Source organism: Abramis brama (genome assembly GCF_963993115.1).
Source record: "Abramis brama genome assembly, chromosome: 12".
NCBI classification, from domain to species: Eukaryota; Metazoa; Chordata; class Actinopteri; order Cypriniformes; family Leuciscidae; genus Abramis; species Abramis brama.
Genome location: NC_139974.1, coordinates 25,143,782 through 25,204,729, shown reverse-complemented (window position 1 = coordinate 25,204,729; position 60,948 = coordinate 25,143,782). Strand labels below are relative to the sequence as shown.

At 37.0% G+C, this 60,948-nt stretch overlaps 6 protein-coding genes across 6 annotated transcripts; 4 read left to right on the top strand and 2 right to left on the bottom strand.

Moving 5' to 3' along the window:
- Positions 1–330: 330 nt before the first annotated feature.
- Positions 331–5,458, top strand: tpbg1b (trophoblast glycoprotein 1b). The gene is made up of 2 exons (XM_084130001.1): positions 331–1,432; positions 2,296–5,458. The coding sequence occupies exons 1-2, from the start codon at positions 1,167–1,169 to the stop codon at positions 3,143–3,145; spliced, it is 1,116 nt and encodes a 371-aa protein (XP_083986127.1). The 5' UTR covers positions 331–1,166; the 3' UTR covers positions 3,146–5,458.
- A 12,993-nt stretch (positions 5,459–18,451) lies between these two features.
- Positions 18,452–21,482, top strand: LOC311094171 (uncharacterized protein). Its single transcript, XM_084131946.1, has 5 exons — positions 18,452–18,542; positions 18,643–18,695; positions 18,770–20,464; positions 20,556–20,712; positions 21,281–21,482. Exons 1-4 carry the CDS (start codon positions 18,520–18,522, stop codon positions 20,645–20,647), a joined length of 1,863 nt encoding a protein of 620 aa, XP_083988072.1. The 5' UTR covers positions 18,452–18,519; the 3' UTR covers positions 20,648–20,712; positions 21,281–21,482.
- Positions 21,483–21,792: 310 nt separating this feature from the next.
- Positions 21,793–29,351, top strand: kdf1b (keratinocyte differentiation factor 1b). Its single transcript, XM_084130564.1, has 4 exons — positions 21,793–22,270; positions 22,995–23,931; positions 24,322–24,390; positions 27,993–29,351. Exons 2-4 carry the CDS (start codon positions 23,073–23,075, stop codon positions 28,070–28,072), a joined length of 1,008 nt encoding a protein of 335 aa, XP_083986690.1. The 5' UTR covers positions 21,793–22,270; positions 22,995–23,072; the 3' UTR covers positions 28,073–29,351.
- A 4,192-nt stretch (positions 29,352–33,543) lies between these two features.
- nr0b2b (nuclear receptor subfamily 0, group B, member 2b) lies at positions 33,544–40,913 on the bottom strand (the record flags this gene model as incomplete). The annotated part of the gene is made up of 2 exons (XM_084130115.1): positions 33,544–33,785; positions 40,421–40,913. 2 exons carry the CDS (start codon positions 40,911–40,913, stop codon positions 33,544–33,546), a joined length of 735 nt encoding a protein of 244 aa, XP_083986241.1.
- Positions 40,914–42,424: 1,511 nt separating this feature from the next.
- Positions 42,425–47,567, top strand: nudc (nudC nuclear distribution protein). The gene is made up of 9 exons (XM_084130419.1): positions 42,425–42,618; positions 43,104–43,181; positions 44,426–44,638; positions 45,200–45,280; positions 45,388–45,501; positions 45,969–46,163; positions 46,245–46,328; positions 46,507–46,625; positions 47,301–47,567. The coding sequence occupies exons 1-9, from the start codon at positions 42,544–42,546 to the stop codon at positions 47,350–47,352; spliced, it is 1,011 nt and encodes a 336-aa protein (XP_083986545.1). The 5' UTR covers positions 42,425–42,543; the 3' UTR covers positions 47,353–47,567.
- An 8,707-nt stretch (positions 47,568–56,274) lies between these two features.
- Positions 56,275–60,116, bottom strand: tbxta (T-box transcription factor Ta; the record flags this gene model as incomplete). The annotated part of the gene is made up of 8 exons (XM_084131506.1): positions 56,275–57,172; positions 57,263–57,386; positions 58,405–58,578; positions 58,671–58,732; positions 58,848–58,909; positions 59,019–59,153; positions 59,334–59,598; positions 59,932–60,116. 8 exons carry the CDS (start codon positions 60,114–60,116, stop codon positions 56,908–56,910), a joined length of 1,272 nt encoding a protein of 423 aa, XP_083987632.1. The 3' UTR covers positions 56,275–56,907.
- Between the last annotated feature and the right edge of the window lie 832 nt (positions 60,117–60,948).

Below are 60,948 nucleotides of genomic sequence, written 5' to 3'. Positions count from 1 at the left end.
TTAGGGTTAAAGAAATCAAAACACATATACAACAGTTTTTTCTTGGTCTTGCAAAAGATTGCTTTGGATATACAACTTTCTTAAGTTAGAACCCTCAGTCAACCTACACATTTTTTTTTGAAGGAATTGTTTAAAAAAAAGATTTGGCCAGGCTTTGATGTGATGGATATTGCATAGCTGTAGTTTACCCCTTTTTGCCCCCAAATTTTGTCAGATAAATATAACCAGGCTTGGTGTTTTGTTCTTCCCTCATTTAAAAAACAAAAAACAACAAAAAAAAAACAAATATATATATATATAGAGAGAGAGAGAGAGAGAGATTCAAATTAAAGCAAATAAACATGCAATTTGATCTACTCTATCCACGAGAAATTGAATTGTCATTGATCTACCGTAAAAGAATACTATTAATCGATTATAGAGATTAATCGATCTTATAGGATCATTAAAAACAAATCCTCATGCCAATCCCCTCCGGACATCACTCTTGGCTGGTATATTATGGGTAAATGCCCCTTTTGAAAGTTTACCCACCCCCTAATTGAGAACCACTGCTCTGGTGTAGCATTTATAACTTTGTCAAGAACATGCAGCCACAATAACCTTTGCAGAAACTACAAAGAACTTTTGAACAGTTTTAAGTGTGTATTGGCACTAGCAAATTGGAGACATTGAGCTATAGCCTAGTACTGAAGTGAAAGATCGACTAAACTGAGAGATCTTGGATTGTCGTAATCTTTTGATGAGCTTTAATCACTATTAATTAGGCCTATCAATCACTGTGATGAGTGTGAGATGTGAGTGATCCTAGTATCGGTCTATATGGTGAAGCGGAGGGGGAGAGGTGTGAGTCCAAAGCTCCTCCCTGCTGATTGTTGAGAGCAGTAGTGATTCAGTCCCATTGTGTGAGAGAAGCGGATCAAACGCCCCACACAGAGAACCTCTTTTTCTCATGGAAATAAAGTGTCTGCCTCTCATTCATACATGAGTTTCTCTAATGCAAAGAAGTCGAGCACGCAGGGAGGCTACACACGCACTACTGAGTGAAGTTAAGAGCACGCGGGACTTGGAGAGCGACTTTGGAGAAGAGGATCCCTGGACGCGCACACACACTAAATGAGGGCATTTCTCTAGTGAGATTGATGAGGTTTTGCTGATATTTCACCATGTTTGCCCTTGGACGGTGCGCGCTTGTTTTCGGGCTGCTGTGCGCTGCGCTCTCCGCGGGCGCATCGGTGTGTCCAGCCGGCTGCGAGTGTTCAGAAGCCGCGCTCACGGTCAAATGCGTTTCTAAAGATCTGCGGGACATACCGACCGGCATACCGAGCTACACCAGAAACCTCTTCATCATCGGAAACCACATCCGTCAGATCGGACCCGAATCTTTCCAGGGACTGGACAACGTGACAAATTTATCACTGTCTAACAACAGGTAAAGTCAATGATCTAATTCATCTTGACCTTAAAAATGCCATTATGTTAACCACATATGGCATCTCCTTCAAACTGTGTAAGAAGCTTTCTGTCATTTTAATTTCTTATTTTAAAGACAGTAAAGACTAAATCTAAGTTACATGTTTCTGTATTTTGGTTGAAACTGTGCTTACAATCGTACTTTTTTCAAAAGAGAAAGCTCAAATAGAAGCTCTAAGATGTTTAATGTGTGTACAGGTTTTATTGACCCTCAGATAATTTTAGCTGGTGATTTATTTTTAAATGAACCAAATTCTATACATTGTGCTGAAGAATGTATGAACTAGTAAAACAGTTTAATGAAGAAATGAAGTAGGATCTTGTTAGTCAAGGATGTGACCACAGGACCAGATGTGAACACTCCATCATCATAACATTGTTTTATTCAGAAAGTTCCCTGAAAGAGGGTTTAAAAAAAAAAAAAAACGTTTTATCTCCTGTTGATGTTATCTCCTTTTAAATATGCTTATCAATTTATATGCATTTTCATTAAAAAGTAGTGTTGCCGTTCTTGCCATGAAAATAGCCTAAACTGACATGGATTAAAACAAATGATTGGCCATGACAATCATGAACCCATGAGGAACCTTTAACATTAATGTAAAGGACATTACACAAAAGGTTCTTTATAGAGGAAAAAATCTAGATTATTAAGTTTAGATTATTAAAATGTTATTCACACAATGAAAAAAAAAATCACTGAAAGGTTCTTTGGGGAACCCAAAATGCTTCTTCAAAGGCACTCATCACTGCATAAAACCCCCTTTTGGAACTTTTATTTTCAAGAGTGTAGAGTAAAATTGTTCATTTTTCTCTGTCCAGGATCTCTGAGGTGAAGTCTCACACATTTACTAGTCTGCGTAGCCTCAGATCGCTGGACCTCAGCAACAACCAGCTGGCCATCATCCATCCTGAGGCGTTCACTGTCCAGAGCCGTATGCTGAGGGAGCTCAACCTCAGTCGGGCTCTCTACAACCACTCGTCCGTCATCGATTTGGCCACCTCTCTTCGCTGGAGTACTTTGAGTGACCTGCTGGGGCTGGACCTGTCCAGTAATGGCCTTGTCTACTTGCCCCCTGGCATCTTTTGCCATCTTGTCGGCCTGCAGCGCCTTCAGCTTTCCAACAACTCTATAGTGTCCATACATAACGGCACATTCACAGGACTGGATCATCTCCAGGAGCTCGATCTCACCCATAATGCCCTCAGGACTTTGCGTGAAGAGGCTTTAAAGGAGATGGATCAGTTGCGTTTGGTTAGGCTCCACTTGGCGGAGAATCCTTACACCTGCACATGTGACATCGAGCCTTTTGCCGTCTGGCTGAACGGCTCACGAGTGCGTGTAGAGGACGTTGAGCGCCTGACTTGTGCGTTCCCCGTCGCATTGCAGAACACATCGCTATTGACTGTGGGTGAACTGGAATTGGGTTGCCATAAGGTTGGAGAGGGCGACAACCTAGCACTGCAGACCTCCTACGTGTTCCTGGGTCTCGTGCTGGGATTTGTTGGTCTCATGTTTCTCTTTGTGCTCTACCTGAACCGTAAAGGTATTAAGAAGCGCATCAACGACATGCGTGACGCATGCCGGGAAGTCTGGGAAGGGTATCACTACCGATATGAGATCGATTCAGATCCCAGATTGTCACAATTTTCTACAACAGCTGATGTGTGATTGGACAGGAACTCTTCCAAAACCAAGCTCCTTTAATGAACTTGTTTTCTATTGCATTTATACTTGGAAAATGCTCGTATGTGTCGCGAACATGTAGAGATATTTAAGTAGGCACATTTTCTTGTGAAAAGCATGTAATGCCTGTCTTGTCGAAGCCTTTATAACAAGCACAACTCCCTCTCAAGTCTGCACAGAATTGACCTTTGCTTCTCAATCGCATTTGCAGAGTTGGCTTTTGCTTCTCAATAATCATGGGATGTTTGAGGATTAGCCCAATAAAGCGGCAGAAGCCATAAAGTAACTCTGACCACCTACAACCAACTAACAAACCACCCCCCACCCCACACCAATCTCCATTGTCCTGTACTGGAATATTGCCCACCTCCATTGTGCTCAAGTGCCTTGTTTATTGGATTTAAGGGGCTGACCAGCTTCAAAAAGGGACAACTCTTTTATATATATATATATATATATATACACACACACACACACACACACACACACACACAGACACAGACACAGACACAGAAGAGAGAGAGAGAGAGAGATAAATGCAGTGCTGTTTTGGAGTTTTGAGGACTGTTTTATTGCATGCTTGCGCAGCCCTGTTTTTATGGAAGTGTACGCCGTTCTAGTGTCGGACCCTGAGCAACAGTATTAGCAACCTTCTATGGTCCTTTCTGTCCCTCTATCCACAGGGAGTCTGCGAAGAATGTGCCAGATTTTCTCTCCAAAAGCATTCCAGCAGGAGGATAACCTCTTCTAAGCTCTAGAAGGAGGATCTTTTGAAGAAAGAGAGCCAGTTTGCAAAAATCTCCGACTGCTTTTTTTTTCTTTTCTTTTTTTTCAAAAGAAACGTTTTGCTTTGTTTTTTATTCCACTCATTTTTATTGTCAGAATGATGAGAACCAGCCCTTATGAGGGCCGCTGAGCGAGACCCCTCCTCCATGAAGCCTGTTCGCTCTTTGAAGACTCAGTCTGGCTCAGTTCCTCATATGTTCCCCAGCTTTTTCTGTTTAAGGGACTGTTACGGTGATAAGATACAGATGAAGCTGGGGCCGTTGTGCTGAAGGGTCTCCTGCTCTATTTTTTGAGTATTGTTTCCAAATGTATAAGACTGAAAAGAAATATCCTTGATGTGTTGTGCCAGTGTCCTGCCCTTGTGTCTGGATAACATGGTTTTATGCAGCATATGTTTGTCAAAAGACTATTTAGTCTCTGAGTGAATCTCACAAAGACAAGAAATTTCTTATGCAAAACTGTTGTTTTTTTGCATAAACAACATTGTAAAAAACTGTAAAAAAGCAACGGAAAAGACATGTTAATTGCTTAACATTATGTACCCTTACTATATACAGTGAAAAACTGTAATAGCTCTCACAGGTAAAATGCTGTTAAATGTACGGATTTTGGAAGTACACTGTAAAAAAAACCCTTACCGTTGCATTTACCGTTGCATTTACCGTTGCATTTTTTACCTTACCGTAAAAAATATGGTAGCAATTCTTATGTTTTACATCATTGAACTAATATTTATGGTAAAAAAAACTGGCAGCTGTGGTTGCCAGTACTTTACCGTAAAAAAATACGGTAGAAATATTTATGTTTTACAGCATTGAACTAAAGTTTACAATAAGAAATTGGCAACCACAGCTGCCGTTTTTCTACTGTAAATTTCACAGGGTTTTTTAAACAGTGAACAAATACTTTTTTTTTTTTTTTTGCATTGTGACATTTTTATGACAATTAAATACAACACAAATAAATGTGTGTGTGCGTGCGTGCGTGTGTGCGTGTGTGTGGTAAGTCATGGTAGTATTTGTTCTGGATGGAATTACTGTAGATTTTATTAACTGTCGTAATCTCACAGTGCAAAATGAAAATCAGTGCAAATGTGTGTGTGTGTATATATATGTATGTATGTATGTATGTCTATATATGTATGTAATATATATTCCTTTGTGAGATTCACCCAGTTGGCCACAGTGTTTTCGATTGAGAACCATTATCTATGGTAAAAATATCATATCTTTGCTTGACAAATTAGGATATGAAACGTCACAGAAATCGGGCCTTCTTCCATTGTGCTTTCATAGCTTTGTACTCATGTATTATTCATTATATTCAAATGAACCTTTCTATAAAGAGGTAAGGAAAACTGTTTAAATGGGATGCCAAAAGCAAAATGTTTACTCATGAATTTATCAGGTATCAAGTGCAAAAACAACTCTTCTGTGGATGTGGACAAAGAAATGGTCTTTCTTCAGGGTAGAGTTTATTTTGCATGCTAAAAAATAAAGGTTTTTACATTTTAAATTGAAATTATTCTCCATCTTGCGTCTTGTTGATCAGAAAGCGGTAACTTTTTTAATTAGAATTCCTTGATAACAGGATTTACAATAGGAATTATTCACAAACTCTCCTCCTTTCAATGGACATATTTGCACAGTATCTAACAAATTAGTCCACAAGTTGTTCCCCTCATTTTGAGTTTCTGTTTTGAATTGTATTATCCTTCAAATCAATCCAAATGAAATTGCATATTGCAGAATGAAGTGAAAATGCGTTATCTGGTTATGCGTTATAATGTTGATGCTGTAATATTATTCTCCCTCATAACAAATGGCCTTTACCAAGAGCTTGCAGGGCATCAGAGGTGTTTCATAACTGATAATAACTATGAGCAGACTTAGTCACATTTTTACGGCTGCAAATCTCCACATGCAACACGTTATTGGAAACACATGAGTTCAGCATATGTATGATAATTGGCTACAGTATAAAGTTGCACGTAATGCCTCATTGAAAATCATCTGTGGTTCAGAGAAAGGCTCTATGTCTAATTTAAAACATTTAAAAATATTTTAATGAACGTTTTGATTACGTCAGCCTTCTACCAAATGTAAATCAGAATAGTTGGTCAAAACTATTAAGGGTCATTCACATTGGCAGCGATCTGGAGCAAAACAAAGCGACCAAAAGTCTCATGTTTAATGTGAGTTGGCAACTCGAAGTGACTTGGTGAGTAAAATTGTATGCAAACTAAACATTGACCAATGAGAGTATAGAAAATGCTCATGTGATCTACTGCCAGTCAAGGAAAAACTGTACAGCGATTTTGAACCTTTCTATGTGATGTCCCCTACACTGAAGTGTTTTTATTGCTACTGCTTAATGTTATTATGCCTGGTCATGACATGATGTTAGTATTGCTGATAGTAAATGCAGCATGAGAGCAGAACAGAAGAGTTTACAAAGTACCTCTAACCTCCAACAGCTCCCTGTTCAGAAGACCATGGTGGGCTTGTTAAAAACAAAGAAGAAATTTAGCCAATTAGTTATGAATTTATGGTTGTCCTAAGGCTCCGACCCACGAACATTGCTATTTACCTGGCATCATCTAGCTGGACACCGCTGTGCCAAAGAACAGTAGTGAAGATTAATGTAATCTTCTCTCGGCCTCATGGTAAGCCTGCAGGCAAGACAAAATATCCCACGGCTCTAAATTTCATCTTGTTTGCATCTGACTTTCAAGCAAACTAGCCTTTTAAGAACAAGAACAAAGACATCCAAGTTCATGTGACCGCTGTGCTGTTCATGAGACACTTGTTTTATTTTCATCATTTTATTCTTTCTCTATGGCCCTACACTGTGGTTTTTGCTATTAAACAGGAAAGTGCCCTCAGGATGTTACAGAGAAATGCTGCTCTTTTGCAATTAGTCATGTATTTGCAGACTCTAATGCTCTTTGGTTTAGAAACATCCTGGCACCATTAAGAGACATTTAGTGGATTGATATATGGGTTCATGAAATTAATCTCACTTCTATGAGGGATTGAATACATTAAAGGCAAACCCACAACAGTCATCAACATGACAACAGCGATTTAGTGGCAGCTGACTGTCTACAGAGGTATTTTTCTCCTCAGCTTTCTTTCTTAACCTCAATTCCCGCCTCCAGCTTTTCCTTTCATTTTCAGTTCTTTAGTAAACATCTCTTTGTTACTCTTCTTGTCTCTTTCCATATCTTTTATTTTCATTAAGATACTGTATATGACCCGTTTTATCACCCTTAGATACGTTTAGTGGTCTTTGCTATTACAAACTTGCAGTGAGGAATTGAATATCTAACTCCATTAAACACCAGTTCACATCTCTTCCTGCAGGAATTTTTTTTTGCCTGATGGATGGTAAAACGTAAGAAGAAATCCCATAGACTTCTACTGAAGGAAGGTTTCAAGTTAAATCTAGAGAGAAGAATATTGATGGGGGGGAAATTGGAGTGGGCTAGTAAGCACCCTTGAGAAATGAAGTACACTTTAGCATACTTTTAAAAAGAGTATTTACTACGGACATACAATACTTTATATAAATACTTTATAGAGATATACTTCAAAGTACAAACTGAATGCAATGTTTTCAGGCACTTAATTGCATGTTAATTGCAATAAAAAGAAAAGTATTACAGTTTAAATTGATATTAAATGCAATTAACTTTAAGAAGTATATCTTATTACCCCGGTTTCACAGACAAGGCTTAAGCCTAGTCCCAGACTAAAATGCATGTTTGAGCTGGTTTAACAGAAAGAAACTTGCATTGATGTATCTTAAAATAAGTCAGTGCCATTGTTTTGTCTCAAGATGAACACCAGTAATGTTTTTTCTAAGGCACATTTATAAAAGTTAAATGTCTAAATAAACTAAGGTCTAATTCTGGCTTAATCTAAGCCCTGTCTGTGAAACCAGGCCTATATATAATTTCATAATCACATCAATTGTCTTTGAAATATGGTTATACCTTACTGCAGAATGTACTGACTAGCATTTTTGGTAAACTAAAATATGCTTTAATGTCTGTACGTGTGTTAAGAAACAGTCATGAAAGTGAATTCTCTTAAAGTAGAAGTTTACTCTTAATATATAGTATACTCTTACTCTTAAAGTATAAGTATAAGTTTGTTCCATAAATATTATATTTAAAAAGTAAGAGCACATTCAATACAATTAAGTGCACTTCTTTTCACAAAGGCATGTCACCTAAAAACACTTTAACAACCATATAGCAAGGCCCTGGCGACCACACACAACAACAATGCATTAAGTTAAAGCGAGTTTTGCGCAGGGAAACGCATAAATGTCAAAGTCTAGTTCATTTTATGTCTTTAGTGAGACTTTGCATGCTAAGATGTTGTAAATCAAGTGATTTCCTTGTGGTTTCAGCAAGATTGCATGATGTACTCCTCTCTTTTGGATGGATGTTTATGTACATGCTAAGTTAGTTGAACAGATCATAGATTTGGCCTTTTGCCTCTCACACATGCATACAAAGACACACATACAGCATCTAAATCTCTCCCACAGCACTAATTGTCAGCTTGTGCTGTTTATTCAGGTTTATCTGTTTGGTTAGTCCAGTTGTCCAACCAACCCAATGACAAGGTCCTACTCCCAGTGGCGGTGCCCCATTGTCCAACTGTTGGCTGAGTCTGGCAAACGATTGTATTTTGAGAGCTTTAATAACGGGGGGTTGTTATAGCTGGAGGTACAGCCAATGCAGTGTCTGCTCCATTTATCACTTTCAATTAGGGGTAAGAATCAACTCACACTCATACACACACCAGTATGCACCTGCTTACACAAACACACACTCCCAGCCAAGCACATACACAATGATGGATGTGTCGCTATATACTACATACCAGTTGTGCTTTTCCTCATGTGGCCTTTTCATGTATAATCATATAATCTGAGCAAATAAAGTTGAAGGTATTATTGCAGCGTTCTATATTGGGTATTGTGCTGTGCTGAAAGACAGAGGGTTTAATAAAGGCCAATAAATCATGATTATTGCTCACTAGCATGAAGTAGCCATAGCAGGCTTTCAGAACTCTCTATGACGCAGAGACAATTTCATGGCCCATTGGGTGAATCTCATGAAGAACATGATCAGATCATGTTTCACCCCTACATCAAAAGAAAAAATATTAATATCTGGCATAAATGAAGCCTATAGGTGTTCTTTTTTGTTACAATGAGGATTGTCAGTACTGTAATACAGTAATCTTTGATTGTACTGCCGTGAAAATAGTGTACTTAGGCTACAAAGATTTGTTTTCTTAAAAATAAGCAAAATCAACACAAATTCAAAGCAGATCTAAAGCAGATCCATGAAATAACTTGATGAGTGCAATCTTTTTTCTTTTCATTTTATTCCTATTGAAACAAAAGTTAAAGTTGGACATACTAATGATTTTTTTTTTTTAAAGCCAATAGGCCAATAGGCACACAAACAGTTAGTGGGTTGTGCCTCACACTTTTGTGAGTAGGTACTTATTTTGAATAGGTAATTACTTCACCCTAAAAAAGTATGTTCTATATAGTTTGAATGTATGTACTATGAATGTAATCTGGATGTACTTCATTTACCATGTTGCCCTTATCATGTGTACTTTTTGCCTACTCTTTTATGAGTACTGTGAATTCGGACATATTTCGTTTTTCGTTTTTCTGTTCCCTATATAGTAAGGAAGTATGCGATGCAGCCCAGGTTTGCTATTTGCTAACCAGTTCCAGTTGGTGTTTGGGGAGGGTCATTCTCATTCTAGAGAGCACAAATTTAGTGCAGGTCAGGATGAGTCATCAATATTTTTGCTAAGTTTTTCTGGAAGAAGAAATCTGTACATCTTAAATGCATATAAAGTGAATTTGGTAAACGTGTATGAGTACAGTAGAATAGATGATCCCAAAGCAAATGGACATTACATTTAAAGGAATTTAAAGGATTTAAAGGATTACATGAAGGACCTGCGCCTGGACACGATGACAACGCAGTCCTGAAGTGTCAACCAGTCCCTCCCCTGTGAAGGCCTCCTTCCCTTCCCTTCACCTCAGTACAGATAAAATGTTGTCGTGATGATTCTGGTTCGCGTGGCTACGCAGACGCGACAAAAAATGTCTGTATTATACATTCTTAAGGCCAGACAAGTAGTTTATTGAGGGTTGATTTGTAAAGAAGGACTATACGCCTGCGCACACATATATATTCAAACACGCATACCTTTGGACTGAACACGTAATACGCATGTGCGACATCTGTGTTTTGCGGGTTTGCGTTTTTGAGGTTTGCGCAGAGATAATGGATAATCATTTGCACCTTCAAACCTATTTCAGGGAGTGCGTTCTCGAGACACCAGGCACTGTTTTGTGCGGATGGGCGGCCGGAGCGCGTTAAGGGTTTTCCTGTTAGAACGGTGTTGTGTTAGCGGCCCCTAAGTTAATAACTAATGATCTTCGCAACGGAAGTGAATCAATCAATCAAAACTATCTTTAGCTGGACAATAACTTTATCCTAGAGCTGTTGTAAAGCCTAAACAATCTGTTACAGTAATTTCCTATTATCACTGTAAAGCTGCTTTGAAACAATCCATATTGTTAAAAGCACTATATAAATGAAGGTGACTTGACTAACAGTCCCGCTATCAAGTAGTTAGGCCTTTACAGGCCTCCTTGAAGGCGGCTCCCCAACGAGTTGGATGCTTAGCATTGCAAAGGCATTAAGTATCACGTTGCAGGCCCCCATGGAGCCTCCCTGATTCTAGCCCAGAGCCTGGTCAATACTTATCAGGTTGAGCATAGTGTTTCAGAATCTATCTGAGGATCGCTCTGTATGAATACTTAACTCCCTAAGTCTGGTCGGAAGGTCGAAGGACTCTCACGAGGCCTCCCTGTTAGATCACCCCTAGAGCTGGAGGCGCTCCCCTTATTAGGGTCCCTTTTAGTCCCCCACTGTGTAGATTCAGGATCAGAACATTGATCAGGATCATTGAACAGTTCCTTCAGACAATAAGTGGATGACATGTTCTCTAGGCGCCCCTTATATATTTCCGGGTCACACTAGTAGTGACGTCATAGGATGTCACCAGCCAATAGGATTGCCATGATTAGATAATCGTTTCAGGCACCGGTTCATGCTGAGGCGTTCCCCAATGCATCATCGCAATGCATCAGTGTCTCGTTCCCTGTTCTCAGGAAACAAAGGTTACAGTCGTAACCTGAAACTTTTTTACGTTTAAAATAATGGTCCAGACCACTAGTAGTTCCTGCATAGTGACTAGGTAACACTTGAGTAATTAGTGATGCATTTTTTGACTATATTCAGAGTAAAAATGATGACTGATTACGTCTCAGACACACGATAATGTTCTTTATAATTTGTCAGTTAATTAATAGTTCTTAATGATGCCAATCTCATATAGTAATTATTGATTACCTATTAAGGAACTATCTCCTAAATTTGATATTACTTATTGATTAAGTTAATCTTGTTTCTATATTAATTAAAGTAGTACTACTCATTAGTCCTGCATTACTTCCTGCATAGTTACTTATTAATGACGGACTATAATTCTAAAGTGTTACCTAAAACTCTAGAACTGATTTCATGAGGCCTTTATTTTATTTTTCATTTTTATACTAAATACAATTTAGTTTCTATTGTGATTATTATGTTGATTTAACTGGTAGACAATAAGCCACTAAATCATATTGCTTGCAAGCATAAATAACCATGACAGGTTTGCAAAACCCTCTACGACACAAGCCTGGCTTCTTCATGGCCCCTCACACAAACAAAGAGGCATAATGAAGGACTGGGTTTTAAATTAAAAGCAAATGCATACTGAACCCAGTGACCTTGCGTTCAACAATAGGATAATATCTCTGACATCCCAAACAACAAAAGAGCCATCAAACATCAAAAGCTCTTTGATCTCTGAATGCATCCACACTGCATTCCCTTAATGCAGTAAAGTCAGAAATTATATCATCCCTCTGGGTTTTCCCTACCCTCTGCCCAGCTGTGGGTGCTGTTATGTGGGTTTGTTTCTTGTGTTGCCTCCCTGTCTGTTGGTGTGTCCTACCAGAAGGACTTGGAAAACTTCTCGTTGTTTAGTTCTCTGGGAGAAAAATGCCATTGGTGGGGTTATGACATTGCGTGGATATGAATACAGCTTATATGTGAGTAACAGTTGATGATAAATACTAAAAACACCATGTCAGGATATAAAGCAGTGTCCACAGTGTCACAGCACTGAATCTTTCGACTATCGATATTTTGTATGCGAGAGTCAAAATCACATATATTTACAATCATGTTACAACTGATCTTTACAGAACTATCCTAAGTGTGCATACATGGGGAAATAATTAAGTATAAATGTCTTAGGAGTTCTGATGTACAGGGCTACGTTTGCATGGTCAGTGTTTAGGATTTAAGTTTAGGATTTAACTTACAAGTGTGAGTTTTGAAATGTCCTTGAACACAGTGGCTCGAAAACTGTATCCCAACCAGAGGCAATCCAACAAGATTTCAGCGACAAGTAATTTGTCCCGGCAGGACTATAAGTCACAAAATAAATCAAAATTCACAGCCAATCAAAAGAGAGTGTTGGCGGAGCTCCCTCTGCACTCGCAATGCATTGATAAATCAAATTCAGAAATATTACGCCATTTTTCCCCCTAATTCAACTTAAAGGAATAGTTCACTTAAAAATGAAAATTCTGTTATCATTTACTCACCCTCAAGTTGTTTCAAACCTGTATGAATTTCTTTCTTCTGCTGAACACAAAAGAAGATAGCTATTTTGAAGAATGTCGGTAACCAAACAGTTGATGGACCCCATTGACTTCCATAGTATATATTTTTTTTTTTCTACTATAGAAGTCAATGGGATTCAACTCTCTGGTTACCAACATTCTTTAAAATATCTTCCTTTGTGTTCAACAGAAGAAAGAAATTCATAGAGGTTTGAAACAATTTGAGGGTGAGTAAATTATGACAGAATTTTAATTTTTAAGTGAACTATTTCTTTAAAACTTAAGTTCAGTTGCTTTATTGCTTTCAAAATCTTGCATAGTTGAATTTTATATAACCTAAAAAATGGTTGAAATTGGTTATATTATTTTGATGAGTTAAAACAATGGAAAAACATATGTCTTATTGATCATATACCCAGTGACTGAAACAAACTATGTCATAGAACACTCTTTGAGTTTACAATGGGTGCTTCTCAACAATCAAATTAATGCTTCCTTGTTTCCTCCTCGCTCCTACGTCCTCAAGCCCATGACCCAGAAACCGATCGAACTCAGACATCTTGAAGGACATCTCAATTCTCTAATTGCACCATAAGGAGGCAAGGAATGAGGATTGAGGAAGCTTCCTGAGGAGTCATGAGCGAGGATACACATGTAGGGTGTTTGGGCTCAGGATTGTTACAATATTTAGCCACCATGAACTGACTTGAGCCAGTCTCTTGAGCTATAAAAGTCATGTGACTGATGACTCTATATGATAATGAGCCCTCCCAAAAAAACACACACAAAAAAACCTCACTGGTGAAACATCTATTTTTTAGCAATTTATATTATGTTTACATACAATGTTGTTTATCAGAATACATGGCTTTTTTTGAATGTCCATTGATAATAATAAAACCATATTTTCATATTTAAAAGTGTAGATGATGTAGATCTACTATCAAAACTGCAAAACTAATCTGCAAAACCGATGAATGGCTCAAGCACAGAGAATCCAATTTACTAACCTTGTTTAATTAGGTCTCACTTGACCATTTAAGAGAACACAGGAGACCATTTCCTAACAATCCGTGTTATTAAAGATTTTCTGGAACAACATTACTTCCATTGTACAGGGAGTGCTAGTCAAATGGAAAACAATTGGTAATGATTTTTGACGGAAGAGCATGATGAGAGGTGGGCGTGTCTTTCTTTAGTTAATCTGACCTTTTGTTCCCGCTGAGCATTAAGCCCATTATGACTCAAGTTATTGTTATTACGTACATTATTCAAGATGACCAGATGCCTGAGCAGGAGGGGGGTTTTAAGTGCCAAGCCAGGGATGGCTGTGTGTGATTGGCTGGTATGTGGAGAACGTTCTAGAGGTCAGAGGGCAGATACTTCCAAAGGGAAGACACCATCTGGCCCACTGCTGACTCATGGCGGACTCGGATTTTGATCTTAGTGTTTCCTCCTGTCAATGAGAAACATGACAGATTTACTAATATCAATAAATTGTAACAGCATACCAGTGCATCATCACAGACTTAATATAATATAAAAGTATGAGTATCAAAATTCAGAAATAACAGCAAAGTTGCTATTGTGTTCTGTCTAGTAATGAGCATTTTAATAAGCTTTAGATACTTATCTACTAGACATCATTTTTTATATGACGGAAAGCATCACTATTAAAATTGCTAATTTTTACCTACCGATTTGAACAAACGTGTAACCACTTTAGAATGCTCATCGTCCTGCAGTTTGTAATACTTGACAAGTATTGACTTGTGAAGAGGGGTTACATTACTTTTCTAACCGATCATCAGACTAAAACATTTTTTTTTTTAATCCTTTAGACACACAGGAGGGAACCAAGCCATATCGAGTGCAAATATCAGTTGTGGACAAAGTACACAAAACAATAACTTGAGTAAAAGATACCCTAATAAAATATCCATCCATTCACCAAACCGCTTTTCTTTACAGGGTCGCATGTAATAAAAGTACAAGTAGTCCTTTTAAATTTTACGTGAGTAAGAGTACAAAGGTTCTTGGTTTTTAACTCTTTCCCTGCCAGCTTTTTTATTTTTATTTTTTTAAGTTGACAGCCACCACCAGTGTTTTTATTATTTTTCACAAAAATGTCATGGCCCCCAGAATATTTTGTTGTATGAAAATCTTAACATGCAATATATCAAAAGAAAGAACAGACCCTCTAATAAAAAACAAAACAAAAAAACAAAAAAAAAAACTGTTTTATTCTAGCTTCATGCATTCTTTTTTCTCAACACCTGAATATGGGTAAGTTTTGAGAGAAAAAACTGAAAAATCTAGTTTTTGTCAAAGACTACTTCCGGATGGGATTCAGAAATATGATCTAAATATAGAGTAAATCGAGTCCATCAACATCCCTAATGCTTGCACAGTCCTATAACTCATGGGGCGACATTTTATTCAGTTACATTAGGCAGTTTTGATTTACATGCTGTTTAATGATGATGATCGCGTTATTTTACATATGCATACGATTACATATGAGATCACTTGTTTCTGCGTCTTCTCCACATGTGTTTTGATCAGGAGATTAAAGGATTAGTTCACTTTAAAATGAAAATTACCCCATGATTTACTCACCCTCAAGCCATCCTGTATATAACATTCTTCCAGACGAATCCAATCGGAGTTATATTAATAAATGCCCTGACGCTTCCGAGCTTTATAATGGCAGTAGATTGGGGGGGGGGGGGGTTATGTCTCTTGTTATGTCTCTTGTTATGTGTACTTGTGTACACATAACAAGAGACTGAACATGATTCAAGGACCCAAAATACTCACAACAAATTTATTTTTTGCTCTTCGCTTAGAAATAAAAAGAAGTTGGAAATACCTTTGAAGCGATAAACGAACATCCTGACATCGTCCACACTGCTGAGAGTGATGTTTAAATGAACATGTAAATATGTGCTGCGTGCTTTCCTCTACAAATAAACACACAGCCAAAATGACAGCGGTGAGAAAACAGAAGTTAAGAAAACATCTGATTGTACTGATGTGGATATGTTTGCACCAGCTCTGCAATTCACCGGCATCATGTCGACAGGTGAGGTATTTAAAATTACACTATTATGATAGTTTGATTAAAGTTTATTTGAAACTATAGACTATATAGATCTGACTTTGTGAGATAGTTTGAATGAATCCCTTTTTTTTTTTCTTTTTTTTTTTTGCATGACACATTGACACTACAGTACAGAATGTTATCTATGTTATTATATGTTATCTTTGAACTTCAGTATGCCTATGTCAGGGGTGTCCAAACTAAGTTCTGGAGGGCCACTGTCCTGCAGAATTTAGCTCCAACTTGCCTCAACACATCGGCCTTTGTTAAATAAACAGCTTTCAAAATCCTTTTTTTTTTTTTTCATAATGTTACATATCCCCCCATGGTGTTACAACTAACCCAGAGGGTGAATTGTAACACTTCACTCCCCATGTTTGAAACTAAACCACTCATTTTCTGTTTGTGACATTTAATAGCTGACACTTGTAACTAATTTGAATGACATTTTGAATGCACTGGCTTAAAAGAACTCCAAGATGCAGACAGAAATGTCAAAAATGTTACAACCATCCCCAGTCCCCTAGGTTACAGTCTATTACAGTATCTCTTACTGTGAGAATTTAGTGAAAATCTCAAAAGTGAATGATCAGAAAAATAAATCAAAATGATATATTTGGTAATGAAATGGAGAAAAAAAATGTTTAGTACGATTTATTAGGGTGACATATGACCTAAACATGTTTTAGTAAGATTAATTTAAAGATTAAAGATTAAATTGTCTAAAATTCAGATCTGTATAGTGGTGGTGGTGCAGAATGTAAGATGGGAAATACAATATAGTCCAAGTTTTATAATGAGAATCCTTGAGTGTCCGATGATGAATAGATTCACACTACACCACACAATGGGACATTCTCTCCTGTATGTCACTGCTTGCTAAGGAGAATCTGCTGACGACGGAATTTGCCAAGTGTGGCTGGCCATTACTGGAGCTTATTCTCAAAAATGTCCTCATAAGTGCCAGATAAAACAAAGGATTCAGAGCAGGATGGATAGAGTGTGTTTTCCTGGATACATGTTTTCTGATTAATGAGGCTCATTGCAGTTGAAAAAAAAAAAACTTTTTCATTTCTATTCATTGTTTCCATATGAGTCACTTTATTTGTGCCACTGTAATGATTTCTGATGATGCTAGCAAGAAAAAAAACCTGCGTGTCCTTTTTCATTTGTTTCTAAACAGAGCTTAACAGGAATCAGGCATTTATTTCATCGATTCCTTTCTACAGAAAGCAGAAAGTGCCATATATTAACAGTCACCAAGTTATCTTCATACATTTTATCGTAAACTTGACTCTTAATCACAGCTCCATGTAAAGGTCACACAGTCGCATCACTATCAATAATGGCAGGTGAAGAGCTCATGTGGGATTCTGTTAATATATAGGAAATTACTCAGTTCCAACATTCCCTCTTCACCCCTGTTGGGGGAATAAATGAGGGACAATGTAAAGGATGAAATGACATGCCAAGGAAAAGTAGGACGGTGTGACAGATCTCCTCACCTCTTAAAGTACCTGGTATCAGGAGACAAATGCTTCTCCTTCCTGCTGACTGCAGGAATGACAGTAATGATCCCTATCTATCAAATGTGCACTGGTGGGAATGGGAAATTGTCAGAGTGGTTTGTGTATGTGTGTGGGCATGAGGGAAGGCTATGTATTAGACTGCATTAATGGCTTTCATACCTCCTTAAGGTATGAAACCTCATACTGCGAACACATGTCAGAACTTCAGCTTGATGCATTAGAAGGTTCTTCTTCGAAAGCACTCGCTTCAAAATATGGATGTGGAGCCTGGCCATTACTGTACATTATACACAATGAATATTGTGCAATCTGAACTTTAACACAAAATGCTAGTTGTCCATATAAATATGATAAATGATATCAACTTTGCTTTCTTTACCAAGTTCAGCACATGGAAAAGGCAAGGCATTGTATTTTATTGATGTGAGCTCATAGTGATGAAAAACTAATTATGGTCAGATGAGTATGTGCAGCACTTTAGAAAATATATATTCATCACAGTCTAGAAAATATTTTTATCAGACATAGAAAATCTATAAATGGCAGATAAATTTATGTTTTCCATTTCTGGAAAAGTCGTGGAAATTAATGAAGTTACTGACCTGTTTGCAAGTTTCGCAAATTATTTTCTAAAATCCTCATTCAGTGATCAGAAATAACTGACATGAAAATTCACAGGTCAAAAAGGATAGAAACCCTGTAAATAGGTTCAAGCGCATTGAGAACAAATAAAAGTGGTCAGCAATTTCCTCCTGATGTAACCCTTAAACATGATTGCCATAGGTGTAAATTTCGCTGTTTAAATAATTTTTTTCATTTTCACCATATAAAGTTAATTTTTTGTTACCTGTCAAAACATTTTGAAAATAGTTGTAATTAATTTTAATTTATTATTATTATTATTATTATCATCATATTCTTTTTAATTGGCAGGCATAGTCAAAACAGGGAAATGATCATTCATATCATTCAAGTGATGTGATTATTGTTAACAGCTGCAACTTGCAGGTATCTTGATTGCTGATTGGCTGACGGTAAGGAGTGGGGTGTATAAGAGATTCCTATTGAGCTTCTTGTCATAAGCTATCAAGTGAGGGGATTGTAACAGAAGTTGTTGGTTACTTAGTTTGGTGGTGCCTTATTTAACAATGGGTTCTAGATTCTGCTTAAGGTGAGCTCTAAATTGACTGATATTATTATTATTATTATTATTATTTTATTTTTATTTTTTACATTGCTCTACCAAATGGTTGATTTGCTCTTTTTTTCAGAATTCTTTTTGCCTTGTTTCCTGCTTGTGTAACCTGTTTGGGGAATTATGAAGGTAGGCCTAACACACTTCTGATATTTATCTGAAACATTGCAGTCTCATGCTGTTTGTGTACTTTGTTTCAACAGGGAGCATGCCAACTGCTAATGTGCAAAGAGTTTCAACTCATACTTTCCCAGTGACTGTCCCTGAGGTGAAACAAATGGGAAGTCGGCATGACCCTGCCTACAGTTCTGTTCACCTGCCCTACCATCAAGGTGTCCATGGAAGTTATAACTATCATAAAGGGAAATTAGTTGCAGACTCAAATATAAAATCCGATTCAAAAGGTTGTCAGACTCCAGCTAAAAGTGACAATCAAGAAAATGTTAACTTTAAGGATTCTGCTCCAAAATATGACTTGTCAGGTTTTGGACAACCCTCTGTTCAATATGGCTCTCATACAGCTACTGATGCCTTCAAAAATGTCCAGCCTAGTGGCCAGCTTGCTTCTTCATATCAGGGTGGGTCCACCTTGATGAGAACCCCAAAAGTACCTGAACCTAAGCCCTTAAAACCCTCTAGATCTGGATCTAGCAGGATCTTTGTAGTGAATGCTCCTAAAAATGCATTTGGCCATGAGTTCAACTCTGAAGTTATTACAGACCCAAATCATGGATTAACTTCTAGCTCAAGTCAGGTGTCCCATCAGCATACTTCATCTAGGGGGAGCCAAAGTACTAACAAAGTCCAAACAGCCAGTAGCAGTTATGGCCCATTGCTGAAGGGAACACCTGTGTATTCAAGTACAAATCCAAGAAAACCCTCTAGTAGTGCAATTGAGTACAGTAAGGTCAAGTCTTCAGTTGTTAGCTCGGGGCCAGTCTTTGTAGTTCAGGGTGGAGGAAGAGCTCAAGGTCATGGGGCCTATAGTGGGCGTCTAGATTCTGTTCCCAGTCATGTTGACCCCTATCAGGCCAGTCAGACCTCTACAGATTTGACTGCCAGTAGTCAGGGCAAGTCATGTAATGAACCTATTCACTACTCAATGAGTGGTACTCCATACAGTCCTGCGCTAAGAAAACCTTCCAAAAATGACTGTAGAGACAATGTTGATTCATCTTCAATTGCCAGCTCTGGTGACGTTTCTAAGAGCACTTTCTTGGGCACTGAGAACAAGTTACCACCTCACTATGAAGCTACTCTCCCCAAATTCCAGCAGACATACAATTTCCATGGTCTGCCTAGTCAAAACCATAAGCTCATGTACCCCTCTCAAAGTCGGGCTCAACATGAAGCCAAGTCCTCAATTGCCAGTTCTGGAGCTATCAGGATAATGCAGGATCCTATGATTGTTCAAAGTAGACCAGAATCCAATAAACCCAAAGTTCATCCTAGCTTTTCCTTCCCTTCTGTGAAGGGGACCTCATACAACCCAAATTCTAGACCCTCAAAACCTTCTAGAAGTGAATTCGGATTCAGTGCCACTAACCCCAATATTGCTGGAGCTAATGAGATCAAGACAGTCCGTGTTAGGCTTAATAAACCACCCAAAAGCAGCTTTGGTAATTTTCAGAACCAATGGGCTTCTGGTGGCGTTAGCAGTGGTGCTTTCCAAAATTCCTTGCCTCCATTTTCCCTGGGCCAGAGGCCAGGTCAAAATGTACATAAGCCTATTGGTTCTTCAGATCCTCAATATCATGGTTCCAAAGGAGTCCAGAGCCAATTCACTGTATCTCAAGGAAATACAGATTACACTAGGCATATTACTGCCATTCCAAGTGAGTTTGGCCATGGTTCCATCCAAAGGATTTTTCCTACACCGTCCGGCAACTACAGACAAGGTTTGCTCCAAAGTGCACCGCAATCATAATCTCATTGCATGTTTGAAATGCGTTTTTCAGTCAGAAAATAACATTGTTCCTTCTGCCACAGCTGAACAAAACCAGCCTCAAGTTAACAGGCTGGATTCCACAGCTCCTAAATGTGAGGTGACCCAAAATAGCCCTGCAGGTCTTGGTCAATAGGGCCTAGTCAACTTCCAGGATGTCAACCTGTCCATCTAGAAGCAGTTATTTATGTCTGTCATAAAGTGAGTACAATTGCTTATGTCTGTTGGTTTTGGTGTTTACTAGGAAATGATCTGCACTCTGCAAGCAATACTGTAGTCCAAAAGTGGGATGGTTATTTCAGCGTTTACAGCATCCCAGCAATCTGTCTTTGCTTTATGTAGTGGGCAGTTTCATTTCCTAATTGTAATTCAGGATGTTTGTGGCTATGTTCAGAATATGATTGTAGTTTACTTCATAAATGCAGTATACCATATGAAAGTGTAATTGTATAATGCAATGAACATTTCAAACAGCTGAATGCTACATTTTCACAACTTTACAGATGGATGTCATATTTAGTTAAACTGTCTCAATTTCAATTTAGTCCAGTTGTATTTGAAATTTCACACCTCAATACCACAGCAATATTGATAAATGTACAATATTCCACATAATCTGTGTAGAAAATGCGTACAGCAGCAATTTAGTAGCCTATACCTTTTTGAACATGGCCTACAGCATTAAAGCCTTTGAAAACCAGTTTTTTTTTAATAGCATACTTGCATGATTCGTGAATGTCAACATTAATGGTTTTTCAAATTCTTGCAGCCTTGATTAGGTGTGTGTTTGAGGCTGTCAGTCATCAGGCTCTGGTCTCTGCAAGGACTAGGATGCTCGGACTGATCCAGTGTGTTGCTGTTCAGTGATCATATAAACTGTGGACACAGGAAACTGTCTTGGCAATTTATAACTCTTGATTCACCACCTTTTCGAAGACCATACATTTCTTTAAAATAAAGACTTTAAACCCACAAAATCTGTTTAATGCTTTCCAAATCCTCAATGTTATATGTAAATGTGACATTTGACTTCATAAATGAATAGGCATGTTTGGAGTTGAATACTTGTCTGTCAGAGACTAAAACAGGCTACTTGTATTACAGTGAATGGAGGAAATTGGTCGTTATGTTCTTGCTGTTTAATGACAGCATCACCACAGCTACTAATTTTTTTTTTAAAGAGTTTAGTGTGGTGAAAATGGCTGCAGATAGGCCTGTAACTATATATTCCTAAATTACCTAGGCTACTAGTCCTACTTCGGAAGGAGAAAAAGTTAACCCACTCCGCTGTAGAGGAGCATTGACGCCATCTGTTGGTTAAAGAAATCTCAGCGCTGCGTTCACTACCTCATCAAAATGTAGATTAACCATCCAATTCAAAAACATATCGAAGGTTAAAACTTTGTTTATTAAAATGTACGTGTACACTTGGTTGCAAACGACTTCTGATCTAATTTACAGTCAATGAAACAATGGGTTAGACTTTTCAAATTACGTCACTAGTGTCCATGTCCTGATGTACCTGTAGAATCAGGTAGCCTGCGAGATCTGCCTGTGTTTATAGAAGCCGGTACGACGAGCATTCCGGTCAGATCATTCTACTTCACTTTTTGCTCTTTTTAATACAGTTTGAGGACGACTGAATGAACACCGGCGGTATATTTGTGGAGTAATAGTGAAATCTAAGTCGATTAACCTTTTTGAGCTCTCCGGACTTCCGGAAGAATCTCGTCAGACTTCGACATTTCCCCCATATGGTGTGAGTAAACGAATAAAGTTTGTATTGTTAATATTACTCAAGATTTTTCTGACGTTGTTGAAGTCTTTTATACAGTATACTAGTTAGTTCCTAAAACCTCGTATCGTTCATTTGACTGATTTTTTTTTTTTAAAGAAAAATGCGGCTTGTTTGTTTGGGGACAGTGTGAACTTTGTATCTTTTCGGAATTTGTAAATAATCAATGGCGGCCTGGATATTAATATTAAAGTGCATCGATGTAATTTACTCTGCATCACAAAGATTCAATTGTCTATTCTGCTGTGATCTAAATCTGTAGGCTATTATATTTAATTTGGAAATAATTATGTTTTCAATATTTACTTAGATTAAGACTGCTTTTTAAAGTTTAATTGTTCCAGAAGTGGAACAAAAATCTGTAGACAATAAACTTGCATGTTTTTAAAATATATAATTTTTTACTTTATATGGTAATTTTTTCACTTTCATAAGGCTTTAGGTGACACTAAGAACATTTAGATTCTATGTGTTGAGGTGAATGTTTTACTTTCACTATCTTATTAACAATGACAACAACAGTCAAGAAAGCAAACACAAAACAGCTTTTAAACTGGTTGGTTTACATTTCTAAAGGAAATTTGGGACAGTATGCTGCAGTTTTGTTAATGAGACTGACTGGAAGTGTAAGGTAAAACCTTCTTCCCACTCCCAGTTTTCTCCCATTATGTGTCTTTTTCTTTAACAGACCCTGAGGCCACAGTCCAGCATCAGGTAACTGCAAAAAGTAGCCACCAGAGGACGGTCTGGGCCGAGTGTTGTCCCTATGGAGAGCACCCCGTCCTGGACCAGTGGTCCCATTGATGAAGGGCCATACCGAGAACGATCTGTCGACCCCGTGGAGGTTGAGATCCAGCACATTGGAGTGAGGCACAAAGTCAACAAGGATGCTAATGGCAATACGACTGGGCCGGAGACAGTAAGCTTTCTCCCTGCCAAAGAAGAGCCCGTTTCGGGGACGTGTATGTGCGGACCTTGTGCGTCCGTGGGTAGCTGCAGGAAGCTTTTTTGTAGCGTGTTGACTTGTGGATTGTACCGCGTATGTCGGCGCTTGCCTTGTCTCATTTCGAGCGAAAGCTCAGCTGCCAACGCGCCAGTTGAGAACCTGTCAAGTCCTCCACAGGTTGAGAATGGCTTCTATCCTGACATCTTTATTGGTGGTGTCAAGGTGGACACATCCGTCATTGAAGAAGATGAGGAGTGTGTGTCGTTTTCCCCTTCTAAATTAGAGATGGACAGTCCAGTCTACTTCAGTAGCTCACAGGCAGATGACTTTATCAATGGCAACGAGACAGAAGATGTGGACACACTCATCACCCGGAAGCTTATGGAGGTCTTCTCTGAGTTTGAGATCAACGAGCTGGCCAAGTGCACCACGGACTCCATGTTCCTGCGGCGTTCCCGGGAGATCAGTCAGCTGATCTCGGATATCGTGCAGGAACACAACATGGAGGAGAAGGAGGCCGAGTGCAGGCTGGTGCGAGAAATTGTTCGCATCAGTACGCGCAAGAGTAAGAAGAAACCGCAAATTCGTCCACAGGAGCTGCAGCGGGACAGCGGCAATGACACCTGGAACAGCAAAAAGAACAGCCAAAAGAGCAGCATCAGTTCCATGAGTGATGGAAGTGAGTGGCAGCAACATTTCTCTTTCTTTTGCTCAATGTCTAGTCCTGAACTTTGAGCAATATACGCCGTCTCATTCTCAGTGGCCTGCAAATTTTAAAGTCACCATGAATTATAAATGATTTATCCATGCACATCATTATTCATTTTTATTATTAATGTGCCCTCGTAATCTTTAATCAAAATAATAATGATCTCTTCTCTCATGTTTACTGGTGCGGGACAACATGTCACTCGCATGATATCACAGCTATAGCAAACCACAACGATCCAATCAATTCCTGATAAAATAAGCTGTTTCACTCAGATATACATCATAATAGGGAAGAAAAGACTATTGCAACTTCCGTTTTGTGCCGACTTAAGTAAATAAACCATTTCATTCTCTTTAGAGTTGCAGATTTCCATGGAGAGGTCCGATGACATAGAAGCCAGGAAGTTACGCAACAACAGTAACCAGTGTGAGTAGTGAATTTGATTTTATGAACTGTTTACACAGACTTTTCTCAACACAAAAACCTGATTACGGCAATGCGAAAATATCTCTGGAATGCATAAAATTTATGCATTTAAAGTCAGCATAAATCCACATGATGTATAAATGCAATTTAAGTACTGATATTGCAATAATACAGTACTGTTCAAAAGTTGTTGATGCGTATTAATACGTTCATTTAGCAAGGATGCATTAAATTAATAAAGAGTGACTTTAAATATTAAGCAGCACAACTGTTTTCAACATTGATAATAATAGGAAATGTTTCTTGAGCAGGAAATCAGCCTATTATAATGATTTCTGAAGGATCATATGAAACTAAAGATTGGAGTAATGATCAGGGCTGCCAACTCTCACGCATTGAGCGTGAGACTCACGCAATTGACACTTTTCACACGCTCTCACGCCACACATCCATTTTCTCACGCACAGAAAAATTGTGGAGCAAAGAGGTACTTTTAATATTAGACTAATTCTCAGCTCTTAGATTCCGTCAATTTTATTACGAAATTCAGACAAAAATACCTTTGGCGCTTGTAAATGTGACGTGACAGATCGCTGAGCGCCTCAGTTCAAGTGCACGTGAACCGATCACCTGTTACTTTTTTATTTAAAGATGCAGTACAACTTACCGAAAGTATACATAATATCGACCAATTATTGTTTCTCAACCACGGAAAGAGGTCAATATAACAGCAGGAGAACAATTATGTCACATAACGTTACATTTACCTCAGGAAAGCCATTTAACGACCATAGCATGTTAATTAAATAGAAAATAGCTAGAGAGGAGATTTTGCTGAACACTTTACATATTTATTATATTTTTACTTATGTCATTAAATAATTGTTATTATAACAAAAACTGCATTATATTTAATTTAATATTATTGTTAACCTTTAATAATACCAGCAGATTGGGCCCTCTATGTTTACAGCATTAGGTGAGATTATTTTTTTAAATAAAATTTAAAATAAACATGTATCCAAAATAGTCAATATTGAATCAAAATCGGAATCAAATCACAAGAATGGAATTGAAATCTTGAAATTTTTGTCAAGCAATAATAAAAACTGTATCCTATACCAGTCATTGTACAATGTAAACATTGTAACATGTTGTCACTAAACTTCATAAAATTCTATTTAGTTACCAAATGTTTTGACAATCACAATTACACTTATTGTGATGCAATATTTGTTTTGACATACCCCCCTTCCCCCCCCCTACAGTAATGTGAATATTGTATTTACAGTAGTGAAAATTTAAATGAAATATCATTTAAAGAATACTACAATGTGAAAAATCAATGGTCCTAAAACCCTAAAAAGTTTTTCTTTCTTTCTTTCTTTCTTTCTTTCTTTCTTTCTTTCTTTCTTTCTTTCTTTCTTTCTTTCTTTGATTTTGGGGAGCAATGGGACCTGGACTTTCATGAGATTCAGCCACAATTTGTTTTGCATAAAACTAAGCAAAGACCTTGGCTTAACCTCATGCTAATTAAGTTAGCTAGCAGCTCAAGCTGGTTCTGTGTGTTAGCATAGCCGTGCTGTGAGCCTCTCCCTGCCTGAATTAAAGGCTGTTGAGTGGGAGAAGGAGAGGGGTGTGTGGCGAGAGAGTTTGAGGGGTTTGTGATGTAACCAACCACATTGTCACAAACAATGCTCTCTTGTCTGGAAGCCATCTGATCGGTTACACTCCTCTGAATTTGAATGTCTCTCTTTTCCTCATCAGTGGTGGTTTACCCCTCCCTCTCACTTTGCTTGATGTTGTTTTCATGCTCTGCATTATTGGCAAGCAATAGCTGGATTTTTTGCCTTTATGCCATTATATAAACATTTGTGGGAACATGAAGTTGAGAATATAATAACTTTCAGCATGTCGTTCTAAGAGCGCACATTTATTACTTTAGAATTTATGTTTTCTGCCGACAGAGCCATGTCATAGTTTATCATTTAAATTGTATCATTTTTTTCACTTAGCTGTTTTTTTCTTTTTTGTCAGACACTTATAATCACATAATCACAGACTCACAGTCCCCTTCAAAAAAAAAAAAAAAATGTTTTGTTTTTGTTTTTTAAGACTATGTAAATATCCTCCTCACATGTGAAATGAGATGCAAATGCAATGAGATGTAAGCTAGCTTGTTCACAGGCTGGGGGTTTTCTGTCAGGTCAACCATTCAGTACACTTTACCAATTTCTTTAAAAAGAGTACATATTACGTAAATAATACACAAAGAAATAATATACTTAAGTGTGAACAATGTTTTTGGACACTCAAATGCATGTTATTTACAATTATTACACGGCTCTGTGGAATACTTGATTCTGATTGGTCAATAGCGCCATCCAGTGGTATGTTATCCCCAGATAACAACCGCTCAAAACAGATAACGCAGGCTCATCCGGGTTACTGAAGTCAGCAGCGATATACGCTTGCTAGGAACGTTTTTTGCGTTTGGTGAGCTAATAAAATATTAAAACTCAGTCAAATCAATATTTTGTGTACAGTTATGTAATTATGCCATCCAGTATCGTGGACTCGCTCTTTCTTGTTTCATACAAATGAAGCTGCTGTCATTTTGTGATTATTGTTTTGTACACTATTGGATTATGAAATACAAACAGGTACGATTTTAAAACAAGTTTAATCTGAAATCAAAATATCTTATCCCCATAATTATTTATGTGGTGAAATGCTGTGTAATAAGCCTCTGCTTCGCGTCGGGGTCCTCATCATCCTTTCGGGGGTTATTTTGAGAGAACCACCGGCTGGATGTACATTATCCCTTACTTAAATGAAAATGTACTTTCTTTAAGTACACTTCAGTGAACATTTATCTAAATTATAAGTGCATATTCAATACAATTAAGCGCACTTCTTTTTTTTCACAAGGGATGTATAGTTCATAAATGCTCCATCCTTCAACAACCTGAAAGAATCATAAAATAAACAGATTAATAAAACAATATGCAGAGCAGTGGCTGAGAGACACAGCTAGGAACAGCACAAGGTTTGGTAAACTGTACTTAAAGGATTAGTTCACCCAAAAATGAAAATTCTGTCATTAATTACTCACCCTGATGTCGTTTCCAAACCCGTAAGACCTTCATTCATCTTCTGAACACAAATGGAGAAATTTTTGATGAAATCCGAGAGCTTTCTGACCGCTCTATAGACAGTAACGTCATAACCACTTTAAGGCCCAGAAAGGTAGTAAAGACATTGTTAAAATAGTCCATGTGATTACAGTGGTACAACCTTAATTTTATGAAGCAATGACAATACATTTTGTGCACAAATCCTGTCTTCTATCCTGTTTTCTCTACATTACCTTGCCACAACAATTTAGAATTTAGTTCTGAACAAGTCATTTATGCAGCTTGTGGTTTTTGTGTGTGTGTGTTTGTGTGTTTCCCCAATGGAGTGGATATTTCGGGTTTGGAAAGTTATAGTATTATTTTATGGTAGATCAATGAAAATTCTATTTCTCATGGAGAGAGTAGATCAAATTGCATGTTTATTTGCTTTAATTTGAATCTCTCTCTCTCTCTCTTTCCAAACAGCATTCTCTCGGAGTTTCCAGGAAACTGGTGTGCCAATGACATCGGACACTCCTTTACTACCCAGCAGCATACGGGCGTGAGAGTTTTCCTTCAGATCATACATCATTTTTATTTCCGAACATCCTTAAACATTGAATACTTCATCTCTGTGAAGAATGTGTCCTCTGGCTTGGAGTCAGTGGATGATTTTAGAAGTATACCCCTGAAAATTGTGATTTCATGGGCAGTTTTATATTAACATATCTGAAGAGGTAGTTGTATTTATGCTTCTACTTCACATTTTTGTTCTTTGTTCTCTTGTGATGGATGTGTGAAGTATCTCAATGTTGCTGTCCAGAAAACATAAGCCAACAAATGAATTTGCTTGACTTCCTGAGAATGAAGAACAGAAAACAATCTGACCTCTTTATAGCCAGCAGATGGGCATATACTGTAGCATGATTTAACTCTCCACCCAGTTCTGCCTTTTAAAGAGTTAGTTCATTAAAAAATTTGGTCATAATTTATTCACCCTCATGCCAGTTTTCCTTCTTACATGAAACACATCAAAAAACAATGCCGTTAATGATACACATACAAGAAAAAATGGCTTTTGAAGACTTGTAATATAGGGAACGAGTCATGAGTCCCCAAAGATTGGCCAGAATATTAGAAATGAAGGGTGTGCAGCAACATGAGGTTTAATAAATAAAGATTTCTTTTTTTTCCTTTTTTTTTTCTTTTTTTTTTATAAATGGTGAACTATTGCTTATTTGTTAAGTTGAGGAATGTATTAGTCAAATGTTGGCTCTTCAGTGAAGGTTTGACTTTGTGAAGTTTGTTGTACCAAACAAAATGCTTTGAGCCGGAATGAATGAATATTGAAGAGTGCTAAATGGACCTGCTTATTTAAATTTACAAAGAAAATATATATGCACTTCACTTGCCATACACGAAGTCTAGGATAGCATTTAATTGGTTACTTGTTTAAATTCAATGTATATCTTAATGTGAATGTCACTGTTGCAAGAGTTATTTGTTAGTTAAATCATTATCTTATGTAAGACCCTTAGGGTTGCTTTAGTGATGATCATTTAAAAAAATCTTTGTTGCTTGGTAAACATGGATTTTATAAGAAATTGATTTCATGGTTCATAGGATGCTTGTTTTGCTCAAAAACGTGGTAAAAATTGTACGCTAACTAAATTAAAATATTTTGCATTTGCATGTGCCTTCAATGAAGACAGCTGACATCATCAGAATTGAGTAAATGCACTGTGTTCAACACAGAAATCAGTTGTACTCGCATTCACACCCTACTGTAATGCATGTAAAGAATGCAAATAAAAATAAATCCCTTATGCATGCCGGACACATGTCAACATGTGCTGTTACAGTGCCAGGACTCATTTAAACTATGGTTTATAGGACACAATGTCACATTCAGTTTGGAAATGCTTGAGTTAAGCTGCTATACAGCACGGTTCATATACTGAAACCATAAAACCCCCAGAGAGTACCAGGAAATTGTGAAGCAGAAAGTGATATGCTTAAGGATAAAGGGCAGAGGAATAGTGCTTCAACAAAAACTTGAAACTGGTTCTTTGTATCACATTTGGCATACATTGCATATTCACTGAAACACTTTTTGATTTATTAGCCTTTCAGTTTCTGCCTTAAGGTTAAATGACAGTAAAAGTGTCATGTTTTGATATTTAGGAAACACGCTTGCCTGTGATCAATTGGATTAGTATTCATGAACCCTTCAGGCATTTAGTTATAAATGGAAAAATGTTTTAAAGGGGTTTACCGCATTAAGACAATGCATATTTGAACTATCAGTCAGTGTGACGGAAGAGTTATTTTAATACGTCATCCACCTTGTTTGATATACCAAAGTGTTTATCTAAGAATTTATCGTAAGATGCAAAGCCAGCTGCGAGATATGCTGTTGTATTATTTGCAAAAGCATTATAAGGATGTATTTTTCATCATGACTGATTTCATACTAACTATTGTACTTATGTTATTGACATTTGTAGTCACAATTTTCCTTTGTTTTGTGCACTAATCATTGGTAGCCTAAAAATCTTACCCATGGAGACCACAGCAGTGTCTATAGCGCTTTCACGAAAATCCATTCGCTTTCTTGACTCTTAATCTCGATCAAGCGGCCCATAAACCACAGCCACGTGACCTTAAATAACCCTGTAGTCAGTGTGGGTTATTATGGCTCTGCCTTTATAGACCACAGTCTTGGTTATGTGGTTGTAATTTAATTATGTCTTATGTGAAACAAGCACAAAGTCAATCATTTATAAATGATTGTGTTTGATTCTGTCTGTCATTGGCTCAAGATCAAATAAGTCCAGGCGTGATTAGTTATAATCTTATTGGCTTGGACTTATTTCCTTATAACACCAAGTGTATTTGCCTTGAATACTGTCGCTGATGTATCGGTTTCACAACAACCCACCCTTGTTTAATGAAGCCTCCTCCAGGGGTTTTTGGAGTCTGGCAGGGGAAAACAGGGTCATCTGAGTGTTTGTCGAACATACTTATATCCAGGATGTTCTTGTTGATGTTTTATGAATCATCTATGGTTTAGCTACCATCGAAACTACTGAAGCTTATCATACCTGACAGTGCAGGTTCAGTACTGAGACGTCATGCTTTTTGTGTGTATTTATACACATATCTGAGAAAAATGATGTACATGAATAATATAAGAAGTAATGAACATTTTAATTAGTTGAATTAAGGTGTGTTTGTGCAGTACTATAAGCCTGAAGATATGATTTATGTCTCCTCATATAAAACAGAGCTCTGCTAACAGCAAACAAACACAACAGGTTTGACAAGCTCTTGTAATGTATGGGAAATAAAAACACTTCCTTCATATTAGTGCTAAATAGAGAGGAGGTGCTGCACTGAGTCATTTTTCACATTTTCCAAAGCCAAAAGCCTGTTCACACTAAGGACGATAACGATAAAGATATAGCTCTAAAAATCATTCTAAATATACCACACCACATAATGTAACGGAGAAATGAGTTCTTCTGTGTTCACACCAATGTCGTAATAACCGTAATTACGAGATGACAACACGTGACAATATACTCGGAGCTGTTCACGTCCTCAGACTTGGAATTATGCTTTGAGACTGCATCTGAAAGCTTATAGGCGGCTGACTTTTTGCCTCGCTGCCCTTATCAGGCAATGACTTTGCGGGCAGTGTTTGTGCATAAAGGTACCTGCTGAAACTGATCTACACCACCTAATGATCTACACCAAAAGAGAGAGAGCTTTGGTGAAGCAAACCAAGCAAATATTTACTTACTACAATATTCATTTCTCAATAGAAATTACATCAAAAGTGGAAAACGTTGGTTAAAAAAGTACATTTACTCACAAACTGACCATGAACCACAACTTTCAGATGCCATGTATATTTTTAAGCTCAACATTCACGGAATGGAACCCACAGGACTGCGGGATATTAAAGGCAGCGAAGGATACACATGCAGCCTTTAAAGATTTATCAGATGAAGGTATCTCAGGAGACAAGGAAGTGGAGCTAACATAGGTTTTGGACATGCCTTGATGCTTTCTTACCTTGGAATGGTCCTCCGAAGGAACAATTTTTCAGCTTTCTGACGTAGCCTGAAGGTGCGTTCACTCCATGTCATCCATAATGATTCTGAACTGAAAAAAACAACTTCTCCATTCAGCTAGATTCGCCAACCATAACTCCATCAAGGACAGCAAGGAACCTTGGAGTTGTGATTGTCAATCAGTTAAGCTTCACAGACCACATTGCTACAACTGCCCGGTCCTGTAGATTTACCTTACAACATTAGGAGGATCAGGCCCTTCACATCAGAGAATGCTACACAACTCCTTGTCCAATCTCTTGTTCTATCCAGACTGGACCAGCAGAATGCTGCACATACAATACTCCTCATAAAATTGCACTGGTTGCCAATTGCCATTCGTATCAAATTAGCACTGATGTTTGCCTACAGAACAATCACTGGATCTGCACCCCTATACCTAAACTCATTACTTCAGACCTATGTGCCCTGCAGGAGCTTGCGTTCTGCAAGTGAACAGCGCCCTGTGGTACCATCCCGAAGAGGCACAAAATGACCTGTTCCAAGCTGGTGGAATGACCTGCCTAATTCAACCAAAGCTGCCATTTTCAAGAAAGTGCTGAAGACGCATATTTTCGTCAACACTTGATCCAGTAATACTAACTGTGATAAGAGCCATGGGAACGGTGTGAGGCCGGTGGAGCAAGAGTTAATTAGCATCACCTGCGTGTCGCACCGGCTTCGAGCTCCGGGAACGTAAAAGGAGGAGAGATGACTAGGCCTGGACTATTTACGTTATGTTTTGTTTACCGGTATGTGTGTTTGTTTGAATGTTCGCCGGTTCCTGCCTCCTTCTTCCCTGAACACAATCCCCTCTACATTGGTGCCGAAGCCTGGGAGGAAGAAGGGACACGCTGTCGGAGAGCCCTCGCTTCTGAGGGGGATTGCGGTGCTGAGGAGGTCGGGCAGCATGAAGGAGCGGTGACCACCTGTGGCTGCTCGAGGCGGTGGTGCTGGAGCGATTGAAGAACAGGTGGGACAAAGATCTCGCCGACGTGCTCCTGGGTCGAGGTGGGGTGGCTGCCATCCATGAGGGGATGGAGAAGTTGCCGCCGTGTGCCATGCCTGCTGCCATCCGCCATGATGGGGAGAGGGGCAGGCAGACCAAGGGAACGGGGAGCTCGCTGCCGGCCCGTAGCGGAGGAGCCATCGTCGGCCGTCAGGAGGCGAAGGAGTATCGAGCGTTGCTGCTTTAACTTTCGTTTTGTGTTTGATTATTTATTAAAGTGTGTTTGAACGTTCGCAGGTTCCCGCCTCCTTATTCCCTGAACACTAACACTAAAAGTGTCTGCTAAATGATTAATTTTTATTTTTTTTTTTTTTTTAATGTTATCACAGTCCATCAGACTTTTGTGTGAAGATTCGCGCTCTAATCAGAACAAGATGTGAACAGAATAGCATACCACCATATTACATGACTATTTTTACTATTTGCAATTTATTTATTTTTACAACAACAATATATTCATAAACTGTACATAATTATGCAAATTTTCTGTATGCACAGAATTCCTCGATGACAGACTAGATAAAGTAATTGAATGCTCTTAATTAGACCGGCATTCAAACATGTTTTTCTGCTGCTTTTTTTTTCTCAAATAGTAGGTTCCATCTCAAACACAGCCAAATACTGTGCACGTCAACTTGTGCTATGCAGGGGAAAACCAATAGGGGGAGACAAATAATAGTTATTAGAATGGATTACAAAATGCAAAAAAGTGTTTTTTAAACACATATTAGTTACATGCTACATGATTTTAAGAGGCAAAAACAACAACAGTAACTCTCTTTATATGACGTACTTTGTGGTTTTAATATAAAAAAAGGTTAATAAAACATCTTGCAAATAAGACACACAAGTGTTATACTCTCCCAGATTGTATACCATAGATTATGTATTGATATAATTCTACATTATTCTATTGGTTGACAATCTCATTGAAGAGTTCCTGGAGATCCGTCTGGCCAGTGATGGGTCTGAAAAACAGTTCTGTCACCAGGCTTCGGGCCTCCATCTGTAAAGTGCTTGCCGTAAACAGCATGTCCATGAATGTATGGTGATCTCTGGGGTGATGATGGCAGAGAATAAGCATGTGCAGAGCTCTCTGGGCCTCCTCCTGCAGTCCTGCGATTACTGCCCAACTCTTCAGGCCAGGAACATCTGAAACAGAGGGAAGTCAGTGGTCATCACTTTCACATTTCAAACATTAAATGTACACTCACCTAAAGGATTATTAGGAACACCTGTTCAATTTCTCATTAATGCAATTATCTAATCAACCAATCACATGGCAGTTGCTTCAATGCATTTAGGGGTGTGGTCCTGATCAAGACAATCTCCTGAACTTCAAACTGAATGTCAAAATGGGAAAGAAAGGTGATTTAAGCAATTTTGAGCGTGGCATGGTTGTTGGTGCCAGACGGGCCGGTCTGAGTATTTCACAATCTGCTCAGTTACTGGGATTTTCACGCACAACCATTTCTAGGGTTTACAAAGAATGGTGTGAAAAGGGAAAAACATCCAGTATGCGGCAGTCCTGTGGGCGAAAATGCCTTGTTGATGCTAGAGGTCAGAGGAGAATGGGCCGACTGATTCAAGCTGATAGAAGAGCAACTTTGACTGAAATAACCACTCGTTACAACCGAGGTATGCAGCAAAGCATTTGTGAAGCCACAACACGCACAACCTTGAGGCGGATGGGCTACAACAGCAGAAGACCCCACCAGGTACCACTCATCTCCACTACAAATAGGAAAAAGAGGCTACAATTTGCACGAGCTCACCAAAATTGGACAGTTGAAGACTGGAAAAATGTTGCCTGGTCTGATGAGTCTCGATTTCTGTTGAGACATTCAGATGGTAGAGTCAGAATTTATACAACCTTCACTAATGTCTGCAGACAATGAGGGTTAACATGACTTTCCAAACGAGACTGAACAAAATGAGCCGAGATTTGACACAATTATGAATGTGGCTCACATGCAAACAGATTTATATGCAAACATTGTCTCATCCAGTTCTTTAGAAGCTGTTTGCAGGTGGTCCCACATTCATGTGATTTTTATCCTCTCTGTCAAAATGCTCAGTCTTCCTTTCTTTACATTCTTCATCGTAGTGGTCTCACTGTGCTTTGAAATAATTATGTGGAGATTGTGACCTTTCACATCCTCCTGTACATGAGCAATATCAAAAACTTGACCAGATTTAGCTTCTTCGATCTGGCCACTTTCACTAAAACCACTAAGTAACATACTAGATTAATTTAATTATAGGCTAGGAATATGACCTTGGCCAAAAATGACATCCACACAATTCGGTGTTTCGATGCAGCATGGCATGATTGAAAGTGGAACAAATATAGGCTACATTAGATTTACACCCACAGCTCAACTTCACGACATAACTACAAAATATTTTAACACATCGGTGCCGCCCCGATATTATCAAACATGTTTGATATTTAGAATTTTAAATGCGGGATAATTACGACTATTTCTTTCACAGTAACATTAGTTTTACTGTGATAAGTGTAGTAAAAAGACAGTAATCACAAAACTTACCATGCTTTACTACACTATTGGTAGTTTTAATGTGATATTTGTTGTAAATACACAGTAACCACAACACTTACCATGCTTTTACCACAGTTACCTTAGTTTTACTGTGATAGGTGTGGTAAAAGGACAGTAACCACAAAACTTACCATGCTTTTACCTCAGTATTGTTAGTTTTAAAGTGATATTTGTTGTAAATGCATATTAACCACATGCCTAATAATGTAAAATCCAATATTTGTATGGTAAATCAGTACTTTTTCCTTTAAATGATCCAATATATTATACATAATGAGATTTTCTTTTCTCTTTTTTCAGCTGAAAAGACCAAAAGGGCCTTTCAGACTCAGTCAGCCCATTATTGTTTGAGGACAAGTAAACGGAGGAGATGGAAAGCTGCAAAGGCAAATATTCGCAATGGTATGAATGTGTTGGTTTTAACCCTAAATCATACATTTTATCAAGCATTTGTTGTTTCTTAAACCTTTTCTTACAAAACCCATAGCCCAATCAGTACAAACATAGTCTCAAAGTCTTTATAATATAGACTATAATAATAAACAAGTTGTCAAATTCGTGCGATACTCGTACATAATCCTGCAGCTTTTACTCCTAGTGCTGTCTTTGGCTACTGCCTCAATTCCTGTACATATTTATCGCGATATTTGTAAATCAGTTGCGCCCCTTCTTGGAAAGTAGTCGGATGTCCCACACTGTCAGAAAGTTTATATTAATTGCATTGTATTCATTAAAATTATTACAAATTGGACCCTGTCTGTTCATGTTCCAATGATACATGATGTCTCTCCACACCTCATAACCTACCTCTGTTTGCAAGAGTGGAAAAGCTAATTTGACTTGTCACATGACATCATATACTCGATTATTTTACTATTTTTTTGTCAGTTACACTGCTGATAACTGTCCCGTTTGCATGTAAATCATGTTATTTTTAAACGAATTCATATGAATATTGTTTGCTATTAAAGACATAATTTTATTCATAGAAATGCCCACATATCTGTGAACTTGTTACATAAAAATGCTTTTAACATTTAATTATGCAACACTCTTTACAGAAATAAATCCTATGGTTATATATAAACTGACTACTTGCAAGTAATGTATTAAAATTACCTTCCTTTCTGTTTTGCAGGATTACTTAGTCCTTTTTTTAAGATCTCTACAATATCAAACTCAATAGCTCTTAAGAGTCAACCCTCACAAGAGCTAGTGAGTCGCAGCGAATCTTGCCATGATCAGCCCCTCCCAGGTAAAGTTTCTAGAATATTTCAGTCAGTATTTACTCATCAAATGCTCTCTCCTTAATTGTATGGTAAATTAACTTAATTATAACCGTCTTAATTTATATGTTTCAAGAACAATAGTAATTGCACATAGAGTAAGTCGAGGCTTTCTTGTTTTACAGCAGAGAAGGAAGACCAGTCCTTATATCAAACCAAGCTAATCGAATAAGTCCTTTGTTTTGGGTGAGGAAGGAACATCTGGTGCCCAAAGAAGACAGAAATGTGTGTGAGTCCATTGGTATGTCTTGTATTGAAACAATGCTGTAATATGTAGTACATAATTTGATGTTGACAATTTTACTGTTGATATCTAAAACTGTTTTTGTTCAGTACTTAGCTTATATTATGTGCAGCAATATTATATATTTATAATACTTCAGTGTGTATATTAAATAATGTACTGACTGCTGCTTTGTAAATTTAAATAAGGAACTGGCAACTCTTTGCGTTCTCCTTTTTGAGGTGGAGAGTTAACCTCCAACCCTAATTGAGCACATCTGAACATTTTAACCAAAGTCTTCAGGTTTACTTATAGACAATAGGCTGGTGGGTTTGAGGTCGGAGCTAAATCTGCAGGACAGTGGACGCTGAGCTTGTACTGTAGGGTTCAACTGAACAAACTGTTTAGACGAGGAAGAAGAACATGAACACGATAGAGACATGTACAGGGAAGAGCAAGAAACCAGTTTAGCTGTGATAATGAATCATTATTTTCCAACACAATGTCAAATCTGTTTTCTGCATCATAGGTGACTGAATATGATTCTCTGGCACTCATTTTGTGGCTTCAGCAGCTGTGAATGGATTAATATGATGTTAATGTATTTTTGAAGACACATTTTTATTTATCTTGAATCTCATTTGTCTTTATGCTACTTTATCAACTTTATGCTGTGTCCTCCAATAAAGTGTTGTGTAATAAATTATGGTGAATATTGTGTATTGAAAGTGGTGTTTGGTACAGTAAATAGAACATTTTTATTTGAGAAATTTTAATTTCTTATTTCTTTAGTTTAGTTCATAATTTAAAAACAACTACATCATTAATTAGCATGATTCTTTTACTTAGGACATAAACATTTAGATCTGGTTAATGCTATTTGGGAGAACAATGCAACAAAATTTGCACATACTTGCATGTATGCCAGTTTTCAGTGAAATAAAGGGAAGGTGTGTGAATAACAAGAGGCTGCAGTGGGCTATCTTGCTATGAACACTTCAAGCATAATTGAAGATGATCCATCTACTACTGCATTTAAAATGAAAGCATAGACATTACTGATGTCAGGCATATAAGAAGCAATCAGAGGGGGTGAAAAGGAGATTTTGGCACTGGGTTTTTTTTTTTTTTTTTACTGAATGGTGCATTATCCTTGTGTAATAGTAATAGTGCAAAATCTAAAATCTGTGTAGATTTTACTGCCCTTCCACCCCCAGGGGCCCAGCAAAGGCCCCCAGAAGAGCAAAACAATGCACATTTCAAATGGATGTAACTCAAAGTCCGGTTAGTGTATCAAAGAGAAAATCAGCAAGACAAGTGCTTATGCTTTGTTTACTAAATAATGTTGGGCACAGTTTTCAGACATATATGGAGCTGGTTTTATAAAGGTTTTTTAAAAGCTCACAGTAAAATATAAAATTTCAGCCTGTCCCTCATATATGTCATAAAGGTTTGCACAATGAACAAATTAAAGATGTTATTTATTTAACATTTATTGTTTCATTACGTTTTAAACTACATTACCCACATATCTTTGTGATTCTATCAATGGAACAGGAAACATGGTGCTGTAGTTCATTGAAATATGCAGACATGCTTAGGGTTAGGGATATCAGTAAAAGTAATTTCTATACACTTTATAGTTAACTTAATGTATAACTAACGTAATAATAACACCAAAACATACTTTGTAACATGAAGCGCCGTTTTATATGGGTTAAACGATAGTCCAATCACAGCGAGTTCTGCGATAAAGTCACAGCCAATAACAACCCAGCTGAACAGATGCATCACACTTACTTGCCCATTTATGGTAAATGATGACAGAACCACTGATCTATATAATGTCATTCTATATAGATCAGTGGACAGATCTCTTCAGGTTCCGGCTGCAGGGATAGATACCTTAAATATTGAATATTTGGGCTGTTAAATGTATTCCTTCTAATTAAATTATAAAACTCACATTTAAAAACAAAAGACTCCTTTTGTGGTTACAAACCAAAAACGAGTTCACATGATCAATGACACAAATTTGCTTATTTGATTAGACTGATGCATAAATATAGCCTGGAAATCCAGACCTAAATCTGAAAGATTAATGGTCTGGCATCGACTAATGAAAATCGGCCAGCTCGAGGAGCGGCACCAAGCATGCATTTGAAAATCTCACTGCACGGAACTGGATAACACTACGACCAATCACAACAAGTTATCGCTTAGCTACCAGTGGAGCTAGTAGATTCAAGGGGGTCGCCATTGGTTAGCAAGCCAACACCTGCTGTTAGCATTCCATTGACTCCCATTCATTTTGGCGTCACTTTGACAGCAAATAACTTACATCTGAAGCATTTAAAGACTCTATTTGTCCATTGTTTATTTCTAAAGAAACACGACAATGTATAAAAGGCTCCATTACATCTTACTTTATGGCCCCGTAGAAGCAGTTTTTGTAAAAATAGGCTAACGATTGCGTGACCACGCGACTCTCTGTCGCACAGTAGAGAAAATACCGTGTAGACAGGAGGAGAAGCTCGCAGTTAATCGGGGGGACGTGGAGGCAAAATAACAAAATAATTCATCAGAATACTTAGTAAAAGTTGCTCCTGCTCCTAGCTCATGGACACCTCCTCACGCTCTTCGTGTCTGCAAGTTTCAGAAGGGAATGATATGATTTAGATTTCTCTTGGCACAGCTACTAGAAGACAGACAGGTTGCTCACGTCACATCTACGTCGTCAAGCTCAGTTTGAGTCTGCGCAGTACGCTCAGCCATCAGGAGGTGAGTGCTTCTAATTGACTTCACTTTTCTCCGTTGAAGTCTATGGGGTCGCTGTGTCCATTTCTTTTACTGTCTATGGGTAGATTAGACTCTTACCATATCCGGTCGGCAAAACTGCAAAAACGCCCTTCTTGCAAAGGAACGATTCGAGCGCCATCTTCTGTTCCTCTTTTAGATAAAAAGCCAAGTCTAACTCGTTCATTGTAGCGGCCAAAGCCGTTTCAAACAACGGTTTTCATCCATAGCCATCTTGCAATAGGCTTGTTCGACTTGAACCAGCGCTGCACAGACCGATCGGTTTATGACATCAAAGTACCGCGAGAGCAATTCAAAAGCATAAGGAGCTGTCTACTCTCTATTCACTCTCGCGGTTCTTTGATATCATTCACCAATCAGTCTGTGCAGCGTCAAGTCGAACAAGCCTAATGTTTACTAATGACTTCGACGTCACAGCGCTGTCGTCATCTGTTTAGCTCGCCTCTGGCCCGCCTATATCAGATAACCCGATGTGATTGGTGCAGCTTGGATACAAGGGCATATTTAATGAGCATCATTACTGGACGCCAGAGTAACTCGCTGAGCATATTCAACTTGTGCTCTCTCGAGAACTCTGGATTTCCAGGGCAGCATAAATACATTTGAAAGAGAAATTTAGTTTTAAGGGTAGTTTTGCAGTATTTTAATTAATGTTGTTTTTTTCGTTTTTAAAAGTGTGTTAAAAACACTCAGGAAAGTATAGGCTATACTCTAAGTATATATAGCCTACATAAGCAGCCTTTTATTTTAAATGATCTACACTTTTTTTTTAAATGCTACTGTTAAGATAGGAAGTACACACCTGCACATTCAATACAATTAAGCACACTTCATTTTCAAAAGCATTGGCAAACCATGCTCTTACATGTTTATTTTTTTAATTTTTTTAAATCTCACCTTGACTGAACAGTATTGCACCCTTGAGATACGCATACTCATTTAGACTCAGGTCCAGACTCCATACTTTGTTTAGGAACATCTTAAGTTTGTCCACTTCTGCCAGGGTGGGCGGACAGTCATCTGATTTCTGCTGACCGTTCATCAGTATGTTTCTAAGGATGCTGGAAGCAGGGAAGTCCCACACCTCGAAAGTCATGTGCTCTTGTGCAAGTCCCAGGAGGAAAAGAGGCACCCAGCGGTTCTGAAGAAGGACGAGCCGGTCGTTGAGCTGCAGATTTTGGAAGGAAGGTAAACTCTTCAGGAAGTGAATCGTTTTTACCAAGACCCCAAAGGCAGCACGACAGGTTGTATGTGGGTTTTTCAAGCACACTAATCGCTCACAGTGGCAGCGGTGTGTCTCTGGATAACTAAAGTGTGCAAAGTCACACTTACGGCTTAGGATGCTGAAGAGAATTCCATGAGGATCCTGTTTGTTAACGTATTTTTTCATTTCCTCTAATGTAATGCCAAACTAATGTGAAGCTGCTGTGATAGGTCCTGTTTTGCACTTTTGAATCCTCAAAGGCTTATTTATAGCATCTCCTTAGTATGTAACTAATCTTCAGCCTTGAACTTTCTGACCCTTACACATCAGACAAACCTAGCTACTTTCAAGGAAAAGGTCTGCTCCACGTGGAGACGGTAAGGTTCACGCTGTGGGAGCTGAATCATGGTCTGCATGAGGAAAGGGGTTAATGACATTTATCATGTTTAACTGTCATTAGCCTGTACCAAGTCACCAAGGACTAACATGTTATCTTATATTATCTTGGCTTTGGTCTTGAGTTTGGGCCCAACGTTCAGTATGTCTGCATAAGAATGTCACTGCATTTTCATAATGTCACTGCATTTTCTTGGAGGTTTATATTAGTATTCATTATTCTTTAAAATCTGCCTTTATTTTAAATGAAGGGACTTCTGACTATGTTCCTTCAAGAGTATGTATATGTATGTATGTATGTACGTATATTTGAAAAACATTGAAATAGTAATAATAATCTTAATAATAAATAATAATCTGTTGAAAACTATACATAATTATTATTTCAATGTTTATTAGTAGGCCTATATATTAGAGTATGAGATAACATTGAATTGTTATCTTAGTAACAGGTTGCACTCTTGGTCATTCACCTCACATTATTATCATATTAATCAGCATTGCGTTCAGAAGCAGACAAGCCAAGTGAATAGATGTTAAGTAACAACCTCAGATTTAAGAAAAAATAATAAAAAATAATAGAAAATCATATCATGTTTGAAATTAATGTTTAATTGTTTTTATATAATAATTGTATATATAAAAGAATTGATAAATTAAATCATTATCAATATTTGTATATTATTCATACATTATTATGCTGTACTATATTACACTGTATCATACATTATTCATACATTATTAGGCCTACAGCTGACACAACATCATCATAATCATGACCATGTTATTATTTAATACTTATTTTATATTATTAATGTAACAGAATAAATGTAACTGACAATTTAAAGAGTACAGACAAACATTTATTAGTGAATATGGAAGTATCATGTTCTCAGGTACTATACGATCGATATTTCTATCAATTTTATTTATTTTATTTTATATTTTTATTATTTATTAATCCATTGTACACACAGCTATATGAAATTGCCCATGTAGCCTATTGGTAGGCTAGTCTAGTAGTTCATGTCTTATCGTGTGCTTGTGTTTTTCATTTCCTAGACTATTTATTGAGCTTAATATAAAGACAATCTCCAAACTGTATGTATTATTCTTCTGCCTGTCCGAATATAAGTCTGTCAGTGCCAGTGGTCTCTAGAAAGTTCTCCCATATAAAGGTCTTTGGGCCTCTTCTTTGCGCGCTAAGAACCGCCTCACCCGCTACAGCTTTCTAAACTATCATCTGATTGGTTTGCGCGTTTGTTCTTCAAGTGTTTGTGATCTGATTGGTCCTAAAGATTATGTGGGCGGTCCTTGTATCTAGGAAGTCTAGGCAACACACCGGTGTAAGCGTGATTCTTAGCATCACACATCAAATTGTAGTTCTTTAATCTGCCATCTCAAGTAAATAGTAGTGAAAATGGGTGATGAGGAGGAGAAATTCGATGGGATGTTGCTCGCCATGGCGCAGCAGCATGAAGGAGGAGTGCAGGAGGTAACATGTCAACACATGCAGCTGCATGCTAGCAGCCGAGCTAACTGATGCACGATGACTGGCTGTAATGTAAAAGACATCTGTATGTACATTTGTTACGGAGAACTTGGCTGCTTGTTAGTGTTGGGTTGGCAAAACAGCACATTAATATGCTGTTATCATTTATTGTTTATACATGCACTAAGTATATGAGGTATTACAATGTTGTATTATGTGGAGAACATGTTTTTGTTTTAAAACCTAGTCATATATCTTTTTAGACTATATTTAAATGTGCCTAGGATGTCCATAATGCTGTCTACTTAGGCAGCTCACTAGGTTTTGAAACAGCCATTGCATATCAATCAATGACCATTAAACCCATAAACCTGATTTCTGTTATGCCATTCCAGTGAACATTAGTGGCTTGTTGTTGTGTTATACCTTTCTAGTTGAGTATCACTTCTGTTCTCTTCTCATTGTTTCTTCATTATTATTTTTGACAGCTGGTGAACACATTCTTCAGTTTTCTAAGGAGGAAAACAGATTTCTTCTCGGGAGGAGAGCCCGGAGCCCCAGAGAAGGTCTCTTGACTGTCAGTTGTACTAACTAAGATTTAACTGAAGTCATGTCTGCTTTATTTATATTTGAGAATCATTGACTGTTTGTCTTTTTGCACCTTAAAGTCAGCATGAAACAGAAGTTACGATAGTATTTGATTCCCTTTTGTGACGTATATTCGAGGAAAACGGCTTCTCGTAGAGAGCGGGACTTGATTTTGTTCATTAGGAATTGATTGGATGGTTGTGGTTGCTATTGCTGTGATCTAATGTGAGTGACAAGTTGTCCTGCCTCTGTGCTGAAAAACACGTCATCGGGGAAGAGATGTCATTGCAAGAGGGAGAGGAAGTTATTTTGATTAAAGATTATGAGGACACATGGCATTTTTTAAAAATAATGATTTACACGACTAAGGGCCAAATGTACTAAATGGCAAATTAGCGTGAGAGCGCAATCCCATAAAAGCACTGATGGCATGGGAGTGGAAAGTTCTGCGCGTGATCTACTGATGCGCAAATTAAAGAACACAGACGCAGCCGGATCATTTCCATAATGACCAACACGATCTATGAAGAGTGGTTTAAGACGAGCTTTTTCTGGGCAGTAAATGGCTCAAATAACAGTAAATTGACTAGTGCAAACCTTAGTAATTCACCTTGCATGATTCATTTAAATACTCTCCTCCCATAAATTTTGCATCTGAAAGGGAAACTCCTACAAATTCCAATTGCAATAAGGTCAGCCACGAAATTAACTGTTCACGCCTTCGTGTCTTTAGTAGATTCTGACAGTAGTTTTTTAACACCAAAAGAGGGTTTGCGTTGGTAGATGTTAGTAAATCTGGCCCTTAAATCATTTATAATAAAATGCAATATTCCATAAAAAATAAAAAAATTGTCAATTTTGATTTAATGGTGACTTTAAATGAATTTTATATATATTTATATATATTTATATATTTAAATTATATATATTTAAAATATATAAATTTTATATATATTTCTAAACATTTTTTATATTTAGGTATTGTGGATATTAAGTTTTTTTTTTTTTTTTTGCATAAGATTACATTTGAGGAATGGTTTGAAATTGTTATTCACATTTTTAATTAGAATTAGAAACCAATGCCATTAAAAAAATTAATTAAAAAAATAGTTTAATGATGAACAATTGCTGAATGTACCTTTATTCTACATATTGGCTAAATTTGTGAGCATTTGATATTCCAACCACTTATTGATCTGCTTTCTTTTCATGGGTCTTATAGCTGGTTAAAGAGGTGTTTGCTCATCACAATCAGCTCGCCCTCAAAGTTCAGAAAGACAAACAGTCCAGACAAGAGAAAGAGAAGAAAGAGAAGGCTGAGCGAGCTGCCAAACTGAAGGAAGAGGCGAAAAAGAAGAAACAGGACGCAGAGGAGCCTAGAATCAAAGAACTCACTGATGAGGAGGCCGAGAGACTGCAGTCACAATTAAATCAAGTAAGCATTTTTAAACCATTACAATTCATAAAACTCTTTTATGCCCTGTTTATGTACTAAATGTTCTTGCACTGTTTGGCCTGGTTTTACAGACAGGGCTTAGATTAAGCCAGGATTAGGTCTTAGGTCATTTATAAACATGCCTTAGAAAAAAAAAACATTACCAGTGTGCAGTGTGCATCAGACAAAACAATTGCACACTGACATGATTTAAATATATGTCAGTGCAAGTTGATTTCAGTTAAAACAGCTCAAACATGCATTTTAGTCTGGGACTAGCTTAAGCCTTGTCTGTGTATTACCTTATCTAAAACCAAATATGCATAAACTAAATACTTTTACACCTTAAAGGGATAGTTCACCTAAAAATGAAAATTCTGTCATTTATTCCCAATCCATAAGACTTTGATGAAAGTATTTTAATGAAACTTGTTTAGAAGATTTATGGGTTTGGAATAACATGAGGGTGATTAAATGAGAGAAATACACATTTTGGGTGAACTATCCCTTTAACACCATGTAAGCATCAAATGTGATTCATGAGTAACTTTCACCATTCAGACAAAAGAAGACAAGAAAGATTCTGGAGTAGCTGAGAAAACAGACGTCGATACATCAGGAAAAGCTAAAGACACAAAAGGGGTAAGTGGGATTTATATCATTAATAAATATAGCAGTGAAAACTGAAATGATGTAGTTTTGAGCAGCTCTACATTAATGTCTAATGCTCACTTGTGTGTGTATGTCAGTCGGACTCAGAAGGAGAGGAAGATGAAAAGGACAAAGACAAAATAAAGCCCAATGCTGGAAATGGAGCAGACCTTTCAAACTACCGGTGGACTCAGACCCTGTCTGAAGTGGATGTGAGTCGTGTTTTTCTTCATTTACCAGTTGAACAGAGAGTCAGTCAGTCAATCAGAGAGTTATTTTGCATAAGTATGCTAACTGTACACAATTCCTTAGCCTTGCCGCTCCCTTCTTTTTTATAATCCCGGGTGAGAACCACTGCACTAAATAATGTCACTTTTTCAGTCAATGATTTCGGCCCTCCAAATAATTGTATTTTTGTTATTTTGGCCACATATGCATTTCAGTGCATCACTATTTATTATACACACAAGGTGAAGATCAGAATGTTTAAGGGTAAATAACCCAAAATCAAAATGGAAAAAAATAACAGATTTTGCATTGTTACATTTTCATGATAATTAAGGTAATGGGAATTGTGGTGGAATTTTTGTAAAAATAATTTAACAATAAAAAAAAAATCAATCTTAAATAAAAAAAAAAGACCCTCTCCCAAATATCTCAACTGTCAATCCTCTCGCAGCTGGTTGTGCCTTTCGATGTGAACTTCCGTCTGAAGGGCAAGGATGTGGTCGTGGACATACAGCGGCGTTCCCTGAAGGTCGGCTTGAAGGGTCATCCGCCTGTGATTGACGGACAGCTGTGCAATGATGTGAAAGTGGAGGAGAGCTCTTGGCTCATAGAGGATGGGAAAGTGGTCACCATCCATTTTGAGAAGGTATTGATGAGAGCATGCATAGATGGCATTTGTTTGAGTTTGTGATTTGCCCGGATGACTAATGATGCATGTTTATTCCAGATAAACAAAATGGAGTGGTGGAGCAGGTTTGTGGCCACAGACCCTGAAATCAACACCAAGAAAATTTGCCCAGAGAATTCCAAGGTAAGCGCAAACTATCTCCTAGTCAGGACTGTGAGGTTTTTGATCAAGGGTTGATTTCAAACAGCATGTTCAAGCTTGAAGGGATCATTGTGTCTAATGAATATTGAATTATTACAAGACAAAATGATGAATCACACCCTTTCATCCCATGCCGTGTTTTAAAATGGAATCTGCTCAGCTGTCAGATTTGGACGGTGAGACGCGCAGTATGGTGGAGAAGATGATGTATGATCAGAGGCAGAAGTCCATGGGGCTGCCCACCTCTGAAGAGCAGAAGAAGCAGGATATCCTGAAGAAGTAAGAATACAAAGTCATGTGGTGCTACCAGAAAAAAAAAAAAAACACAAAACTGGAAAAGATGTCAGAGAGAAACCCTCATGACTGTCTCTTTAATATTCAGATAATTTGATATTTTTTGGAAAATACTCCCAAAATATATTAATTAATAAATAATTCATCTAAATATTTTTGTTAAATACATTTTACCTTGAAATAAAATTCCATAATATATACCACAGGTAAAATGTTTTGTCAGTAAGATATTATTTTTGTTGTTGAATAAATTAGTACTTTTATTCAACAAAGACTTGTTAATTTGAACAAAGTGACTCTAAAAACAAATAAATTCTGTTCTTTTGAACTTTTTTTTTTTTTTATCAGAAAAAAATCCTGATAAATGTATCAAGGTTTCCACACAAAAATATTAAGCAGCATAACTCTAAAAATTGGTTCTTAAGTATAATGTGACCCTGAAGACAGGTAATTGCTGCTGAAAATTCAGCTTTACCTTCACAGGAATAAATTACATTTTAAAATATATTCAAATAGAAAACAGTTAGTGTGAGTTAATGTGTTGTTGTTTTTTTATCTTACCGACCTCAAACCTTTTGAATGGTCATGTAAATAAATCCATTCTGTGTGTTTAAAGTTGAAGCGTACTCTTCTGAATCATTAATATTCTTCTGTCTGCAGGTTCATGTCTCAGCATCCTGAGATGGACTTCTCTAAAGCCAAATTCAGCTGAGAGCCGCTTGTGCTGCATGAACCTCTGAATGATCATCACTGGACATCTGACCCAAGGTTACCGTTCCTGTTCTGCTCACCTGCTCAGTTACACGAGTTTGTTTTTGGGTTTACAGTGTTCAACTGACAGTTTCCATGTTGTGATGATGAAAGTATCATACACCATGTCTTGCTTCTTTGTCTTTGTTTTTTTTAAATAAATCAGTTGAAACCTTACCTGTTTGTGTAACTTTAACTCTTAAAGTCTATTAAAACTATTATAATGTTGATTGTCACGGTTTTATAAATGTCCTGTTAAGTCTTGTATACAGACTGCTGGTTAGAGCTCCACACTTTTTCCAGTGGTAACCTGGAATAAGATTATTGTTGTATAGAGTGGCTTAGAGTTAATGTATCAAGTGTTATTAGGATGAAAACTTTTATGAAGAATTTTTTTTTCAAGTTGACCAGATTTTTCTTAAATTACAAACTAGAGTGAAGTGCTCTGCCCCTAAGAAATGCGAAGGTTGCTAAAATACCAAAAAATACAGTGTTTATTCTGTATTTTTCTGAATTTTCAGTATATTTATTCTAATTAAAGATTTGATTACTTTAAAATAAAACATTTTATTTAATTTTATTTATAAATCTTTTATCTATATCCTGATCTACTTTACTGTTAGATAAAACAGTATGTCATAGGCTGCATTCACAGTACTCATAAAATAGTAAAAAGTACCCGGATGACCTACTACTTCTGGCGAGATTCTGAAGTGTGCATAGTACGGTGGGGACTTAACTATCCCATGAGGCCACGGGAGAGTATTTTGTGAATGACAGTAAAGCGAGGTCACGTGATAATGAAAACATGATGAATGTAGTATGTCCAGATTACATTCATACTATAGAACATACTTTTTTTTTCCTGTGGTGAAGTAATTGTTAAAAACAAGTACCTACTCAAGAGAATATGGCTGCGTCCGAAATCGTATACTCTCTTGAGTAGTTTCTTATTTTGAGAAGAATTTAAGAATTTTGTGAAGAATCATTTCATGACCACTAAAAACAGAGTATTCTGTATAGTATGAATGTGTGTAGTATGCATGTAATCTGGAAGTACTACATTCGCCATGTTGTCATTATCACAAGACGTCACTTCACTGCCATTCACAAATCCTCTCCCGTGGCCTCATGTGATCGTAAAGTGTTCATCACATTCACACTAAAGAATCTCGCTCGAAGTAGTAGTTCATCCGGGTACTTTTTGCCTACTCTTTTATGAGTGCTGTACTATTCGTACATACTTCTTTTGTCACATCCGGTTTTTCACCTACTATATAGTAGGGAAGTATGCGATTTCGGATGCAGCCATAGTGCAGACACAAGGGGTCAGTGTTGGCAAATGATCATTGAGACAGTGGTTTTAAATACTGGCTGTTTTTATGGGAGCTGCAGCTTGTTTTTCCTCTCCTGGCCATCAGGTGGCGCCAATTTGTAAGGTGGGTTGAAAACGTGAAGATTCCTCTCGTTTTCAACCTTAATTATTGTTACCACTGAAACATATCGTACTTACTACAGTTGTTACTGCTGTAAAATAAAAATAATTTAATACATTAAATATTTTATTGATTTTTAATCATGGTGGCTAATAAATTACTGTACTGTAATGATAACTGTAGTAGAAACTGAGACCCAGAAACCCTTAGTAATAGTAATTCCAGATTAATCTATTGTTTTCCCATCCTTTCCTTTAAACAGTTCCTCTGACCTATATTTAAACCCAGTACAGTAGAAAGATATTAATGAAGATTTAATCATCCTTTTTTTACACCACAAAGAAGACGAGCATTATTCTCCACACTAACAGTCTTTCTGTTTGGGATCACTTTGGCCCTACCAATATGAGAATCTTAACAAGAAAAAAAATGTAATGTAATGTTTGGGACCTTTTTCTGCTTCTTTAGAACCAGTTTGTTCTTTAGAAAAGTCTAATGGGTGTTATCCCATTTTTTATGTCATATATTTTGTATGCAGTTTTTATTTATTTCATTTCAAATGTAGGTGCTGATCATGTATTTCAAATATCCATTCCTTTAGAGCAAAATGACAGATCAGACCCTCCTCTGACATCCTGGCTATCACAAGTTATTCCTCACCCAGGCTTGATTATATATTTTGTATCACTGCTAATGGTTTGGAGCCGAGGGTGCAGTTTGTTAACAACTCTCTTGGACATCGTGCGACTGTCTATAGCTTTAGTGGCGGCCTTCATCATGATGGTGAGAGTGTCAGTTACCATCTTACTCGTGCCTGTCAGTTGCATTAGCTCGTGCAAACTAGCAAGTGTTTGTTGTATGTGAAATGGCACATATGTTTCCTAAATCTTTACAGTAACTTTGCCTCTTGTAGGCAATTTCACAGCTCAGTCGTCAAAATGGTAGACAAACATTTGATGATGTTTAGCACAAACACAACATTTTATTTAAATTTTTTTGAAGCAGACCAATCATTTAGTGAACTAGGCCTACTAATCTAGACAGTTTTGAAAAACTTAAAACCGTTTTCATTGTTCACTTTTGTCCATAAACTGATTTATTATAGGCCTGTGTTTCACTTTATTTTTATTGTATCAGGGGGAAAAAACTGCTTTCACTTTTTAATAACGTTAATAGCTATTTGCATAAAGTATCTTTACAGCTTTTACAGCATTTATTAATGTTGTAAATATTTATACATAAAGTATTGTTCATTGTTAATTCATGTTTGATAATACATTCACAAAAAGTATTTTTTTACAGTGTGAAAGTTTGAAATGTATTAGTATCAATTTAAAAAATAAATATAATCAATTGTTTATTATAACACAATATAACGCATGTAAAGTACTTGATTATAATTTTAACTGTAGTGTATATTCAATTTAAAGTTCATATATTTTAACTGTACTAAATTGCAACTTCATTATTACAAAATATATTTAAATATATGACATACACATTTAAATATAGAAATTACATTATAATATATTATAGTTTTCCATAAATGCTTGTGAGTACATTTGGCAGTGCATTTTAACCATATTTGAAAGCCAATAGAAGTAATTATGAAATTTCACATAAAAATGTCTTAAAGTTCAGCTAACTGCATTTCATATAAATGTACTTTTCAGGTATATGCTGAAAAGTGGTTAACAGGTAATAAATGGATCAAAACTATTCCATAAATATAATTTAGTTCAATAAAATCCCCTAAAGTTACAAAATATTAAATAAAAAAAACATCATCAAACTAAAATACAGTACATTCATTTCATTGACAGCCATGTGAGCAGGACTGGAGTGTTCAATTATATTATTTCTGTAATAAGTACTCTTTTTAAAAGTGTGTTAAAGTGTACTTCTGTTTCACAAGGGTGGTCTTGATAATTTGATGAGAAGTTTTTGAGTTTGTATTTAGATCTTTTGATTTTCTCAAGCAAAAAAAAAGAAAAAAAAGCAGCCTAAAGCAAACTGCTCTCCATTTAATCTCATTGCAGTCCAGGAGGATTGACAGAGATCTGAAGGTAGAGATTTTGAGAAAAGAGGTAAAGCTAGGCCACCTTCTGCATGATGCAGCTGTAATGTTTTCTCCCAGAACGCTCCGTCTCTGTCGGTGGGTGTAGTGTTGAGCTGGCCGGGGTGAAGATTCGGGACAGAGAGCTGGAGGTTGCTCAGCTGACAGCTATGTCTCACCCAGGTACGAGAATTTCTTCATTAGCGAAGGCACACAGACATCAGAGGGCGAAGTGGGTTTGTGTGGGGGTGAAAGGCAAGAGAGATGATGGGCAAACACAGCACCACGACGGGCCGCTCCAGACTAGATGACTTGTTTTTGGCAGCAGGGACCCATAACTCATCCACAAGTCCTCGCATTCAGACTCACCATTATAACCCAAGTGTTTACCCAGTCATGCACTCACTCTGTACTGACTGCACCGATACCGGGAAATAGAAGATGCATTGGCATTGTTGATGGAAAACGAGGTCCCTATGGATAGACTGGAAAATATGCTGCCATTCTCGTTTCTTGGGAAAATCAATATGACATTAAAAACATGGATTGAAACCCATCACGAGCGGATTATTTTGAATTATATTTACTTAAAATACTGCTACTATTTCAATATATAATGTAAATCCTCTTTTGTCTTAAACCAATCATTTTTCTCGACAGTTCATGCTTTCTGTATATACTGTATCAGTCTGTTAGTACATCAGTTATAAAATGTTGATGTAACTTTTTAAGGTTAATTGATCTAGAAAAACTGTCCGAAATCTCATACTCTCTTGAGTAGGTTCTTATATTTTGAATAAGTCATTTCTTCACAACCACTTAAAAAAGTATGTTCTATATAGTATGAGTGTGTGTAGTATGAATGTAATCTGGACATACTGCATTCACCATGTTGTCATTATCACGTGACCTACCAGCGACAGTCACCTCACTTCACTGCCATTCACAGATCCTCTCCCGTGGCCTCATGGGATAGTAAAGTGTCCATGCACACTTCAGAATCTCGCTGGAAGAACTAGGTCATCCGGGTACTTTTGCGAACTCCTTTATGAGTACTGTGAATTCTGAATTCACCTACTATATAGTAGGGAAAGTATGTACTATATATTTCCTTTTCCTTTTTTTTTGAGGATCATTTGACATTTTCTCATCATATTCTGCTTGTCCCACTCATTCAGATTTCATCCTGTTATGCCAAATTGAATGGGGTGTGAATTCAATTACAAACCTTTTAAAGTGAGTTTTTAATTGGGAAAATACACTTATTACAATGCATTTTTTTCAACCTTCATAACGCATTAAATGATCTTAATCTCGATTTTTTAATTCCCGGTGGAACATAAGCTTATAAAACCATGTTATTACCACATGTACCCCTTTTTTATTATAAAAAATTTGAGAAAATATTTAAAATTATACATTTTACATGAACTACAGACAAACCACATTGATTCAAGAGAAAAATCTTGCATCAGAAATTTATAAGAACATACAATCTGAGAATGACAGTATTAACTGCATCAATGGTTTTTCATGCTGCAATGGTTAATCAATAGACGTGCATATCATTCGGTCCCAAATGTGTGTCTGAGATATGGGAAAGATGCTAAAAATATTATATAAAATTCTTTTTGAGGAAAATCTAACTCATAGATTAAAAAAAGTCTACATAACATGTATAAAAAAGTGTTATCTAATATCTTAAATAAATAAATAAATAACAACTGTGTAGTGTGTAATTTGACAACTTGCTTCCTGTACTAGAAACTATGCATTTTTTATGCATCTAAACAGTCCTGTCATTCATGTGTATAACGAAATACATATCTATGTGTTTAGTTTTATATACAAGCCATTTTCTTCAACCCTGTTATGCCACATTCCACTATCATTTATTATCTAATTAAATCAAGAACTGTTCAATTCAACCAGTGTTGTTTTATAATTTAGTATAAACGTATCGTTCTCCTGATGTTACAACACTGTAAAAAAAAATTATATGATCAATAAGTTGCTTTAACTCATCAAAATAAGTTATACAAAATTCAACACGTTTTAAGTCAGTTTAATGTCATTTAAGTTGTAATGACTTAAACATTCAAGTTGATTGTCCTTAAAAAAAAAAAAATTGTTACAGTGAAATTTGTTCGAAACGACACCACATACAAAAAAATAAAATCAAATAACATAAGTACATAAGCCATCTCAGAGAATGACTTGTGCTAATGTATCATAAACACATAATTCTCAATATCCTCCTTCTCAGTAACATGCAATGTTAGCAGTGTTAACAAGCAAACTCAAGACTGGTGAGGTCCACATGGGTAAAGCGGGCACCAATGGAAAACAACAAATAGCACACTTCAGAACACAATGATCTCATTTGTCCTCACAGTGAGGGGTCCTATAGGCCTTCCTTTCCTCACCTGTGTGCCGAGCACACTCTGAAGAGCGTATTTAAAAGACACACTTGCCAGGAAGACAGAGACCCAATGAAGCTATTATTAACAAGGATAAACACAGGCAGGCTGCCATATGTGTGTGTTTAGGATGTTATGAGTGTGCAGACAAACCACACAGACAAAGAGCTCAGTCAGAGAGCTAGAAATACTCGGAGAAGACTCGTCACTGATCAGATGCATTAAAAGAAACATCTGTGGTTGCTCTATAGGACACCTGTGTGAACTTGAGGAGAAATTACTTCATACCTTCACTAAAAATCACATGGACTCCAGTTAAAAGCTATTGCGATAATTGATGATGAGATGATGTTGGTTTGATAATGCAGTGTCATCCGGATTTTTCTAAGTGTCCGTGTTTCATATTTGCATTCATAATGCACATAAATGTGACTTCCTACAATGACCATGGGGTTAGTGCCGTCCTCACAATGGTGACCTCCCATTTATCGCATCCTCTAGCAAACAAGCCTTCCAATTTTTATGTTATCAAGCCAGATCTTTAAGCCCACCCCATCCATCATTGTACATTTTTGACATTTTAAAGTCTAAATGAATATATGTGTGATTCTCAGGATTTTTTTAAACCCTCCTGATGCATGCAGGCCCGTTTTGACCCGGAAGAGGCACATAACATTTTTCATAACTGGCCATATTTTTTAGTACAAAAAAGAAACTTTGGATATGTGTTAAGACTTTCAAAATACTATATATTATTATAGTATTTTATAGTACTAATATTTTTTCCAGATTTTTTAACATTGTAAAATGTTAGAGATTACCATTTAAACTAAATTGTCAGGATGCCTTCAAAACCTGTGCATTATGTGCAAGTGCTTTCACAACAGTCTGTTGCTTATACAGTTTACAAAGTGCTTTTCAGGGCTGCGTTCTGTGAGAGTTTCGACCTCCACACAGTACAGACAGAGATCTGTTTAGAAAGACGAACTTTCATGGGTTGTTCTCTTTACTCTGGGAACACACACCATGGCTGCTCTACCAGCTGCCTGTCACATTGCTCCTTCATTACTGTTTGCCTGTGTCCCCGTGACCCTCCAGGCTTCATTTACGCCCTAGTGTTGAGTCCTCAATCACGGCCCAGACCGCAGATCTCCAGTGCTGTCAATGAGCAGTGACATCAGCAGCTTTCAGTCACACACAGCTCATGCAGAGAGCGTTTAGGACGTGTTTCATTTCATTTCATTAATGAGAGATTTTAATCCTGATTACCTGAGAAAACAAAGCTTTTAAAATAAGAGTAAAATACTAATAGGCCTACCAATACACCACCATTACCACCACTACAACTAATAATAATAATAATAATAATTATTATTATTATTATTATTATTATCAAGATTATTATTATTGCTATTTTTATAATAAATAATAATAATAATAATACCAATACACTACCATTACCACTACTACAACTAATAAAAATAATAATAATAATAATTATTATTATTATTATTATCAAGATTATTATTATTGCTATTTTTATAATAAATAATAATAATAATAATACCAATACACTACCATTACCACTACTACTATTACTACTACTACTAATTATAATTATAATAATTATAATAATAACTATTATTATTATTATTTAAACAAATCTTTAAATAATAATACCAATACACTACCATTATTACTACTGCTACTACTACTACTGATTATAATAATAATAGTAATAATTTTTTTTTATTATTATTATTACATTTTAAACAATGCTTTAAATAATAATAAATAATAATAATAATGCCAATACACTACCATTACCACTTCTACTAATAATAATAATAATAATAACAATAATTGTATTATTGTTTTATTATTTAATTTCTATTATTATTATTATTATTTAAACAACGCTTTAAAAATACTACTGTCAATTCACTACCATTATTACTACTACTACTACTTCTCATAATAATAATAATAATAATATAATTATTGTCGTTGTTGTTATTTATATTATTATTAAAAGCTTTAATTATAAAAACTATAAAAGACCTCCAACAATATACATAAAAGTATGGCACAAATATAAGACAAATATGTTAAAAAGTAAACGAATCTTTAACAAAGTGTGCAATATTAATGTTAATGCAAAAAGAGAGAACGTGTGTCTCTCATTTAGAAGATTAAATTATTGTTTTTTTTAGGTTTTGCCATTTTAATTTTCTCTTTGGTGTCAGAATCACTTGCAATTTGTTACTGATTTTTTTCTTCTCTTATTTGAAATGTGTTGACCATGTGTCACACAGATCTGCAGATTCTAACAAAGCGCTGTGAGAGATTGTGAAGCGCATCACACGAGCCCAGACTTGATTTAGCACAAACCTGCCGCTGCACTGTCATCTAAACTCACTGAATTTACCTTTCACTGAATTTAAGGATCATCTTCCACCTGCTGCTCACTGATTTAGCTCAAGATCAAGATGTTCAACAATACACATGAAATAATACAACAGTAAGTTTTTAAAAATTAGACATAATGTGCACAAAGACCTGAAAACCTTGTATGTTATCAGATTATTCATGTATAACGTCTCATTTATGATAAATGCTCAAATGTGTTTTGAACAAGCAAATATTTAAAACCTCCCATTAATACCGAACTGTTTCATAGCAAACAACCATTAACACCAATTATCAGTTAGGACGTTGTTTTGTTAGCTGTTAAATTTTAATAATTTACATTTGGGTTGTTTATTGAAGAACTTCAACGAACTGTTCATTTTTGTTCACATTCACCCTCTTAAGATGATCAATTGATATTCTGATAATACTAGCAGTGTGTTATTTTTTGTTCCTTACAATGTCAAGATCTGTACATAAAGTCCCTTGGACAAGCCAAATGTTAATAATACGACAAGTATTTCAAAAAGATACAAGATAAATAAAGACCACTGGCAAGTGTCTGACAGAAAAAAAGAAAGAAATTTAATTTATTATTAAAATGACATAAATAAAACTCACAAAGAGTCCAACAAATACAAATAGATAGATATGTACAAATGATTTCTCTATAGGACGGATTGCAGACATAACTACAGGGTCACTTGTTTTTTCAACCGTTTTCACCATTTCAAACTAAACAGCAACGTCTGTCTTTCTCTTGCACAAAGCACATGTAAGACTGTTACAGTTATATACTGTAATACAATGAAAATGGTCGTTAATTTCTATTTATTTACACACATATACATTTTAGTGAGTCAACAGCACGATTTGGTCTTATTAATATTTTAGATAATATTATTAAGAATAAACATAATAATTGGCCCCATTTTATGGCGGATGTCTAAAATTCCCATGATGGTTTTTGTAAATATAGATACTCTATGATTAAGTGATTGTCTCTTATCAGCTCTTGATTGTGATACTCGCAAGATGTGAATTTAAAAATGGACCCGTTTTCTGATTGTCGAAACGGCGAGAAGCTCTTCTAGATTCCCTCTGGAAGTAGGCCAGCCTTTGTAGGATCTCCGCCTCAGATCATGTCCCATACTGCACCATCAGTCCCAGAGTCTCAGTTGGGATTCATCTGGAACTCAGTAGCTCTGTGCCACAGGAGCCCAGGACGCTGTAAGCCTGGCGATAGAGCTCTCAAACTGGGCATCTCCCACGCCAACCTCGCTCAAGCCCGGATCATACATCGAGGAGGGAGAGGACACAGGCAGAGAAGAGGTCAGCCCAGAGTAGGACACCGAAGAGCCGCGCAGGAACTGAGACGTCAGGCCGCCGGTGATGGACCCCGATGCTGAGCCCGACGGGGTGAGGGTCGTCCCCGCAACGGACCACAAGCTTGGGTACTGGCTGTAACGCAGAAAGTACATGGTTAGTTAGTGAATCCATGGGTCAGTCATTGTTATTAATACAAAAAAAGAATGTGCAGAAAGTCCCGACCTGGTGTTAGAGGTAGTGTTGGTGGTGTGGGCCAGGGTGCCCATGCCGCTAGAGTTGGGTATCTGCAGGGCTGACCAGCTATCGTGAGAAGCAAGACTTCCTGAAGAGTTGTCCATGTAGTTATCTAAAAGCAAAATACAAGTAAAGGAAATAAATGGAAGGGAATCAAATGAAACACGCTTTCAGCTGCTATGAATGACAATGTTACTGTGCTAAAATGGACTGAGATTTAACTATAAAGGTTTACAGTCTACAATTTCTTTTTTTTTCAACTGCGCACCCTCAGAAACCATTGCCTTGATCAATAGAGTCAAAGTGTACTGTGTACTAATATTCACAATGCACTTATAGAGTACATACACATTTTACATTGTACTTATATTTAAAAAATATATATATGGTTACACTTTATTTTACAGTGTCATTGTTATACGTTACATGGAGTTACTGAAGTAACGACTATAAATTATGCATAATTACATGCAATTAACCCTAAACCAAACCCTCATCCTAACCCTATAGTAAGTACATGTAGTTAATTATTATTACTCAGTACTTAAATGTATAACTACACTGTAACACTGACAGTCCTTGTTACGTTACATGTACTTACCATAGTAAAAACAGTAAATTATGCATAATTACATGCTACTAACCCTCAACCAAATCCTAATCCTACCCTAACACTATAGTAAGTACATGTAGTTGCTTAATATTACTCAGTACTTACATATATAATTACACTGTAACAATGACACCTTAAAATAAAGTGTAACCAAAGTAACCAAGAATATATATTTGCATGTAATTACAGCAGTAATTAATTTCTGTAATTGCATCTATAATTACACTGTTGACCTTACACCTTAACCCACCCTTAAACCTAACCAAACCACCAAACCTGTCCCTAACTTTACCCGTATCCCACCTCAATAGCAGAAAAACATGAACACAATAAGTACATTGTACCTACAAATTAGTTTTTTTATGTAAGTACTAGGTAGATAAGGGGACCTAATATATAGTGTGACCAGACCATCCCCGTACATGTTTTTTCCCCTTCATATATAATAATGTATGTAAACACAATCATGCCACTAAAGTACTTTAAGCTGAATTGAACTGATTGTATTTGCTCTTACTGCTGGTAGTGCTGCGGTGGGGGTAATGGCTGGGATACGGGGCAGCTCTGTGGTTCCTCAGGCTGGAGTATCTCTCACAGTATGAGCCAGAGGAGTGAACAGGGGCCGCACTGAACTGAGGAGGGCTGCTGCTGGGGCCCATAGGGCCGTTACTGGGCAGGAACCAGCCACCAACTGTTGGAGGGAGACACAAATGTTAAATATACTATATGACACTGTTTGAGGGGAAGATTTAGTATAGTTAATTTGCGTGTTGGTTCACTTACGTTGTGAATATCCAGATTGCTGATTATCAGTGCTGTGGTCTGGGATGTCCTTGTGGTCACTTCTGTTGACATGACAACAAAATTTCAGTTGTAATCACATACATCAATTATCGAAACGGGGTTACAGAATGTCTTTAAAAGAGAAATTACGACTAGTAATTGTATTTTTTCTTGTACCTTTCTTTGGCATCCAGGAATGCTTTGGCAAACGGGTTGTGCTTGATCTTTAGAGCTGTGATCTGAAAATAATTAAGGATTAGAGCTAATGAATATGGAGGGAAATGTTCGATTAATGCAACATTATGAAGGTCGAGGGCACATCTCAGGCGTCATTTAACAAACACTCACCTCTTCGTTCTGATAAGCTGTGACCGCAATAAACTGGGTCTCAGGAAAAGACTGACTGCTGATCATTTTCTGAATCCCGCCGACTTTCACTATGTGAATCCTGGGTTCGTATTTGTGCAAAGAGTTCAACATAATCTAAAAGAGAAGAAAAATATTGATTATGAAATGTCATAAATATTGAATATTCAAAATATTTAAAAAAAATAATATTTTTATTTTTAACTCCTGACAAAAACGGTATAGCCTACTTTTACTGTGAACTTTTTTACTGTACATTTATTTATTTCACCAGTGAGATATAAAGATTTGCTTTACCTGTCCTCCTCCATTGAGTTTATTGGAGAGTTTGACTTTGCTGAAAGAGACGGGCGCTTTCATCCAGTGCGCGCCGAAGTTGGGTGAGTCTGGATGGATGTAGACGCAGCTCGGACTCTGAGGTTCGGGTTTTCCACCTGGCACCCATTCGCCGTTCACATATTTCCACCGGTTATTATCGGCCGCCACGAAGTCCAGCAGCACCGAGTACATTGCGTTGGGGTCGAGACCGGAGACACTGGCTCTGAGCACGGGAAACATTCGCCTAGAAGACGAGACAAAGACTTTTTAATAGCATTCAAACTGAATGAACTCGAGAAGAATAATTATAATCGCTAATAGCGACAAAAGTAGAACGCTAATAAACGACTGAGTTGGAAGACTGGAACTTTTTTACTGGAACTTTTTTTTTTTTTTTTTTTTTAGCGATAACTGACTTCTAACTTAGCGTAACTTAAAAAAAAGTAAAAACTTAGCGTAACTCCACGGACAATTTAAATCAAGAGTAGGCTACTGATTTAAAAAAAAAAGAAAAAAAAAAGTGTTTTATAGGCTAATGGGAGCATTTAGTTTTAACTGTTGTCAAATCTCAACATACCTTCCAGTCTTAGTGACAATCATTTCATTTGTGAGTTCTTTAAATTTGGTCCACAACTCCGCGTCATCAAGGGAAAGTTTAATATCCCGCTCGGACGCGTCGCCTTTCTCGCTGCCCTTCTGAAACTCGCTCTCCACTGCGCTCAGGAGGTGATCCAGGCGCTGATCGGGACTTGAGGAAGACATATTTCCGATAAAATAAACCTTGCGTTAAGTCCGAAATCACCAAATCCCGTTGGGTTACGATGCTTTGACAGCACGTCTTAAACTGCCCTTTTAACGTGCCCGGAGGCTTTTTAAAGGCCCGATACTGAGCCCCTGCTGTTACGGGGCGTGACCCGGAGCGCGAGACCAGGCCCATCGCGCCCTAATAGCGCCCGATAATTTGTCGCCACAAAACGGAAAGTATTCTTGACATAGCCTACACAGTGGCACATTACAAAGTGTTAAAGAGCTTGAAAGTCTACAGTCACTGAAAAACGTTTAAGATACAGGCCATTGTGTAAATAATAATAATAATAATAATAATGAAATAAAAAGAAAAAACATGACAACATTAGAAAACTAAGCACAACTTAAGCTATTATATTGGACTATAATAATTCATTAATTTAATGTTTTTGAATAATACAGTCTGCAACGTTTTTTAGCTTTTTATTTAGACTGCACACTTTTACTTGTTCTGTATTTTTATTTTCGACTATTATTATTATTATTTTGAAATAGCCTATTTTAAATGCATTTCTTATTTTTATGTAGGCCTATATATGTTGGCTATTATTATAATTATTTTAATTGAAACATTGACCAAAATGCTCATTATAAGAACATCGGATAGGCTATAGGCTATCGTGGAATGATATAGGCTATAGCCTAAATCTTTTCCTTTTCGCGAACTCGCCTTTGAAACAAAAGAAGGAAGAGAGACAGTGTCTGCTCCCTCGGTGCCTTTGAACTCAGCTGTATATTTGCGAATAATGCTAATCTTTTGTTGTCCCAGATACACATGTGAGAAAGC

Excerpts from the sequence above, each read along its gene's own strand:
- tpbg1b (XM_084130001.1), top strand. The coding sequence starts at position 1,167 with ATGTTTGCCCTTGGACGGTGCGCGCTTGTTTTCGGGCTGCTGTGCGCT. Across the intron at positions 1,433-2,295 it reads TTATCACTGTCTAACAACAG|GATCTCTGAGGTGAAGTCTC; the intron begins GTAAAGTCAATG and ends TTCTCTGTCCAG.
- LOC311094171 (XM_084131946.1), top strand. The coding sequence starts at position 18,520 with ATGGGTTCTAGATTCTGCTTAAG. Across the intron at positions 18,543-18,642 it reads GGTTCTAGATTCTGCTTAAG|AATTCTTTTTGCCTTGTTTC; the intron begins GTGAGCTCTAAA and ends TCTTTTTTTCAG. Across the intron at positions 20,465-20,555 it reads GTCCGGCAACTACAGACAAG|CTGAACAAAACCAGCCTCAA; the intron begins GTTTGCTCCAAA and ends CTTCTGCCACAG.
- kdf1b (XM_084130564.1), top strand. The coding sequence starts at position 23,073 with ATGGAGAGCACCCCGTCCTGGACCAGTGGTCCCATTGATGAAGGGCCA. Across the intron at positions 23,932-24,321 it reads CAGTTCCATGAGTGATGGAA|AGTTGCAGATTTCCATGGAG; the intron begins GTGAGTGGCAGC and ends CATTCTCTTTAG. Across the intron at positions 24,391-27,992 it reads ACGCAACAACAGTAACCAGT|CATTCTCTCGGAGTTTCCAG; the intron begins GTGAGTAGTGAA and ends CTTTCCAAACAG.
- nudc (XM_084130419.1), top strand. The coding sequence starts at position 42,544 with ATGGGTGATGAGGAGGAGAAATTCGATGGGATGTTGCTCGCCATGGCG. Across the intron at positions 44,639-45,199 it reads TGCAGTCACAATTAAATCAA|ACAAAAGAAGACAAGAAAGA; the intron begins GTAAGCATTTTT and ends TTCACCATTCAG. Across the intron at positions 46,626-47,300 it reads AAGCAGGATATCCTGAAGAA|GTTCATGTCTCAGCATCCTG; the intron begins GTAAGAATACAA and ends TTCTGTCTGCAG.